Source organism: Bufo bufo, chromosome 1, assembly GCF_905171765.1.
Source record: "Bufo bufo chromosome 1, aBufBuf1.1, whole genome shotgun sequence".
NCBI classification, from domain to species: Eukaryota; Metazoa; Chordata; class Amphibia; order Anura; family Bufonidae; genus Bufo; species Bufo bufo.
This window is the reverse complement of record NC_053389.1, coordinates 79,857,347-79,929,435: the sequence shown is the minus strand read 5'-3', so window position 1 is coordinate 79,929,435 and position 72,089 is coordinate 79,857,347.

The following is a 72,089-nucleotide window of genomic DNA, read 5'->3' as shown; positions in this document are numbered from 1 at the left end:
CCCTGGCGTAGTCGTGTATGGCTGTATCAGGAACTGCTCGGTACGCCTCTGCTGCTCGGCCCGTGAGTTTGCTGCTTAGAATCGCGGCCCATTGCTCTGATTCCAGACCCTCCAAAGCGCATTGACGCTCAAAATCTTGTAGATATGCGTCAATTTCCATTTCTCCATCTGAAAAACTTTTAAAAGCAGCATAGTTAATCTTTCTCCGTTGTCCTCCATTTATAGATCCAGCTAAGGAAGTAGTGTCTACTTGGTTTAAGCTTGCCTCTTGTTCTCTGCGTTCTGCGCTCACCTGCGCCAGGACTTGCGTCACCATATCCGGTGTGGGATTTGGCCAATATAGGTTTAGCCTCCACGTCACCTTCTGTTGGAACTCTGCTTCCTCCCGGCTTACATCCGCCATGCCGCTGGTTTGGTCGCCCTCCCTTAGTTCTGCTATGAGGGTAGCTTTCTTTTTGTTGCTTGCCACCTGACCTCGGGCTTCAAGCAGATCCTTTAGCGTAGTCCTCTTTAGTCTCTCGTAATGCTGGGCCATTCACCAGTTGTCTTTTAGAGATGTCCCGAACTATTCGCCGGCGAACAGTTCCCGGCGAACATAGCTTGTTCGCGTTCGCCGCGGCGGGCGAACATATGCGATGTTCGGTCCGCCCCCTATTCATCATCATTGAGTAAACTTTGACCCTGTACCTCACAGTCAGCAGACACATTCCAGCCAATCAGCATCATACCCTCCCTCCCAGACCCTCCCACCTCCTGGACAGCATCCATTTTAGATTCATTCGGAAGCTGCATTCTTAGTGAGAGGAGGGACAGTGTAGCTGATTTAATAGGGAAATCGATAGCTAGGCTAGTGTATTCAGTGTCCACTACAGTCCTGAAAGACTAATCTGATCTCTGCTGTAAGGACAGCACCCCAAAAAGCCCTTTTTTGGGCTAGAACATCAGTTTTATTTATTTTTTCCTGTGTAATCTAATTGCAGTTTCCTGCCAGCGTGTGTGTCAGGCACACAGCGTATACTGTGCCCACTTGCCCAGTGCCACCACTCATATCTGGTGTCACAGTAGCTTGCACTTAAAAAAACAAAAATACTTTTTTGACTGTGAAATAATAGCAGTCAGTTGCCTTAACGTATGTGTGTTTCAGGCCCTGCCGGTGCACAGTGTCACACCAGTGCAACTCATATCTGGTGTCACAGTAGTTTACATTAAAAAAAAAAAACTACAATTTTGACTGTGAAATAATAGCAGTCAGTTGCCTTAACGTGTGTGTGTTTCAGGCCCTGCCAGTGCATAGTGTCATACCAGTGCAACTTATATCTGGTGTCACAGTAGATTACATTAAAAAAAAAACGACAATTTTGACTGTAATAGATTGAATAGCAGTTAGTTGTCTGCAAACGTGTGTGTGTCAGGCCTACAGCGTCTACTCTGCCAACTTCTGCCAGGTCACAGTGCCACTCATATCTGGTGTGACAGTAGCTTGCATGCATAGTACAACTAAACTAATCTAAAAAAAAAGAACAGGCAGAGGCAGGCTACCCTGCAGGGGCCGTCGTGGTCGTGGTGCTGTGATTCCCTTTGGCCCTAGAATATTGCCCAGTGTTCTGAGGCCATAGTTGACTGGCTAACACAGGACACCCAATCTTCTACAGCTTCCGCTCTGAACCTTTATGCACCATCCTCCTCCAGCTCAGCTTCGGGCACCTCTAGAGTTACCACTCGCCCGCCTGCCGCCACCACCAACACTAGCACCACAGCCGCTTCACTTTATCTGTCAGAGGAGTTATTTACACATCAGTTGGAAGAAATGAGTGATGCGCAACCATTATTGCCAGAGGATGTAGATAACAGGGATATGTCTCAGTCAGGCAGCATTACACACATGGACGTACAGTGTGATGATGATGATGATGTTGTACCCGCTGCTTTTTCCTTTGCTGAGTTGTCGGATACAAGTGAAGCGGTTGATGATGACGATGTGTCCGTGGATGTCACGTGGGTGCCTGCTCAAAGAGAAGAAGAATAGGGGGAAAGTTCAGATGGAGAAACAGAGAGGAGGAGGAGACGAGTTGGAAGCAGGGGGAGGTCGTCGCAAGGAGCTAGTGGCACAGTCAGACAGCATGCATCGGCATCCCCGGGTCAGCCAAACAGCACGCCAATCAACACATGCTGTTGCAACCACCAGAATGACATCATTGCAGAGATCAGCAGTGTGGCATTTTTTTTGTGTGTCTGCCTCTGACACCAGCGATGCCATTTGCAACCTGTGCCAAAAGAAACTGAGTCGTGGGGAGTCCAACACCCACCTAGGTACAACTGCTTTGCGAAGGCACATGATCTCAAATCACAAACGCCTATGGGATCAACACATGAGTACAAGCAGCACACAAACTCAAAGCCACCATCCTCCTCCTGGTCCAGCATCTTCAGCCACGTCAAACACTGCTGTCCTCCTTGCCCCCTCTCAACCATCCGCCACTCTGTCTCTCGCCTTGATCAGTTTCTGCTCATCTGCCCACAGTCAGGTGTCTGTCAAGGACATGTTTGAGCGTAAGAAGCCAATGTCACAAAGTCACCCCCTTGCCCGGCGTCTGACAGCTGGCTTCTTGGAACTCTTAGCCCGCCAGCTTTTACCATACAAGCTGGTGGAGTCTGAGGCCTTCCAAAAATTTGTAGCTATTGGGACACCGCAGTGGAAGGTACCCGGCCGAAATTTCTTTGCACAAAAGGCAATCCCCAACCTGTACTCGATTGTGCAAAAGGAAGTAATGGCATGTCTGGCACACAGTGTTGGGGCAAGGGTCCATCTGACCACTGATACCTGGTCTGCAAAGCACGGTCATGGCAGGTATATCACCTACACTGCGCATTGGGTAAACCTGCTGACAGCTGCCAAGCATGGAATGCGTGGCTCTGCAGAGGAGTTGGTGACACCTACACGACTTACAGGCAGGCCTGCTGCCACCTCCTCTACTCCTCCTACTCCATCCTCTTCCATAACCTCCTCGGCTGAGTCCTCTTCTGCTGCTGCGTCTTGCTCCACATCAACTGCACCCCCCCCCCAGCTCCCCAGGGGCTATTCCACATCCCGGATACGACAGTATCACGCCGTCTTGGGGTTGACTTGCCTGAAAGCAGAGAGTCACAATGGACCAGCACTCCTGTCCGCCCTGAACGCACAGGTGGATCAGTGGCTGACTCCGCACCAACTGGAGATCGGCAAAGTGGTGTGTGACAACGGAAGCAATTTGTTGGCGGCATTGAATTTGGGCAAGTTGACACATGTGCCGTGCATGGCACATGTGTTGAATCTGATTGTACAACGCTTTGTGCATACGTACCCAGGCTTACAGGACGTCCTCAAGCAGGCCAGGAAGGTGTGTGTCCATTTCAGGCGTTCCTACACGGCCATGGCGCAATTTTCCGATATCCAGCGGCAAAACTACATGCCAATGAGGCGCTTGATTTGCGACAGCCCGACACGTTGGAATTCAACACTCCTAATGTTTGACCGCCTGATCCACCAAGAAAAAGCCGTCAAAGAGTATTTGTATGACCGGGGTGCTAGGACAGCCTCTGCGGAGCTGGGTATTTTTGCCACGTTACTGGACGCTCATGCGCAATGCCTGTAGGCTCATGCGTCCTTTTGAGGAGGTGACAAACCTAGTCAGTCGCACTGAAGGCACCATCAGCAACCTCATCCCATTTGTTTTCTTCCTGGAGCGTGCCCTGCGAAGAGTGCTGGATCAGGCCATAGATGAGCGTGAAGAGGAAGAGGAAGAGTTGTGGTCACCATCACCACCAGAAACAGCCTTATCAGCATCACTTGCTGGACCTGCTGCAACGCTGGAAGAGGAGTGTGAGGAAGAGGAGTCAGAGGAGGAATGTGGCTTTGAGGAGGAGGAGGAAGACCAACCACAGCAGGCATCCCAGGGTGCTTGTTGTCACCTATCTGGTACCTGTGGTGTTGTACATGGCTGGGGGGAAGAACAGACTTTCAGTGAGATCACTGAGGACGAGGAACGGGACATGAGTAGCTCGGCATCCAACCTTGTGCAAATGGGGTCTTTCATGCTGTTGTGCCTGTTGAGGGACCCTTGTATAAAAAGGCTGAAGGAGAACGACCTGTACTGGGTGGCCAAGCTACTAGACCCCCGGTATAAGCAGAAAGTGCCTGAAATGTTACTGGATTAAACTGATTGGAATAGTACTACTTATCACACCTAATTATAATAATAATAATAATAATAATAATAATAATAAGGGACGTAACAGGGATTAAACTGATAGGAATAGTACTACTTAACACACCACTCATATCTGGTGGCACAGTACATTACACGGCGCACGTGCAGTGCCCCAAATTGGAAGTAAGAGGACCGACCAAGCATCTTTTTCCATCTCCCGGTTCCTAAAATCTATTCCATACACGTCCCCTGATAGGGGACGTAACAGGGATTAAACTGATAGGAATAGTACTACTTAACACACCACTCATATCTGGTGGCACAGTACATTACACGGCGCACGCGCAGTGCCCCAAATTGGAAGTAAGAGGACCGACCAAGCATCTTTTTCCATCTCCCGGTTTCTAAAATCTATTCCATACACGTCCCCTGATAGGGGACGTAACAGGGATTAAACTGATAGGAATAGTACTACTTAACACACCACTCATATCTGGTGGCACAGTACATTACACGGCGCACGCGCAGTGCCCCAAATTGGAAGTAAGAGGACCGACCAAGCATCTTTTTCCATCTCCCGATTCCTAAAATCTATTCCATACACGTCCCCTGATAGGGGACGTAACAGGGATTAAACTGATAGGAATAGTACTACTTAAACACACCACTCATATCTGATGGCACAGTACATTGCAAGGCGTACGCGCAGTGCCCCAAATTGGAAGTAAGAGGACCGACCAAGCATCTTTTTCCATCTCCCGGTTCCTAAAATCTATTCCATACACTGGCCCCTGATAGGGGACAAGACAGAGATTAAACTGTTAAGAACAGATTTTTTTTTATTTTAAAAAAAGAGGACAGCCTCTGCGGAGCTGGGTATTTTTTGGCCGTGTTACTGAACGCTCATGCACAATGGCTGTAGGCTCATGCGTCATTTTGCGGAGGTGACAAACCTGGTCAGTCAAACCCAAGGCAACATCATCGACCTCATCCCATATGCGTTTTTTCTGGAGCGTGCCCTGCGAAGAGTGCTGGATCAGGCCGTAGATGAGCATGAAGAGGAAGAGTTGTGGTCACCATCACCACCAGAAGCAGCCTTGTCGTCGTCGATTGCTGGACCTGCGGCAACGCAGAGAGAGGAGTCTGAAGAAGAGGAGTCAGAGGAGGAAGGTGGCTTTGAGGAGGTGGAAGACCAACCACAGCAGGCGTCCCAGGGGGCTTGTTGTCGCCTTTCGGGGACCCTTGGTGTTGTACGTGGCTGGGTGGAGGAAGAGACCTTCAATGACGTCAGTGAGGACATGGAACGGGACATGGTTAGCTTGGTATCCAACCTTGTGCAAATGGGGAGTTTGCGGTTGTGCAAATGGACTGTTTGCGGTTGTTTGCGTTTGTTTGCGGTGCGTTAAATGGGGAGTTTGGTCTGTCACTGTGAAGCGGGCGTAACCCTTACACTACCTAATCAATACAACATCATACCTGATGTTTAAAGCACGTTATTCCAAACTATTTAGGAATGTTAGGTGATTTATGCCCTTTATGGATTAAAACCCGACTCTGCGTCAACTACGTAATTTTCCATGGGAGTTTTGCAATGGATCCCCCTCCGGCATGCCACAGTCCAGGTGTTAGTCCCCTTGAAACAACTTTTCCATCACTATTGTGGCCAGAAAGAGTCCCTGTGGGTTTTAAAATTCGTCTGCCTATTGAAGTCTATGGCAGTTCGCCTGGTTCGCCCGTTCGTGAACATTTGCGAAAACTTGCGTTCGCCGTTCGCGAACGGAAAATTTTATGTTCGCGACATCTCTATTGTCTTTATGCGTCCCATTCAATCCCGATGCTTGCCACCAGTTGTTAAGACCTACAGTGGTTATGGTACTGCGGCCTTCTATTCCTTTCCCAATAGCTGAGCATATGTGATTATAGCTACCATAGGAAATAGGGGAATAGGGTCGATGAATGCAGCTTCCAAGATCATTCTCCCCAGTAAATGGAATATTCCCCAACCATGAGCCTAGACTTCATGAAGGGTGTAACAGGAACACCTTTTATTGATAACACACTGGCTTTTATGAGAAATCCTCCTGCAAGAGGATCTCCCACAGTAAACAAAGGACAATAACCAATTAACATACAGAGTTACAATAACACCCGCCCTCTCTCTGCCTGGGAGCTATTGAGATAAGTTAAGGGATAAACCAATTATCTCCAGGCATAGAGCACACAATTCTTCCAAACGTTGGAACACCATTTTCCCCACAATGTATCCCCACAATTTACATATCCCCTGATAGCCCCGATCTGGGGGACCAACATATCCAAATTTCACCCAGATCGGTTCGGGGGTTCTTAAAAAACATGAAAGTCACAAGTTACCGACCACACACGAGGCTCCTGCCCAAAACAGTTCCATGAATTCGACGTGTGCGGTCGATCAATTCACAAAAAGGTAAAAACCGAATAAAGTCTATTTTCTTCACATCGTTATTCGAATATTCGTGCTCAATACCTCCCAACTCAAAACCTCTTTTGAGGAGTATTTTAACCTAAACACTGCTGATCAGACCTCCCCAGCTCTCTGGTGGGAAGTACATAAATCAGTGATCAGGGGTGAACTCATCGCTCTAGGTTCCAGACTTAAAAAGAAGCGCTCATTAGCACTTGACTTCCTATTATCCCAGATATCTAAGTTAGAAATTTCACATAAACAGACCAAAGCGAGAGCTTATGCTTAAGACCTTTTAAAGCTACGAACCGAGTTAAAACATCTCCTCAATATTTCCTCTGCAAAAACACTCCTTTGATCCAAATTTTTAGGCTTATGCCCACGGTGATAGAGGAAATAAACTTACAAACCGGATTCCAAAAATGTTGGGACACTAAACAAATTGTGAATAAAAACTGAATGCAATGATGTGGAGATGGCAAATGTCAATATTTTATTTGTAATAGAACGTAGATGACAGATCAAACGTTTAATCCGAGTAAATGTCATTTTAAAGGAAAAATACATTGATTCAAAATTTCACGGTGTCAACAAATCCCCAAAAAGTTGGGACAAGTAGCAATAAGAGGCTGGAAAAAGTAAATTTGAGCATAACGAAGAGCTGGAAGACCAAATAACACTAATTAGGTCAATTGGCAACATGATTGGGTATAAAAAGAGCTTCTCAGAGTGGCAGTGTCTCTCAAAAGCCAAGATGGGTAGAGGATCACCAATTCCCACAAAGTTGCGCAGAAAGATAGTGGAGCAATATCAGAAAGGTGTTACCCAGCGAAAAATTGCAAAGACTTTGCATCTATCATCATCAACTGTGCATAACAGCATCCGAAGATTCAGAGAATCTGGAACAATCTCTGTGCGTAAGGGTCAAGGCCGTAAAACCATACTGGATGCCCGTGATCTCCGGGCCCTTAAACGACACTGCACCACAAACAGGAATGCTACTGTAAAGGAAATCACAGAATGGGCTCAGGAATACTTCCAGAAACCATTGTCAGTGAACACAATCCACCGTGCCATCCGCTGTTGCCAGCTGAAACTCTACAGTGCAAAGAAGAAGCCATTTCTAAGCAAGATCCACAAGCTCAGGCGTTTTCACTGGGCCAGGGATCATTTAAAATGGAGTGTGGCAAAATGGAAGACTGTTCTGTGGTCAGACGAGTCACGATTCAAAGTTCTTTTTGGAAATCTGGGACGCCATGTCATCCGGACCAAAGAGGACAAGGACAACCCTAGTTGTTATCAACGCTCAGTTCAGAAGCCTGCATCTCTGATGGTATGGGGTTGCATGAGTGCGTGTGGAATGGGCAGCTTGCATGTCTGGAAAGGCACCATCAATGCAGAAAAATATATTCAGGTTCTAGAACAACATATGCTCCCATCCAGACGTCATCTCTTTCAGGGAAGACCCTGCATTTTTCAACAAGATAATGCCAGACCACATTCTGCATCAATCACAACATCATGGCTGCGTAGGAGAAGGATCCGGGTACTGAAATGGCCAGTCTGCAGTCCAGATCTTTCACCTATAGAGAACATTTGGCGCATCATAAAGAGGAAGGTGAAACAAAGAAGGCCCAAGACGATTGAACAGTTAGAGGCCTGTATTAGACAAGAATGGGAGAGCATTCCTATTTCTAAACTTGAGAAACTGGTCTCCTCGGTCCCCAGACGTCTGTTGAGTGTTGTAAGAAGAAGGGGAGATGCCACACAGTGGTGAAAATGGCCTTGTCCCAACTTTTTGGGGATTTGTTGACAACATGAAATTCTGATTCAACATATTTTTCCCTTAAAATGGTACATTTTCTCAGTTTAAACTTTTGTTCCGTGATTTATGTTCTATTCTGAATAAAATATTAGAAGTTGGCACCTCCACATCATTGCATTCAGTTTTTATTCACGATTTGTATAGTGTCCCAACTTTTTTGGAATCCGGTTTGTATGTCAGCTTTACTTAAAAAACGACAATCTGACTCCTCCGTCACTTATATTAAAGATACCAAAGGAATTATGCAGAAAACCACCCCAGACATAGCTAAAGCCTTTCAAAACTTTTATGCCAACCTATACAACTTAACAACACCCTCCCTCTTACCACCAAAAACCCTGTCCTGGGCCACATCGGCTTTTCTCTCATCTCTCAAATTGCCTACCTTATCCGTATTTAAAATAGACCAAATGTTATCTCCTCTCACAGAAACGGAAATAAGCAAGGTACTAACATCTATCCCATCCGGTAAGAGTCCTGGGCCAGATGGGTTCATTATCCAATACTACAAAACCTTCAGAGAAACCCTCATCCCTCACTTCAAAACTCTCTGTGATTCTCTTTTCAAAGGGGGCACCCTACCACTCCAAACCTTAGAAGCCCATATCACAATATTTTACAAAGACAAGAAAGACCCATTAGATTGTGTAAGCTTCCGCCCAATAGCCATTTTAAACACGGAGGTCAAATGGTGGGCTAAAATACTAGCTCAATCTCTCCAAGCAATTCTTCCCACTATTATTGATCAGGAACAAGTTGGGTTTATCTCTGGCAAACAGGGTAACGATAATACAATACGCCTTCTCAGACTCATGACCTGGGCACAAAAAAACCTTACCCCCCCCTAGTCCTTCTTAGCACTGACGCTGAGAAGGTGTTCAACAGGGTTAGCTGGCATTATATGTCGTCTGCACTGTCAAGCTTTGGCATACCCAAACAGTTCATACAAGCTATCCTTACCCCATACTCAGCAACCACTGCAAGAGTCAAAGTCAACGGAACTTTATCCCCCTTTCCATATCCTAACTGGCACGCAACAGGGCTGCCCACTATCACCAGCCCTGTTTGTCATAGTAATGAAGACACTGCTGTGCCGTCTCAGACAAGACCTTTTGATACAGGGATTGAAGGTAGGGGCAGATACGCATTTAACTGCTTCTTTTGCTGATGATTTCCTTTTCATGACTTCTAATCCACTGACATCCTTCCCAAGATTTCTGTCCATTTTTAATGACTTTGGAACCATATCTAATTTCAAAATAAACTATAGTAAATCATTTAGCGCTAAATGTATCAAGTCCATCCTCTACTGTTTCCTCACTGAAACGGAAAACTCCTTTCACCTGGGCGTCTAAGAGTGTTCAGTACCTGGGAGTTCATATTCCGGCAAATCTAACTGAGCTATTCACTCCTAACTACGTCCAACTTCTGCATAAAATATTAGAAGTTGGCACCTCCACATCATTGCATTCAGTTTTTATTCACGATTTGTATAGTGTCCCAACTTTTTTGGAATCCGGTTTGTATGTCAGCTTTACTTAAAAAACGACAATCTGACTCCTCCGTCACTTATATTAAAGATACCAAAGGAATTATGCAGAAAACCACCCCAGACATAGCTAAAGCCTTTCAAAACTTTTATGCCAACCTATACAACTTAACAACACCCTCCCTCTTACCACCAAAAACCCTGTCCTGGGCCACATCGGCTTTTCTCTCATCTCTCAAATTGCCTACCTTATCCGTATCTCAAATAGACCAAATGTTATCTCCTCTCACAGAAACGGAAATAAGCAAGGTACTAACATCTATCCCATCCGGTAAGAGTCCTGGGCCAGATGGGTTCATTATCCAATACTACAAAACCTTCAGAGAAACCCTCATCCCTCACTTCAAAACTCTCTGTGATTCTCTTTTCAAAGGGGGCACCCTACCACTCCAAACCTTAGAAGCCCATATCACAATATTTTACAAAGACAAGAAAGACCCATTAGATTGTGTAAGCTTCCGCCCAATAGCCATTTTAAACACGGAGGTCAAATGGTGGGCTAAAATACTAGCTCAATCTCTCCAAGCAATTCTTCCCACTATTATTGATCAGGAACAAGTTGGGTTTATCTCTGGCAAACAGGGTAACGATAATACAATACGTCTTCTCAGACTCATGACCTGGGCACAAAAAAACCTTACCCCCCCCTAGTCCTTCTTAGCACTGACGCTGAGAAGGTGTTCAACAGGGTTAGCTGGCATTATATGTCGTCTGCACTGTCAAGCTTTGGCATACCCAAACAGTTCATACAAGCTATCCTTACCCCATACTCAGCAACCACTGCAAGAGTCAAAGTCAACGGAACTTTATCCCCCCTTTCCATATCCTAACTGGCACGCAACAGGGCTGCCCACTATCACCAGCCCTGTTTGTCATAGTAATGAAGACACTGCTGTGCCGTCTCAGACAAGACCTTTTGATACAGGGATTGAAGGTAGGGGCAGATACGCATTTAACTGCTTCTTTTGCTGATGATTTCCTTTTCATGACTTCTAATCCACTGACATCCTTCCCAAGATTTCTGTCCATTTTTAATGACTTTGGAACCATATCTAATTTCAAAATAAACTATAGTAAATCATTTAGCGCTAAATGTATCAAGTCCATCCTCTACTGTTTCCTCACTGAAACGGAAAACTCCTTTCACCTGGGCGTCTAAGAGTGTTCAGTACCTGGGAGTTCATATTCCGGCAAATCTAACTGAGCTATTCACTCCTAACTACGTCCAACTTCTGCAGTCTGTAAGAGCACAACTCAAATCCCTAAAAATACCTTTCATTTCGTGGATAGGTAGAAAGAACTTCTTAAAAACCTATATAGCTACAAAATTTTTGTATTTGCTACAGGCCCTTCCTATATGGCTTCCCTCCTCGTATTTTCATGATATCCGCAAACTTTTTTTCACACTTCCTTTAGGGAGGGAAATCCTCCAGAATAGCCTATTCTATTCTGACAAAAGAAAAGAGATTTGGTGGCTTTGGATTACCAGACATACATTTATACTACAAGGCAGTGCAAGTGAGCAGAGGCTTAACTTTACTTTCACCTCTTTCCCCAAACCTATGCAAGAACCTAGAAAGTATTTCAACAGCTAATTTACGCTTTTTCCTCCCCCACATTGATTGTTAAAACTTCACCTTTATTTTGTACTCAATAAAACCTACTATATCAATGAGAACCTATAGTTAAAACTTTTAGGGTGAGCTCTAATCTCACTGCAATTCAGTACTATCTTGAATAGCATCTGTGGCTGCGCACTCACACTGATGCCTCTATTCTAATATCCTATTAGCTATATTCATACTCATAGCACTCACTTCCTGGACTAAAACTGTAACTTAGAATCTGCCCCCCGACATGTTTCGCCGAGTACCGGCGTCTTCAGGATCTGGGCAGTCTATGACTCCAAGTAATGAGGACTTGATCTTTTAATACCTCTGCTTATGACTAGAGATGTCGCGAACATAAAATTTTCCGTTCACGAACGGCGAAAGCAAATTTTTGCAAATGTTCGCGAACGGGCGAACCAGGCGAACCGCCATAGACTTCAATAGGCAGACGAATTTTAAAACCCACAGGGACTCTTTCTGGCCACAATAGTGATGGAAAAGTTGTTTCAAGGGGACTAACACCTGGACTGTGGCATGCCGGAGGGGGATCCATGGCAAAACTCCCATGGAAAATTACGTAGTTGACGCAGAGTCGGGTTTTAATCCATAAAGGGCATAAATTACCTAACATTCCTAAATTGTTTGGAATAACGTGCTTTAAAACATCAGGTATGATGTTGTATCGATCAGGTAGTGTAAGGGTTACGCCCGCTTCACAGTGACAGACCAAACTCCCCGTTTAACGCACTGCAAACAACCGCAAACAGTCCATTTGCACTACCGCAAACTCCCCATTTGCACAAGATTGGGTACCAAGCTAGCCATGTCCCGTTCCTTGTCCTCACTGACGTCATTGAAGGTCTCTTCCTCCACCTAGCCACGTACAACACCAAGGGTCCCCGAAAGGTGACAACAAGCCCCCTGGGACGCCTGCTGTGGTTGGTCTTCCACCTCCTCAAAGCCACCTTCCTCCTCTGACTCCTCTTCTTCAGACTCCTCTCTCTGCGTTGCCGCAGGTCCAGCAATCGACGACGACAAGGCTGCTTCTGGTGGTGATGGTGACCACAACTTTTCCTCTTCATGCTCATCTACGGCCTGATCCAGCACTCTTCGCAGGGCACGCTCCAGAAAAAACGCATATGGGATGAGGTAGATGAGGTTTGACTGACTAGGTTTGTCACCTCCGCAAAAGGACGCATGAGCCTACAGCCATTGTGCATGAGCGTTCAGTAACACGGACAAAAAATACCCAGCTCCGCAGAGGCTGTCCACTTTTTTTAAATTAAAAAAATCTGTTCTTAACAGTTTAATCTCTGTTTTGTCCCCTATCAGGGGCCGGTGTATGGAATAGATTTTAGGAACCGGGAGATGAAAAAAGATGCTTGGTCGGTCCTCTTACTTCCAATTTGGGACACTGCGCATACTCCTTGCAATGTACTGTGCCACTAGATATGAGTGGTGTGTTTAAGTAGTACTATTCCTATCAGTTTAATCCCTATTATATGGAATAGATTTTAGGAACCAGGAGATGAAAAAAGATGCTTGGTCGGTCCTCCTACTTCCAACTTGGGGCACTGCGCGTGCGCCGTGTAATGTACTGTGCCACCAGATATGAGTGGTGTGTTAAGTAGTACTATTCCTATCAGTTTAATCCCTGTTACATCCCCTATTATTATTATTATTATTATTATAATAATTATGTATGTTAAGTAGTACTATTCGTATCAGTTTAATACCTGTTACGTCCCCTATCAGGGGCCGGTGTATGAAATATATTTTAGGAACCGGGAGATGGAAAAAGATGCTTGGTTGGTCCTCCTAGTTCCAATTTGGGGCACTGCGCGTGCGCCGTGCAATGTACTGTGCCACCCTATATGAGTGGTGTGTTAAGTAGTACTATTCCTATCAGTTTAATCCCTGTTACGTCCCCTATCAGGGGACATGTATGAAATAGATTTTAGACAACCGCAAAGAGTTGTCAATAGTTGACACACTCATGACATAAATTTTATTCCTCTATGCGTCAATCTTGGTGTAGTGATGACTGTGCTCGTGCGCACGTTTGGGAGATTGCAGGGATGGGGTTTTTTCAAAGTCTATGGTCGTGCTGAGGTAGTTCAGTTACAGTTAAGTGACCCAGAAAACAATGATTCTGCAGTGTGGGCCCATTGTTGGCCTAGTAGGCTTTAATGATCACCTTAGATGATCACAAAGAAAATTAATGTTTTTTCTATGCAAAATTATCTAGCCGATCGCTTTTGGTCTGTTCACAATGAAGCAACAACCTTATCATCTGGGGTGTGCCAACATTGCCATTGCCAACACACTCATAGAGGTGGTCGCTTCATTGTGATACGCAAGCCCCTTCACCACAACAAGGTATCGATTACGAAGGGGAATTGACACATGTATGTGCCTTTTTTTTATTTTGTTTTTGCAGCCACAGTGCAGCACCAGAGGCCAGAAAAATTAGGCATGTACACATGCCTAAAAAATTAGGTATTGTTGCAGCCGCTGCTCTAGCAGCGGCCAGAAAAGTTGCTGTTTTCCAGGCAGAAAGTGCACTAAAACATTTTGTCTTGAACCCTAGTTGGTGGCAGATAAGTCACGCAAGTCATCCGGCATGCAGAGATTAAATACAGCAGCGTGTGGACCATTTTTAGCCCAAGGTAGCTCATCTCATCACCAGGCCTTTATTAGTCAAATGTATCGCCCACTGTCAGTCCCTTTGGGATCCATGCCTCATTCATCTTAATAAAGGTGAGGTAATCTCAAATTTTTTGACCTAGGCGACTGCTCTTCTCAGTGACAATACCTCCTGCTGCACTGAAGGTCCTTTCTGACAAGACACTTGAAGCGGGGCAGGCCAGAAGTTCTATCGCAAATTGGGATAGCTCAGGCCACAGGTCAAGCCTGCACACCCAGTAGTCAAGGGGTTCATCGCTCCTCAGAGTGTCGATATCTGCAGTTAAGGCGAGGTAGTCTGCTACCTGTCGGTCGAGTCGTTCTCTGAGGGTGGACCCCGAAGGGCTGTGGCGATGCGTAGGATTAAAAAAGCTCTGCATGTCCTCCATCAACATCACGTCTGTAAAGCGTCCTGTCCTTGCCGGCGTGGTCGTGGTAGGAGGATTACTTTCACCTCTTCCCCTGTTAGATTCCCGTTGTGCTGTGACATCACCCTTATACGCTGTGTAAAGCATACTTTTTCATTTATTTTGGAACTGCTGCATCCTTTCCGACTTGCGGTAATTCGGTAACATTTCAGGCACTTTCTGCTTATACCGGGGGTCTAGTAGCTTGGCCACCCAGTACAGGTCATACTCCTTCAGCCTTTTTATATGAGGGTCCCTCAACAGGCACGACAGCATGAAAGACCCCATTTGCACAAGGTTGGATGCCGAGCTACTCATGTCCCGTTCCTCATCCTCTCACTGAAAGTCTGTTCTTCCCCCCAGCCACGTACAACATCACGGGTACCAGATAGGTGACAACGAGCACCCTGGGATGCCTGCTGTGGTTGGTCTTCCTCCTCCTCCTCAAAGCCACATTCCTCCTCTGATTCCTCTTCCTCACACTCCTCTTCCAGCATTGCCGCAGGTCCAGCAATCGATACTGATAAGGCTGTTTCTGGTGGTGATGGTGACCACAACTCTTCCTCTTCCTCTTCACGCTCATCTACGGGCTGATCCAGCACTCTTCGCAGGGCACGCTCCAGGAAGAAAACAAATGGGATGATGTCACTGATGGTGCCTTCGGTGCGACTGACTAGGTTTTTCACCTCCTCAAAAGGACGTATGAGCCTACAGGCATTGCGCATGAGCGTCCAGTAACGTGGCAAAAAAATACCCAGCTCCGCAGAGGCTGTCCTAGCACCCCGGTCATACAAATACTCGTTGACGGCTTTTTCTTGTTGGAGCAGGCGGTGGAACATTAGGAGTGTTGAATTCCAACGTGTCGTGCTGTCGCAAATCAAGCGCCTCACTGGCATGTTGTTTCGCCGCTGGATATCGGAAAAGTGCGCCATGGCCGTGTAGGAACGCCTGAAATAGCCACACACCTTCCTGGCCTGCTTGAGGACGTCCTGTAAGCCTGGGTACTTATGCACAAAGCATTATACGATCAGATTCAACACATGTGCCATGCACGGCACATGTGTCAACTTGCCCAAATTCAATGCCGCCAACAAATTGCTTCCGTTGTCAAACACCACTTTGCCGATCTCCAGTTGGTGTGGAGTCAGCCACTGATCCACCTGTGCGTTCAGGGCGGACAGGAGTGCTGGTTCGGTGTGACTCTCTGCTTTCAGGCAAGTCAACCCCAAGACGGCGTGACACTGTCGTATCCGGGATGTGGAATAGCCCCTGGGGAGCTGGGGGGGGGGGTGCCGTTGATGTGGAGCAAGACGCAGAAGCAGAAGAGGACTCAGCCGAGGAGGTTATGGAAGAGGATGGAGTAGGAGGAGTAGAGGAGGTGGCAGCAGGCCTGCCTGCAAGTCGTGGCGGTGTCACCAACTCCTCTGCAGAGCCACGCATTACATGCCTGGCAGCCGTCAGCAGGTTTACCCAATGCGCAGTGTAGGTGATATACCTGCCCTGACCGTCTTTTGCAGACCAGGTATCAGTGGTCATATGGACCCTTGCCCCAACACTGTGTGCCAGACATGCCATGACTTCCTTTTGCACAATCGAGTACAGGTTGGGGATTGCCTTTTGTGCAAAGAAATTTCGGCCGGGTACTTTCCACTGCGGTGTCCCAATAGCTACAAATTTTTGGAAGGCCTCAGACTCCACCCGCTTGTATGGTAAAAGCTGGCGGGCTAAGAGTTCCGACAAGCCAGCTGTCAGACGCCAGGCAAGGGGGTGACTTTGTGACATTGGCTTCTTACACTCAAACATGTCCTTGACAGACACCTGACTGTGGGCAGATGAGCAGGAACTGCTCAAGGCGAGAGACGGAGTGGCGAATGGTTAAGAGGGGGCAAGGAGGACAGCAGTATTTGACGTGGCTGAAGATGCTGGACCAGGAGGAGGATGGCGGGTTTGAGTTTGTGTGCTGCTTGTACTCATGTGTTGATCCCATATGCGTTTGTGATTTGAGATCATGTGCCTTCGCAAAGCAGTTGTACCTAGGTGGGTGTTGGACTTCCCACGACTCAGTTTCTTTTGGCACAGTTTGAAAATGGCATCGCTGGTGTCAGAGGCAGACACACAAAAAAAATGCCACACTGCTGATCTCTGCAATGACGTCATTCTGGTGGTGGCAACAGCATGCGTCGATTGGCTTGCTGTCTGGCTGACCCCGGGTGCCGATGCATGCTGTCTGACTGTGCCACTAGCTCCTTGCGACGACCTCCCCCTGCTTCCAACTCGTCTCCTCCTAACTCGTCTCCTCCTCTCTGTCTCCCCATCTAAACTTTCCCCCTGTTCATCTTCTCTTCGAGCGGGCACCCACGTGACATCCACGGACACATCGTCATCATCAACCGCTTCACTTGTATCTGACAACTCAGCAAAGGAAGCAGCAGCGGGTACAACATCATCATCATCACACCGTACGTCCATGTGTGTAATGCTGCCTGACTGAGACATATCCCTGTTATCTACATCCTCTGGCAATAATGGTTGCGCATCACTCATTTTTTCCAACTGATGTGTAAATAACTCCTCTGACAGATCAAGTGAAGCGACTGTGGTGCTAGTGTTGGTGGTGGCGGCAGGCGGGCGAGTGGTAACTTGAGAGGTGCCCGAAGCTGAGCTGGAGGAGGATGGTGCATCAAGGTTCCGAGCGGAAGCTGTAGAAGATTGGGTGTCCTGTGTTAGCCAGTCAACTATGTCCTCAGAACTTTTCGAGTTCAGGGTACGTGGCCTCTGAACACTGGGCATTATTCTAGGGCCAAAGGTAATCACAGCACCACGACCACGATGGCCCCTGCGGGGTGGCATGCCTCTGCCTGTCATTTTTTTTAGATTAGTTGTACTATGCGTGCAAGCTACTGTGACACCAGATATGAGTTGCGCTGGTGACACTATGCACTTGCAGGGCCTTAACCGCCTCCGGACCGCCTAATGCAGGATCGCGTTCCAGAGGCGGCTCACTCAGGCAGAGTCACGCATATACGCGTCATCTCGCGAGACGCGAGATTTCCTGTGAACGCACGCACACAGGCGCGCGCATTCACAGGAACTGCAGGTAAGCGAGTGGATCTACAGCCTGCCAGCGGAGATCGTTCGCTGGCAGGCTGTAGATGCGATTTTTTTAACCCCTAACAGGTATATTAGACGCTGTTTTGATAACAGTGTCTAATATACCTGCTACCTGGTCCTCTGGTGGTCCCTTTTGCTTGGATCGACCACCAGACGACACAGGCAGCTCTGTAATAAGTAGCACCAAGCACCACACTACACTACACCCACCCCTGTCACTTATTAACCCCTAATTAACCCCTGATCACCCCATATAGACTCCCTGATCATCCCCCTGTCATTGATCACCCCCTGTCATTGATCAACCCCCTGTAAGCCTGGATTCAGACGTCCGTATGTGTTTTGCGGATCCGATCCATGGATCCGTGGATCCGTAAAACACATACGGACGTCTAAATGGAGCCTTACAGGGGGGTGATCAATGACATGGGGGTGATCACCCCATATAGACTCCATGATCACCCCCCTGTCATTGATCACCCCCCTGTCATTGATCACCCCCCTGTAAGGCTCCATTCAGACATCCGTATGTGTTTTACAGATCCACGGATCCATGGATCGGATCCGCAAAACACATACGGACGTCTGAATGGAGCCTTACAGGGGGGTGATCAATGACAGGGGGGTGATCACCCCATATAGACTCCCTGATCACCCCCCTGTCATTGATCACCCCCTGTCATTGATCACCCCCCTGTAAGGCTCCATTCAGACATCCGTATGTGTTTTACGGATCCACGGATCCATGGATCGGATCCGCAAAACACATACAGACGTCTGAATGAAGCCTTACAGGGGGGTGATCACCCCATATAGACTCCCTGATCACCCCCCTGTGATTGATCACCCCCCTGTAAGGCTCCATTTAGACGTCCGTATGTGTTTTGCGGATCCGATCCATGGATCCGTGGATCCGCAAAACACATACGGACCTCTGAATGGAGCCTTACAGGGGGGTGATCAATGACAGGGGGGGTGATCACCCCATATAGACTCCCTGATCACCCCCCTGTCATTGATCACTCCCCCGTCATTGATCACCCCCCTGTAAGACTCCATTCAGACATCCGTATGTGTTTTGCGGATCCGTGGATCCGCAAAACACGGACACCGCGGATCCGCAAAACACGGACACCGCGGATCCGCAAAACACATACGGACGTCCTTACAGGGGGGTGATCAATGACAGGGTGGTGATCATCCCATATAGACTCCCTGATCACCCCCCTGTCATTGATCACCCTCCTGTAAGGCTCCAGTCAGACATTTTTTTGGCACAAGTTAGCGGAAATTGATATATATATATTTTTTTCTTACAAAGTCTCATATTCCACTAACTTGTGTCAAAAAATAAAATCTCACATGAACTCACCATACCCCTCACGGAATCCAAATGCGTAAAAATTTTTAGACATTTTTATTCCAGACTTCTTCTCACGCTTTAGGGCCCCTAAAATGCCAGGGCAGTATAAATACCCCACATGTGACCCCATTTCGGAAAGAAGACACCGCAAGGTATTCGCTGAGGGGCATATTGAGTCCATGAAAGATTGAACTTTTTGTCCCAAGTTAGCGGAAAGGGAGACTTTGTGAGAATAAAAATAATAAATCAATTTCCGCTAACTTGTGGCAATTTTTTTTTTTCTATGAACTCGCCATGCCCCTCATTGAATACCTTGGGGTGTCTTCTTTCCAAAATGGGGTCACATGTGGGGTATTTATACTGCCCTGGCATTTTAGGGGCCCTAAAGCGTGAGAAGAAGTCTGGGATCCAAATGTCTAAAAATGCCCTCCTAAAAGGAATTTGGGCCCCTTTGCGCATCTAGGCTGCAAAAAAGTGTCACACATGTGGTATCGCAGTACTCAGGAGAAGTTGGGCAATGTGTTTTGGGGTGTCATTTTACATATACCCATGCTGGGTGAGAGAAATATCTCGGTCAAATGCCAACTTTGTATAAAAAAAATGGGAAAGTTGTCTTTTAGAGAGATATTTCTCTCACCCAGCATGGGTATATGTAAAAAGACACCCCAAAACACATTGCCCATCTTCTCCTGAGTACGGCGATACCACATACCTAGGTGGGCAAAGGGGCCCACATTCCAAAGAGCACCTTTAGGATTTCACAGGGCATTTTTTACACATTTTGATTTCAAACTACTTCTCACGCATTAGGGCCCCTAAAATGCCAGGTCAGTATAACTACCCCACAAGTTACCCCATTTTGGAAAGAAGACACCCCAAGGTATTTCGTGATGGGCATAGTGAGTTCATGGAAGTTTTTATTTTTTGTCACAAGTTAGTGGAATATGAGACTTTGTAAGGAAAAAAAAAATCATCATTTTCCGCTAACTTGTGACAAACAATAAAAAGTTCTATGAACTCACTATGCCCATCAGCGAATACCTTAGGGTGTCTACTTTCCGAAATGGGGTCAATTGTGGGGTGTTTATACTGTCTGGCCATTGTAGAACCTCAGGAAACATGACAGGTGCTCAGAAAGTCAGAGCTGCTTCAAAAAGCGGAAATTCACATTTTTGTACCATAGTTTGTAAACACTATAACTTTTACCCAAACCATTTTTTTTTTACCCAAACATTTTTTTTTAATCAAAGACATGTAGAACAATACATTTAGAGAAAAATTTATATAAAAATGTATTTAAAAAAAAAAAAAATTACAACTGAAAGTGAAAAATGTCTTTTCTGTAAATTTCGATTAATATTAAAAAAGTTAAAATGTCAGCAGCAAAAAAATACCACCAAATGAAAGCTCTATTAGTGAGAAGAAAAGGAGGTAAAATTAATTTGGGTGGTAAGTTGCATGACCGAGCAATAAACCGTGAAAGTAGTGTAGTGCAGAATTGTAAAAAGTGGTCTGGTCATTAAGGGTGTTTAAGCTAGGGGGGCTGAGGTGGTTAAACACACACACACGTGCAGGCAACTGACTGCTATTTATTCACAGTCAAAATTGTTTTGTTTTTTTAAATGTAATCTACTGTGACACCAGATTTGAGTTGCGCTGGTGACACTATGCACTTGCAGGGCCTTAAACACACACACACGTGCAGGCAACTGACTGCTATTTATTCACAGTCAAAATTGTTTTGTTTTTTTAAATGTAATCTACTGTGACACCAGATATGAGTTGCGCTGGTGACACTATGCACTTGCAGGGCACGAAACACACACACACACGTGCAGGCAACTGACTGCTATTTATTCACAGTCCAAATTTTTTTTATTTTTTTTAATGTAATCTACTGTGACACCAGATTTGAGTTGCGCTGGTGACACTATGCACTTGCAGGGCACGAAACACACACACACGTGCAGGCAACTGACTGCTATTTATTCACAGTCAAATTTTTTATTTTTTTTATGTAATCTACTGTGACACCATATTTGAGTTGCGCTGGTGACACTATGCACTTGCAGGGTCTTAAACACACACACACGTGCAGGCAACTGACCGCTATTTTTTCACAGTCAAAATTGTTTTGTTTTTTTAAATGTAATCTACTGTGACACCAGATTTGAGTTGCGCTGGTGACACTATGCACTTGCAGGGCCTTAAATACACGTGCAGGCAACTGACTGCTATTTATTCACAGTCAAAATTGTTTTGTTTTTTTAAATGTAATCTACTGTGACACCAGATATGAGTTGCGCTGGTGACACTATGCACTTGCAGGGCATGAAACACACACTCGCGTGCAGGCAACTGACTGTTATTATATTACAGTCAAAAAAGTCAGTTTTTTAAAAAAATGCAAGCTACTGTGACACCAGATATGAGTGGTGGCACTGGTCAAGTGGGCACAGTATACTCTGTAGAACAGGGTTCAGTAGGGAAGTTTACAGCCTGGGTAATAGGAACAATACTATTACACCTTGCTGCACTGACTGCGGATCCAAATTGCCATTATACAGCTCTATAATTCCATCAAACCATTCTTGTTATTGGGGTGCAAGTGCTGTGTGATACAGCCATTAACAGGGTTTATTACAAGGAAATATTTATATGTCTTATTTGCCCTTATACGGTGCAGTTATATGTTCTAAAGCATTTTTTGGCTTGTATTAGTGAAAACAAAAGGGCTTATTAGCCGTTCTGTGGTGAAGTGAGAAAATGACAGCCCTTTTTGGCGTGCATTAGTGGCAAAAAAAAATATATTATTTGCCGTTCAGTGGTGCAGTTATATGTTCTAAAGCCCTTTTTGTTGTGTATTAGTGGCAAAAAAATATATATTATTTGCCGTTCAGCGGTGCAGTTATATGTTCTAAAGTCATTTTGGCGTGTATTAGTAGCAAGAAAAATTTATATTTGCCGTTCAGCGGGTCAGTTATACGTTCTAAAGCCTTTTGTGGTGTGAATAAGTGGAAAAAAATAAGGGATTATTTGCTGTTCAGCGGTGCAATTATACAAACCGGATTCCAAAAAAGTTGGGACACTAAACAAATTGTGAATAAAAACTGAATGCAATGATGTGGAGATGGCAAATGTCAATATTTTATTTGTAATAGAACGTAGATGACAGATCAAACATTTAATCCGAGTAAATGTATCATTTTAAAGGAAAAATTACGTTGATTCAAAATTTCACGGTGTCAACAAATCCCCAAAAAGTTGGGACAAGTAGCAATAAGAGGCTGGAAAAAGTAAATTTGAGCATAACGAAGAGCTGGAAGACCAATTAACACTAATTAGGTCAATTGGCAACATGATTGGGTATAAAAAGAGCTTCTCAGAGTGGCAGTGTCTCTCAGAAGCCAAGATGGGTAGAGGATCACCAATTCCCACAATGTTGCGCAGAAAGATAGTGGAGCAATATCAGAAAGGTTTTACCCAGTGAAAAATTGCAAAGACTTTGCATCTATCATCATCAACTGTGCATAACATCATCCGAAGATTCAGAGAATCTGGAACAATCTCTGTGCGTAAGGGTCAAGGCCGTAAAACCATACTGGATGCCCTTGATCTCCGGGCCCTTAAACGACACTGCACCACAAACAGGAATGCTACTGTAAAGGAAATCACAGAATGGGCTCAGGAATACTTCCAGAAACCATTGTCAGTGAACACAATCCACCGTGCCATCCGCCGTTGCCAGCTGAAACTCTACAGTGCAAAGAAGAAGCCATTTCTAAGCAAGATCCACAAGCTCAGGCGTTTTCACTGGGCCAGGGATCATTTAAAATGGAGTGTGGCAAAATGGAAGACTGTTCTGTGGTCAGACGAGTCACGATTCGAATTTCTTTTTGGAAATCTGGGACGCCATGTCATCCGGACCAAAGAGGACAAGGACAACCCAAGTTGTTATCAACGCTCAGTTCAGAAGCCTGCATCTCTGATGGTATGGGGTTGCATGAGTGCGTGTGGCATGGGCAGCTTGCATGTCTGGAAAGGCACCATCAATGCAGAAAAATATATTCATATATAGAACAACATATGCTCCCATCCAGACGTCATCTCTTTCAGGGGAGACCCTGCATTTTTCAACAAGATAATGCCAGACCACATTCTGAATCAATCACAACATCATGGCTGCGTAGGAGAAGGATCCGGGTACTGAAATGGCCAGTCTGCAGTCCAGATCTTTCACCTATAGAGAACATTTGGCGCATCATAAAGAGGAAGGTGCAACAAAGAAGGCCCAAGACGATTGAACAGTTAGAGGCCTGTATTAGACAAGAATGGGAGAGCATTCCTATTTCTAAACTCGAGAAACTGGTCTCCTCGGTCCCCAGACGTCTGTTGAGTGTTGTAATAAGAAGGGGAGATGCCACACAGTGGTGAAAATGGCCTTGTCCCAACTTTTTGGGGATTTGTTGACACCATGAAATTCTGATTCAACATATTTTTCCCTTAAAATGGTACATTTTCTCAGTTTAAACTTTTGTTCCGTGATTTATGTTCTATTCTGAATAAAATATTAGAAGTTGGCACCTCCACATCATTGCATTCAGTTTTTATTCACGATTTGTATAGTGTCCCAACTTTTTTGGAATCCGGTTTGTATGTTCTAAAGTCTTTTTTAGGGTGTATTAGTGGAAAAAAAGGGCTTATTAGCCGTTGTGTGGTGAAGTGAGAAAATTGCAGACTTTTTGGGGGTAATTTAATTTCCTTTTTATTTATTTATTTGATAGAACAGTATGTCAGACAGAGAAGTGCCAGGCCCTGCACAGGGCAGTGGCAGAGGCCTAAATGTTTCTGCCGCAGGCACAGGTCACAGCAGAGTAAGGGATCGTGGCAGCAGGAGTTGCAGCGAGAGGCCTGAGCTCCCTGTGTCATCTAGCAGTTGTGTCTTGAACAGCAACCCAGCGGTTCTTGAATGGTTGACTCAGTCATCCACTTCATCCCAAGTGACATCAGACACCCCCAGCCAAGAGTCGGTGGGTTCGTCAGACACAACCCTTACTTGGCATGGCCCGGTAGCAGGCTCTGTGCCCTCACCTGTCCTCAACCTGCCTCTGTCCTTTTCTGTTCCCTCAGCCAGAGAAGTATTTTTTGTTGTGGGCTCAGCTCCAGTATACATCGAGGATGAGCTACTAGAATACAGTCAGCATCTACTGGCAAGCCAAGATGTGGAGGAGACATCCGTCTCTTCCTCTGGTAGGCGGGCAAGTAGGGATGAGGAGAGTGACGTGGGAACTGGTGTTGCGAGTGGTGAGGCTCCTAACCCAAAGACCATTGAGGAGGACATCAGTGATGTGCAGACAGTACTCGATGATGATGATGTAGCTTATTACAATTGGGAGCCGAGTGAATTAGGGGCTTCATCATCATCAAGAGAAGAGGGTGACAGCTTGCCTGTGAATGAGCAGGGTGGCAGCAGTGGGAGGTCAGGAGCCAAACATGCCCGGGTAGACCATCCACTTTGCAGGAGCCTACCTGTCCGGAAAGTAGTGGTGCAGGGGTTCACGGAAGCAGCGGCGGTAGCAGTCAGTCAGTGCGGAGTGTTGGGGGTAATATCACCTACTCGGTGGTGTGGCAGTTTTTTGTTAAGCCGCTGGAGGAGATGAACATGGCCATTTGTAGAATCTGTGGGCAGAAGGTGAAGCGTGGCTAGGGTGCCAATGTTGGAACCAAGGCCCTGCATCAACATATGCAGCATCACCATAAAGTGACCTGGGAGAACCATGGCTCCGATCTGGTGGTCCAGCCTGCTGCAGCAACCGCTGCATCTCCCGATTTCAGGCAGTCAATGCAACACCACCTCAGCCGAATGGAGCTTTCTGTCCTTCCCATCATCTGCTGGTTCTGATGCTCCTGTTCCTCCTCCTACTCCTCGTCAGTCATTCCATCAGCAATCGATCACTGAAGTGATTGCCAAGTGACAACAGTGTATCCCAATTTGTGGGGTCCATTTTCTCCTGTTAACCATTGTGGAAAAAAAAATGCTGGGCTAAAGTAACATTATATTGGAAATAAAAGTACATTTTTCATTTTCACAGCCATGCGTTTCTAAATTCTATGAAACACTTGTTGGGTTAAAGAATTTACTTCACCCCTAGATTTATTCCTTGAGGGGTGTAGTTTCCAAAATGGGGTCACTTTTGGGAGTTTTCTTTCTAGGGGTTCCTCAGGGTCTCTTCAAATGTGACATGGCACCTGAAAACCATTCCTGCAAAATCTGCCCTCCGTTAACAATATAGTAGTCCTTTCCTTCTGCGCACTGCCGTGCACCCATGCTGCAGGTTCCGACCACATATAGGGTGCTTCTGTAAACTGCAGAATCAGGGTAATAAATATTGAGGTTTGTTTTTTTTGTTAACCCTTGCTACGTTACAGAAAAAATTTATAAAAATGGAAAATCTGCACAAAAAAATAAACTTTTAAATTTCCCCTCCATTTTGCTTTTATTCTTGTAAAAAGCCTAAAGGGTTAACAAAATTTTGATTAACTAGAGGGGTGTAGTTTCTAAAATCGGGTCAGTTATCGGTGGTTTCTACTATGTAAGCCCCACAAAGTGACTTCATAATTGAACTGCTTCTTAAAAAAGTGGGTTTTGGCAATTTTCTTAAAAATTTTAAAATTTGCTTCTAAACTTCTAAGCCTTCTAACGTCCTAAAAAATAAAATGCCATTTACAAAATGATGCAAACATAAAGTAGATATATGGGGAATGTAAAGTAATAACTAGTGTTGATCGAGCACCAAAGTGCTCGGGTTCTCTGGCCGAACACATCGGGATGCTCGGATGCTCTACCAAGCACCCGAGTATAATGGAAGTCAATGGGAGTACCCGAGCATTTAACCAGTCACCCCCTGCTCTGAAGAGGGGATGGTGTCTGGTTCATAGGAAAAGGTCAGAAAATGATGGAAACACCACCTAAATGGTTCAGGAACAGCATGGGGAAGATGTCTGGATGCATCTTGGACTCCCAGGTCGCTGCTGGGAACGATGTTGTCCGACTAGTACGCCACTTTTACAGACTGACAATAATATGCACAAAACCGAAGCTAAAATCGATTTTAGAAAAAAAATTATTAGGAAACATTCTTTCCTGTATATTTACTTGTATATAAAGTGCTAATGCTGCCAAAAATTACAAGGAAGAGGCACTCTGATACAACCTGTATATCACATAAAGGAGGGCCTCATTCACATTGTGGTACAATTGTTTAGGTAGTGGACTCCTACACTCATAAAGCCTATGCACTAAGTGAAAGGGCTGCCAAAAATTACAAGGAACCGGCATTACAATACACCCATTTGTTACACATAAAGGGGGGCATCATACACAGCCTTGAAAAATTATGATTGATGGCCTGCTGGTGACCCTCAAAAACATTTTGAGCAAGGGCCTGCTGATCTGACCATCTAAAACATTTAGGGGCGAGGGCCTGCTGCCACTTTGGTGACTCTAGATAACCTGGGGCCGATCGCATGTCCGAGTAACGGCGACGATCCGTTTGGATGTCTGCTCTATCAACTTTCAATGTTATGTTCAGCCCAAACCATGTAGACCATGGGTAACGGGCGAATCATGGTTCAATTCCGGAGAGGGAGCCTGAGAAACAGCTACGGCTACCACATCCAAGCAAGGCAGCATGCGTGCAAATTACCTATTAGGTATAATTAGGTGATTGCCTGCAGGTGAGCTAACCCTGTAAAAGATTGTAGGTGAAGGCCTGCTGGTGACCCTCAAAAATATTTGGAGCAAGGGCCTGCTGATCTGACCATTTAAAACATTATGGGCGAGGGCCTGCTGCGGCTTTGGTGACTCTAGATAACCTGGGGCCGATCGCATTTCCCCATGACGGCGACGATCCATTTGGTTGTCTGCCCTATCAACTTTTGATGTTATTTTCTGCGCAAACCATGGTGACCACGGGTAACGGGCGAATGATGGTTCGATTCCGATGAGGGAGCCTGAGAAACAGCTACGGCTACCACATCCAAGCAAGGCAGCAAATTACTTATTAGGCATAATTAGGTGAGGGCCTGAAGGTGAGCTGACCCTTTAAAAGATTTTAGGTGCGGGCCTGCAGGTGAGCTGACCCTGTAAACAATTTTAGGTGCGGGCCTGCTGGTGAGCTGACCCTGTAAAAGATTGTAGGTGAAGGCCTGCTGGTGAGCTGACCCTGTAAAACATTATATGCGAGGGCCTTCTGGTGAGCTGACCCTCTAAAAAATAATATGTGAGGGCCTGCTGGTGAGCTGACCCTTTAAAAAATAATATGCGAGGGCCTGCAGCTGAGCTGACCCTGTAAAACATTATATGCGAAGGGCATATATGCGAAGGGCATTTATGTGAGGGCATTATATGCAACGAATAAGCATGTGTTGATATGATGGAAGAGGAGAAGGAGGATGAGAAAAGGAAGATTCAACCATATACCCTTGTTTGTGGTGTAAGGGGTGCATGGGAATACAGTCCATTCAGTACATTATAAACAACACATTTAAAGTGCCTTTATCTTCATTAGCTTTCTTCTGGTGGAGTCGAGAAGTCATGGTCAATCCAATCCAATCCAAAGCCTGTTCATTTTAATAAGTCAACCTGTCAGCATTTTCCGTTGACAGGCGGATACACTTATCTGTTATAATGCCACCAGCAGCACTAAATATCTGCTCAGACAAAACGCTGGCGGCAGGGCAGGCCAGCACCTCCAAAGCGTAGAGCGCCAGTTCGTGCCACGTGTCCGGCTTTGACACCCAGTAGTTTAAGGCACAGAGGGATTACTGAGGACGCTGACAAGGTCTGCTACGTACTCCTTCACCATCTTCAAAAACGTTTCCCTCCTTGTGACACTAGGCCGCACATTAGGGTGAGGGTGCTGGCGGGGTGTCATGAAACTGCCCCAGGCTTTGGAGAGTGTTGACCTAAATCTGTTGGAACTATTGTGTGTTCCCCTTGTCTCCCCTCCTCGGATGGCCAAGGAACTACGGACTCTGCCGCCAGCGTTGTCAGATGGAAATTTTTGGAGCAATTTTTCAACAAGGATCTTCTGTTATTGCACCATTTTGCTCATCCTCTCCACCAGAGGAATGAGAGATGAGAAGAGCCACTAATGTAGGTGCTGTCGGAAACCCTGATCGACGTAGGGCCCGCAATCCTTGGCGTAGGTAGCACCTTTGCCATCCCAGGGTACGACTCACTTCCGGCCTCCACAACATTCACCCAGTGTGCCGTCAGGGAAATGTAGCGTCCCTGGCTGAATGCACTTGTCCATGTATGGTTAAGTGGACCTTTCCAGTAACTGCATTGATCAGGGCACATGTAATGTTACGGGACACATGTTAAAAAATAGTGGCGGCTGGGGACTGAGTAACGTGGTAGGGCCGCCAACATCAAGCTACGGTAGGCCTCAGTGTCCACAAGCCTAAATGGCAACATTTCCCGGGACAGTAATTTGGAAAGCTGCACATTTAGTGCTATGGCCTGTGGGTGGGTGGCTGGGTATTTTCGCTTGCGTTCAAAAGCCTGGGGTAAGGACATTTGGACACTGCACTGGGACACAGAAATGGATGTGGTCGCTGATGGTGCTTGCGAACGTCCAAGTGTAGTGCGGGAGGCATCCGGGCCTGCGCCTTCAACAGGGGATTGACCAGCACGTAACATAGGGGAAGAGGATGCAGTGGTGTGACCCGCAGACACAGATTATAGACCCAGGGGGTGCTCCGTGGAACAGTTGCGGGCCTGTTTGGTGTGGCCCGCCTTCTCTCTTTTGGCACCCCACTGCCTCTTACAGCCTGTTGCGGTGCTGCGGATCCACCTCTATACTGCTGCGGATCCATTTCTGTACTGCTGTCCTCGCTCTGCTTTCCACCTTCCTAGGTTGGGTCAGTGACCTCATCATCCACCACCTTCTCTTCTACTTCCTCACTCTGATTAACCTCCTGATTTGTTGACCTAACCACAACCTTAGTGATTGACAACTGTATCTCATCCTCTTCATCAACCTCTTGAGACAGTAATTGCGGTTGACTCATTGGCAACTGTATCTCATCATCATCCACCTCATTAAACACTAATTGCTGTTCCCCACCATCATGTCCTTGTGACTGTGGATGCTCAAGAGGTTGGGAATCAGGGCACAAGATCTCATGTCCCTCTTCAAGTGTGCTTGGCGATAGGGCCAAATTAAGTAATGGCGATGAAAAGAGGTCCTCGGAATATCCGAGTGTGGGATCACTTGTTTGGCCAGACTGTACATGGTGGGAGGAAGGAGAATCAGGGTGAGGATTGTGTTGAACAGACTCCTGGCTACTGAGACTGGACTTGTTGGAAGACAGGGTTGTGCTTAACCGACTGAAGCATTATCTGTTGCAATCCAACCGACCACCTGTTCGCACTGGGCTGACTTTGCGAGCGTTGTCCTGCGCCGCCCTGCAAACTGGGGACATGAAGCTAGGTATCGTTGGGGACATGAAGCTAGGCAAAGTTTCTCCGCACCCAGGGCCCCGGCCTCTGCATGCACCATCAGCATCAAGGCCACTTCCCCATCCCTTACTGCTCTCCTTCTTCATTTTAAATGTGATATATGCTTGAAAGTATGTCACACGTACAGTAGCGTAGGATTTGGAAGTGTATGTGCAAAAAAAATTACAAAAGTATTTCTGATGAGGAAACGCTATACAGGATAGGTACCACAGGTAATGTCACTGTTCGCAGTGTCTACGGAAAAAGTACACTGGATGTCACTGATATTTTAGGGATGTGCACAGTTTAAACAGGAGATGTGGCGCGGATATTTTTAACTGTCGCAGCGTACACCGTCTAAGGAAAAAGTACACTGAATGTCACTAATATTTTAGGGATGCACACACTTTAAAGAGGATATGTGGCACGGATAATTTAACTGTCCGCAGCAGACACCGTCTATGGAAAAAGTACCCTAGATGTCACTGATATTTTAGGGATGTGCACACTCTAAACAGGAGATATGGCGCAAATAATTTGTCCGCAGCGACCTATTACACGGTATTTAGAGCAGGATGCGCTAAAAATATATATTTCTGCTTTCACACACAATAGTCCTTAAAAGGACTTTTGGGTCTCTGAAAAGTTTTTTGTATAAAAATCTTCCTATTACCCTCCCTACATTGTCTGTCCCTTCCTATGCACAGCTCTCTCTAACACTGAGCAATTTGGAGCAGGTTGCGCTACAAACATATATTGCTGCTGTCACACACAATAGTCCTTACAAGGACTTTTGGGTCTCTGAAACGATTTTGTACCAAAAAAAAAAATTCAATTACACTCCCTACACTCTCTGTCCCTTCCTATGCTCAGCTTTCCCTGACTACGAATGAGCCGAACATGCATCATCCGGCCAGCCAATCACTGTAATGCCAGAAGCCAAAATGGCTACTGTCATTACAGTGAGGGCAGTACTTACCTGCACGTTTATTGGCGCTCGAGCACATGCGGTACATGGTCGAGTATTCGTGTAACAGGTGTTCGGCCGAGCATGCTCGATCAACACTAGTAATAACTATTTTATGAAGCATCACTTTCTGTCTTAAAAGTGAAGAAATTTAAATTTTATGCATAAAGGTAAAATATATCAACTCAAATTCACCACTAATATGAAGTATGATGTGTCACGAGAAAACAATCTCAGAATGCCTTGGATAAGTAAAAGCATTCCAAAGTTATTACCACATAAACTAACACATGTGAGATATGAAAAATGGGGCTCCTGCATTTTGACCAAACTGGCTGTCGCTTGAAGGGGTTAAAATAGGCAATTCCTAGTATACAGGAATACTGGATTCAAATATGAAATAGATGCATTGGATGCATTGCAATATGAACAAAACCTATTAATTATTGTTGTCAGCAAATAACTATAATTTAGGGCTCTTTCACACGACCGTGGTTTGGTTCCGCATCCAAGCCACATTTTTTTGCGGCTCCGGTGCGGACCTATTCACTTCAATGGGGTTGCACAAGATGCGTACAGCACTCCGTGTGCTGTCCGCATCCGTTGCTCCTTTCCGTGGCCCCGCAAAAATTATAAGTCATGTCCTATTCTTGGCCATTTTGCGGACAAGAATTGGCATTTCTATAATGGGCTATCCCTTCCGTTCCGCAAATTGTGGAAGGCATAGGGGCGGCATCCGTGTTTTGCAGATCCGCAATTTGCGGACCGCAAAACACGGCACGGACGTGTGAACAAGCCCTATGGGTATAGCTATAGGAGGATCTTTAGGCCCCTCATAAGACACCAGCATTACAAACGGCCCATGGTAAGAGGAGGGCCTGTGAAAGTTTGCTTTAGGGTCTAGGAGCTTCACGTTATTCCTCTGACTACTGTGCTACAACAAACAGTTAATATTCTTCAACCTGCGTGAACTAGAACTGATTTAATCTGTTATATAAAATTACTGTCAAACCAAGACTGAATGTCTGGATCCAGCTTTTAGAAACCCGTGGCCCTGGATCCTTAATAAAGTAAATAACACAGAGATAAAACTGAAGAGTTCCAAAACTCTTATTGTAAGCAGGCTCGGACTGGCCCACCGGGGAGCCGGTGAAATCCCCGGTGGGCCCCTTGCTTGCAAGCTAATATTTATAATCAGGCAGCCTGGGGGTGCAGACAGAGATGTGTCCGACTCCTGAGGGGGGCGCCAGGGCGGGTGACAGTCCTCCCTCTGCATGGGCTCCAGACTCGCAAGGCGTATCAGGGCACAGACGGTGATCAGCTGTTTTGAACTACAGGACAGCTCAGCGCTTGCTGGCTAGACTGTGGGCAGCACTGCTTCCAGCCCTGCGGTCCCGCACAAAGCAGCCTAGAAGAAAGCTCCTCCTCCCAGCCTGTTCCCGGTCAGAGGAGCCGACACTGCTGTAAGAATTACTACTAGTTAGAGCCTCCCTTCCACCTCCCATCTCTTATTCCTTGGCTAGCTGTGGTGCCTGTTAACCCTTACCCTCTTACCCAGCAGCTGGTGTTTATGCAGCCAGACATTCCCAGCCATGCAGTGCTTACAGCTACAGTACAGGGTGCTCAGTCCTGCCTTGTGGCCACCGCTCTAGCTGCAGGACTCCCCTTCCACTGCATGATGGAGCCCCAGAAATCCTGCATCAAAGTAAGTGCATATGTGTAGTATATTCACAAGTGCCACTGCCTGTCGCTGTAATAAACAGTGCAGCACTCACTACAGGGCCAGCAATGGGCATCAATGTGCAGCAACTTGCAAGTTGAGACATGATTTCTGAGATTATCTCACTGCTTGTCTTCTTGTATAGCTGGGGCAGCACATTGGGGCCCATCTTCTTCAACTGTGGGCCCCACCTCCTGACCTGTAAGTGTGTGCATCATCACACTGATGACGCTGCGCACAGGAGCAGCCCTGCCACCCACCCATATTCTGAGTGATTGTAGAGCGCAGCGACAGGATTGTGATGACCAGACAGACACCGGAAGAGCCAAAGAATAGAAGCACAAGGAGATGTTTCAAATAAAGCAAGCTGAGAAGTATGCCCAGGCCAGTCTCCTTCCAGCCTAAGGCCTCTTGCACACGACCGTGTGCTTCCCGTGGCCATATTGTGGACCGCAAACAGCGGGTCCGCAATACACGGGCACCAGTCTGTGTGCATTCTGCATCATGGATGCGGACCCATTCACTTCAATGGGTCCGCAATCACAGTGATGCAGAACGGAACCCTACGGAAGCACTACGGAGCACTTTTTGCAGAACGGACAGATGCGGACCCATTCAAGTTAAATGGGTCCGGATCCGTCCCGGCCGCTGCACAGACTTTGTTCGTGCATTGGGGACCGCAAATTGCGGTCCCCAATGCATGGAATGGAACACATACGTTTGTGTGCAAGAGGCCTAATAGGTATTTAATGCTCTAAAAAAAATAAAAGTCTGCATTTTTACTCACCTCCTCTCTGGAAACTACAATTCCCAGCACACCCTGTCAGTTTCAGACCTTCAGGACCTTCTGGGAGTTGTAGTTTTCTTACTACAAAATGCTGTACTCTTAGGGCCCGTACCCTGTACACATGACATATTTTGATGCTCTCAAAATCCGCAATGTACTGTATACCGCAACAGAAACTGACGCGGTTTCTGTTCACTTTAGATGCCATGGATCCTCTTGTGTCTTAGCTCCTTGGAATACAGCCAAGCAGCAAGTGGACACCATGCAGACCTTCGCACTGCAAACTGCACTGCTGCCTCCCATTGAAAACAATAGGAAGCAGACACCACATTGCCACTGGACAGGGTTGCTAATCGTCCAGAATTTTCTGGACAGTCAGTAAAAATAGATGTTTTTTTTTCCTGTGTCTATAAAAAAAAAGATTTTTTTTTTTTAAGGCTTGTGGTACTTGACTAGATTATTTTGGTGATAATTATCATCACCTTACCGCTCACAGTAAATGCTGGTGATGAGGTTTATCAATATATTATCAATATATTACGGTATATACATGTATGACAACTAAAAGTCTATACAGTATACAAAAAAATGAAAGGGGTTCTCCAGGCATCCTGAGAAATACACGCATTCTGTGGACCTGTGGAAGAAATTTGGTTTCATTACTACTCACCTGTCCTTTGCTCTGTCAATACTCGATCAAAACTAATAGCCCAAACAAAATACACATATGTATGATATAAAATGTATCAAAATGTATTTATTGAAACATGATCACATAAAATGTATAAATATTAAAGGTGAAAAACAGTACGGGGATCAGTTGGAATAGTCTATAACAAATTTTGATATATTTTATATCATACTCTATGTGTATTTTGTTTGGTTATTACTTTTGATCGAGTGTAGGAGTGTTTCAGTGTTGCTACTAGGTCCTTATTGTATTGTATGTAATTTTCTGAGGTACAGTACTGTTGGGATTTATAATTTGCTCTGTCAATGCCGCTGTCCCAACTGCAGTTGCACAGGCCACGAGCTCTTGTCCCGACTGGATGTGTGCGCTTCTCTTCCTGTTCACTTGCATTTATTAATATGTTGCATATAGTAATAAATGCAAGTGAACAGGAAGAGAAGCGCACACATCCATTTGGAACAAGAGCTCGTGGCCTGTGCAACTGCAGTTGGGACAGCGGCATTGACAGAGCAAATTATAAATCCCAACAGTACTGTACCTCAGAAAATTACATACAATACAATAAGGACCTAGTAGCAACACTGAAACACTCCTACACTCGATCAAAAGTAATAACCAAACAAAATACACATAGAGTATGATATAAAATATATCAAAATTTGTTATAGACTATTCCAACTGATCCCCGTACTGTTTTTCACCTTTAATATTTATGCATTTTATGTGATCATGTTTCAATAAATACATTTTGATACATTTTATATCATACTCTATGTGTATTTTGTTTGGGCTATTAGTTTTGATCGAATATTGACCGAGCAAAGGACAGGTGAGTAGTAATGAAACCAAATTTCTTCCACAGGTCCACAGAATGCGTGTATTTCTCAGGATACCTGGAGAACCCCTTTAAAAATTGGTCTGAATTAGGGATGAGCGAATTGACTTCGGATGAAACATCTGAAGTCGATTCGCATAAAACTTTGTTCTAATACTGTACGGAGCATGATAGGGTTATTGGGAAGTCCACTCGGGTCCCACATACCCTTTCCCACCCCAAACACTCAACCAGCCCCACCCCCCTTTTCTCCCCAATAAATACACTGAGGCAGGTACTGGAATTAAATGGCCACAGCAGCCTTTTATTAACATAACATAACATTAACATTAAACACATGTCCATCATGAACCCGACGAAGGAGGTCCTGAAAGCCCTAGTTACACTCTAAAACAAGTGCACCAAAAACACCCGGGTAAGTACAACTTGCCTCCAGCCGCGCCACACCAGCTCGGAGACCCCCGAGTGTTGTATCCCCTTTTAACCGCCCGATTACCGAAACCTGGGAGTCCAGCCCCACCAATTGAGGCCCTCCCATCCACAAGACACCAAGTCATAGCTCAGCTTCCAGGACCTCCTACCGCCACCCCTGCCGTGACAAACAGATTCAATCACCTACCACCAAGCAATATCGAAACCCAAAACCAGGGAGGGTGGGTGGGAGCTTGCTCCAAATAAAGATGGCGCCGGATAGCCCTTGGCGCCACCCTTATAAACCCTTAGCTCCGCCCCTCCACCTCGGCCGCTACTTCCCACCATTTTAACCCCTACCTCACCTCGCCCGTCCTCACTCCACTACCCCACGTCCCCTCGTTCCCCAAAACCCATCATGACAGCCTCCCCTAAAGGCGGTCGCCCCCCAGTACGGCTGCACTTGATAGGGTTATTGGGGAAGTCCACTCGGGTCCCACATACCCTTTCCCACCCCAAACACTCAACCAGCCCCACCCCCCTTTTCTCCCCAATAAATACACTGAGGCAGGTACTGGAATTAAATGGCCACAGCAGCCTTTTATTAACATAACATAACATTAACATTAAACACATGTCCATCATGAACCCGACGAAGGAGGTCCTGAAAGCCCTAGTTACACTCTAAAACAAGTGCACCAAAAACACCCGGGTAAGTACAACTTGCCTCCAGCCGCGCCACACCAGCTCGGAGACCCCCTAGTGTTGTATCCCCTTTTAACCGCCCGATTACCGAAACCTGGGAGTCCAGCCCCACCAATTGAGGCCCTCCCATCCACAAGACACCAAGTCATAGCCCAGCTTCCAGGACCTCCTACCGCCACAGACCCGCAACTTGACCCAACTACCTCAAGCTTGCGCGCCCCTCCACACCACCAATGCTCGTTCAATTCCACCCTGCAAACCCAGGGCCCACAAATCCACACCCACCGCATTAAGGTGAACCCCATCCGCTCTCCAATACGCCCCCTCCCCTGACTCCAGATCAAAATGCCTCACCACCACCGAACCATTCCGAGCCACAAACTTACCTACCGCCCTATTCACCTTAATACGAGCCCTATTGATCCTTTCCACCGAACGCGCCTCCCGCCAACACTTCCTTGGGACAATATCTGACCACACTACCACCAGCCCCGGGAACAAGGCCCACAACCTCAGTAAATCAAATTTAATGTCCCTTATCAACTCTCTTACCGGCTTTACCCCCAAATCGTTACCACCTGCGTGCACGACCAATACATTCGGGGGACGGTCCAGCTGCACGAAACGATGCACTTCCCTCAAAACCCCGCCCCACAGCATACCTCGATAGCCCATCCACCGGACGGCCGCAACCTCCCTGCCAATACCCAACTGCCGCCCGTTAGGCCTCACGTCCGCCCGAATCGCCCCCCAGAACACAAAGGAATGGCCGATAATCCACACCAACGCCGGCGAATGACCTAAAATACAAAAGAAACAATCAACATCAGAAAGCAAGCCCTAACCACAACCCCTCAAACTACCCCAAGCCTCACGTACGAGCGGAACCTATCAGATTCCCACCGCCCAATCCTCCGAATCACCTCATCACTCACACCACTCCGTGCAGCCTCAGTGGCTGCCCCAATCCTGAAAGAGTGACCCGTGTAACACCCTGGGTCCACCCCCAGGTTCCGCAAACACCTCTTCAACACAGCCACAAACTGAAACCGGGACAAAAACGCCCCATTCTCATGCCTGAGCAAAGGGGCCCCCGTCTCCCGTAACCCCGCACCATACTCCCTCAAACAAACCACCGGGCACATAGCACAGCCCGGAACCGCAAACAAACAGACACAACGACCCCGCCCTTCTTGATCCGTCTTCGACGCCCTCAGCCGAATCACCACTCGATCTGGGAACACATCCACATCATCGTCCCGCAAGCCTCCCGCACAGCGAACACTCCCACTCACCAGCTCCCCCAACCGAAATGCCCCAAAAAATGCCAGCGAATAAGCAGCCTTAAACAAGCGAACCTCACTCCCTGAGCTGCAAACCAGCTCCACCTGTACCCCCAGCTTCAGCAACAAATCAAAGGACACCGGCCGACGCCGGTCCTCCGACCTCCACCCCCTCCGCCAGCCCTTTAACACCTGACGCACCACAAAAGCTTTGGTACAGTCCACCAACCCCCGTACCCGAAACCCAAACGCCAGCCCCGCCATGCACTTATTAATCCTCGCCACTGACCAACCCTCCTCCTTCTTCCATCCCAGGAACAACACTAAAGGAACCTCCCCAGCATCCACATCCATACCCAACATCCCACACCACTCCCTCCAAGCAACCCATGCCGTCTCGTACGCCACCCACGTACCAGCCGACAGGGACGCCCTAAACAGCCTGCTCACCGTACCTCCAATATCTCCCACAACAACCCCGGGCACTCCATCCCGACGACATCCGCGTCCGGCGGCAACTGCCGAAAACGATCCCACTGCGAACGAGAAAGAGCATCCGCAATACCATTAGACACACCTGGCACATGCACTGCCACTGCCCAAACATTCAATGACAAACAACTCAAAACCATATGCTGCAACAACTTCACCACCTGCGGAGATGAAGCCGACAACTGATTAATTGCCTGCACCACCCCCAAGTTGTCACAATGAAAACGCACCTTTTTATTCCTAAACTTGTCCCCCCACAACTCCAATGCCAGCACAATGGGAAACAATTCCAACAACGCGACGTTCTTGACCCAACCCCTCTCCACCCATAACGAAGGCCAGCGATCCGCACACCACTGCCCGTTACAATAGACCCCAAAACCAACCCCCCCAGCCGCATCTGAAAAAAGGTCAAAATCCACACTATCCACTGCATCCCCCAAAACCAACGCCCTCCCATTGAACTCCTCCAAAAACCGGGCCCACACCACCAGATCCCCCCTCAACTCCTTCCCCAAACGAATAAAGTGATGCGGAGCAGTCACCCCCGCGGTCGCAGCCGCCAACCGCCTGCAAAATATCCGCCCCATGGGCATAATTCGACATGCAAAGTTTAATTTACCTAGTAATGACTGCAAATCCCGCAAACGAATCTTCACTAACCGGCTTGCCCCGGCCACTACCGCCCGCAAATCCACCAACTTGTCCTCCGGCAGCCTACACTCCATAGCCACCGTATCTAACATGATCCCCAAAAAACTAAGCTCCGTAGTGGGCCCCACCGTCTTACCCTCCGCCAAAGGGACCCCAAAAGACGCAAACACCGATTGCAAGGTAGCAAGCAACACCGCACAAACCCGAGAATCCGCCGGACCCAAACACAAAAAATCATCCAAATAATGGATGACCGACACGCTCCCTGCCACCTCCTTCACCACCCACTCCAAGAAACAACTAAACGTCTCAAAGTACGCGCAAGATAGGGAGCAACCCATCGGCAAACACCTGTCCACATAAAAACCCCCCTCCCAAAAACACCCCAACAAATGCAGGCTATCTGGATGCACCGGAAGCAGCCTAAACGCCGCTTCGATATCCGTTTTTGCCAGCAAGGTCCCCGGCCCCAACCTCCGAACCCACTCCACAGCCGCATCAAACGAGGTATAGACCACCGAACATAATTCGGGATCAATGCCCTCATTGACCGACGCCCCCTTTGGGTATGACAGGTGATGAATCAACCGAAACTTGTTCGGTTCTTTCTTCGGAACCACCCCCAAAGGTGAAACCCTAAAATTAGGCAAAGGTGGCTCCACAAATGGGCCATCCATCCTCCCCAATCCCACCTCCTTTGCCAATTTTTCCGCCACCACCCCCGGATGATCCCCCGCCGAGCGCAAATTCCGCCCCACGAAAGGAGCCGGCCCCGGATCCGACGGGATCCTAAAACCCCAACTAAAACCTTCCCACAACAACTGTGCTGCAACCCTATCCGGGTACCTATCTAGAAACGGCAACATCTCTGCCACCCGCACCGGCGTCCTGCCCTTTTCCACCATTCCCCCCCTGCTGCCGTCCCCCCTTGAAACACCGTGACGCTCCATGTCCCCCCCCACAATTGGTACACTCGTGCTTAAATTTGCACTTGGCACCGAATTTGCAGGTTCCCTCATTAAAGAGGAAACACAGCCCCTTTGCCATTGCTGTCGCCGCACCTGATGTTCCCGCCCCGGAACCCCCATCCCCCCGAAAGGACTGCCCCTGCCGCCCCGGCGCCGTTACCCGCATCCACAACCCAATATCCTTATGGTCCCACCTCATAGATGGGCGGACCGCTTTTCTCTGCCGAAATTGCTCATCGTACCGAAGCCATCCTACACCCCCATACACCCGGTACGCTTCCCCAATCGCGTCCATGTAGCAAAATAACGCAGAGCAACACTCCGGCGCCCTCTCCCCAATCACGCTGGCCAGTATTGCAAAAGCCTGCAACCAATTTGAGAACGTGCGCGGGATCAAGCGATACCGCCGCTTCTCATCCTCCTCCTTCTTCCCTTCCTCACGCCGCGCCCTATCCAGATTAAACCGTTCCAGCGGCAACACAGAGAAAATCTCAATATACTCCCCCTTCCAAATCTTTTCCTTCACCTCTTGCTTCAAATGCGCCCCCAAGGGGCCTTCAAAACAAACATAAACTTCCCCCTGCGCCGCATCATCTACCTTGCGCCTCTCCTCTTCCCCACCGGCCTGCGTCTGCACCGAAACTGCCTCACTCACCCGGCCTGCCGCCACCGGAATCCCCCCGCCAACCCCGCCCGGCCCCTGAGAAGCCACCTGCCCCCCCCCACGCCGGCAACGGAGACACCCCTGCCGCCCCTGACCCCCCCAAAGCGGCTACCCATCCCGCCAGACTCCCTAACAGCTGGCTAATGCCCCCAATTAACTCTCCCTGACCTCCCCCAACACCTACACCCCCCTGAACCCCTACCACAGTTTGCAAAACATTCCCCATGGTCCTACCTGGCTGCCCGGGCGCTGTGAACCCCGCAGCCGTGGGTCCGGAATCCTGATGATCCATCCTCTGCGCAGAGACGTCGTCACATGGCACCTCCACGGAACAGGAACCCCGCACCCCAGCCTCCAAGCTGCTGGGTGCGCCGGAAGATGGATAAGCTGAGGCAAGCAGCTCCTCAGCACGACCGCTCTCCATAGGGCCCGCGACATCACCCTCAAAGTCCAAAGGCCTGGGCCTACTGTGGCCGGACACCACACGCCCAGCCTCGCTTCTGCCACTTGCGCCGCTCCCTCGTCGCGCGGGCCTCCCCACCCCCCTGAAGGGGGGGGACCCCGCAGGCCCTGGTCCGGATCCCATGTCGCTAGCAGGAGAAGGCAGGGGGAGGGAACCCCTGCCCTGCACAGGACTCCGCCGTACTGCGGGATTCCTCCCGCGCCGAGAGGATGATGCAGAGGGTCTCCTACCTTCTCCCCGGCGCGGAGGGTCCCTGGGGGGGCTCCCAATTCGGCGCCGAGTCCGTGGGGTATCGCTCGGGCTAAGGCGCGCCGGCGGCCGTACCCGCCGCGGCCGTCTGCCCTCCGGCGGCGCGCTGGCTGTGCCCGCCGCCTCCCCACTCAGCAGGCTAGACACCTGCGCTTCCAGCCACTCTGGGCCCCGCTCCTCAGCTACCGCCCGCAGTCTTTCCAGCATTGCCTCCATCCCGAGCACGCACCGCAGACAGCTCGCTCACAGCTTGCTCCAAATAAAGATGGCGCCGGATAGCCCTTGGCGCCACCCTTATAAACCCTTAGCTCCGCCCCGCCACCTCGGCCGCTACTTCCCACCATTTTAACCCCTACCTCACCTCGCCCGTCCTCACTCCACTACCCCACGTCCCCTCGTTCCCCAAAACCCATCATGACAGCCTCCCCTAAAGGCGGTCGCCCCCCAGTACGGCTGCACTGGAGCCCAGTACAGTATTAGAATGTATTGGCTCCGATGAGCCGAAGATGTTGCTTTTGGAAGTCTCATGTAATAACTTCATAAATTAATTTGTACTGTGAAAAAACATTTCCCGTTCGGTTTCAAAGTACCACTCATCGGAGCCAATACATTCTAATACTGTACGAAGCTCCTGCTCCGTACAGTATTAGAACGAAACACAGGCACAAGTAAAACACAAAGATCAAAAAGAAATTCCATTCCATCCAAAAAATAAAAAAGTTATAAAAATCAAACTGTATTTTATATATATCATGGTAACATGGTGCTAATGAGAGCTACACACTGTACATTACACTGGACAGTGCATGGCACAAAAAAGCTAAGAAAAGCGATAGATTTAATTTCTTTCCCATTCCTTTGTGAAAAAAAAAAAGAATGACGTTCAATTCACACAATAATGGAAAACGACCGCCATTTTCAGTACCATTGCAGACTATAGGGGCTATGCCTTGTCCTCTAAGAGACGACACAACAAATATCATCATAACCTCGGATGTGTCCCTAAGAGGGTGGGGAGCCTTTTCACAACAGACAGTTGAGAGGCTGTTTTTTCTAGCTGCCATCAAAAAATAGGACATGTCCTATTTTTTGTACATTTAGATATTTTGATAGCCAGACGGACCCCTTTGAAATCAATGGGACAATTTTTAACTGCCATTTTGACAGAAGTGTGCAAGTACATGAGTGAGTGGCACGGAAGGCAGGGAGTTAAAAAAAAGGGTCATATTTATTAAGACCGGTGTTTTAGACACTGCTCTTAGGCCCCTTTCACACGAGCGAGAATTCTGCGCGGGTGCAATGCGTGATGCGAACACATTGCGCCCGCACGGAATCCGAACCTATTCATTTAAATGGGTCTGTGTACATGAGCGGTGGTTTTCACGCATCACTTTTGCGTTGTCTGAAAATTGCAGCATGTTCTATATTCTGCAATTTTCACGCAGCGCTTGCCTCATAGAAGTGAATGGGGCTGCGTGAAAATTGCATCGCATCGCAAGCAAGTGCGGATTCGATGAGATTTTCACGGATGGTTGCTAAGAGATGTTGTCTGTAAACATTCCGTTTTTTATCACACGTGCGCAAAAACCAGTAAATCACATTGCACTGCGCGATAAAAACTGAAGAACTAAATGCGATCGCAAACAAAACTGAATGGTTTTGTTTGCAAAATCACAGTTTTCACTGAACGCATCCACAACGCATTCTGTTCTGCACGCTGTGTTGTGTGATAAAGTGCACATGTTCATGCACGTGAGGCCGAAAAATATACATGTAATGCGTATTTGTTTACAGTAGCGTTAGGGTGGGCCCCCAAAATTAATTCCACTGGTGGGCCCTAGGCACCCCAGTCCGACACTGATTGTAAGCTACGCAAATATCTCTCGGCATAACGGATGATTAGCTGCTAATAAAATCACATGTTTTATTCAGCAAATCGGAAAGGATAAAAGGAAACTTAAATGATAACCAAGTAACGAGCTAATGTACTACTAAATCTATCCAGACTACGGAAAGAAGAGGAGCAGAGGTAAGAGACACTGAGGCAATATTACTATATTTGCTCCCATTTGTTCAGTGCACAAAGAGGCCTGCAATATCGTGTTGCCTGCTAGTTCCTTTCTGTATGTGGTATTGATAACTTCAGAAATGGTGCCATCCCCCTCCAAGCACAAATCTAAGAAGCATATGTGTATGCTGTGATGTTGGAGACTAAAAGAAATAGACTCCACACATGAATTGATATAGTCGAGTGGCCGCCACATCACCAGACCATACAAGAAGCAGGTCATCGATGTAGCGACCATACCACTGCACCAGACCGCTAAACGGGTGGGTGTCGATGAGGAGAAAACACCCCTCCCACCATGCCATAAAAATATTTGCTATGGAGGGAGAGAATTTAGCCCCCGAAACTGGTAGATAGAAAATGGAATCGAACATAAAAAAAATTGTGCAGGAGGAGGAACTCCACCACTATCACCATATATTCTTGGAGCCCATCTGAATAGTCACTGTATTTATTAAGGAACCAGCGAAGGGATATCAAACCTAGATCATGTGGGATGCTGGTGCATAAAGCAGTGACATCTGCTGTGATCCAGGTAAATTCAGACCTCCATTTGAAGTCCGAGAATGCCTGCAACACAGACCCAGTATCCCTAAGGAAGCCTGGAAATAAGCGGTTGTAGCAGAGGTAGCAGAGAATCAATCCACTCCGAAAGTCTCTCGGAGAAAGAACCGATTCCTGCCACGATAGGGCGTAAAGAAGGAGGAAAAATTCCCTTGTGCACTTTCGGGAGTGCATGGAAAATCGATACAATGGGGTGTTGTACATAAATGTAGTCATACTCCTTTTTGGTGAGAAAACCTTTTTCTAACCCCAAAGTCAGAATACTAACCATTTTGTAGTATAGCATATGATATTGGACAGGAGAGGTCACGGACCTACTGTAATTAGATTCATTCCTGTTACGGTCAGAGTAGGTATTTTACATCCCTACAGTTTGTGTGGTAGTTAACTTATAAACACCCATATTCACCGTAATGTTTATCCCTGATAATTGAGGGGTTGTTTACCTCTCTACGGGTACTTTCACACTAGCGTTTAAGTTTTCCGGTATTGAGTTCCGTCATAGGGGCTCAATACCAGAAAAAAAGCTTCGGTGTTGTCCCCATTCATTGTCAATGGGGACAAAACTGAACACAACGGAGCGCTCCAAAATGCATTCTGTTCCGTTTAGTTGCATTCCCAGACCGGAGAGCAAACCGCAACATGTTGTATTTTGCTTTCCATCCTGGGATGCGGAACAAGACGTATCCGGCATTAAAATCTAAACTAAGTATACAGATATGTAGAGCGGCGCCCAGGGATCTCCCTGCACTTACTGTTATACCTGGGCGCCGCTCCGTTCTCGCGGTATAGCCTCCGGTATCTTCATAGTTAGGCTCCACCCAGGGGAACCTGCCGGCGTCTCTTTCTCCCATGCTGTAGCGCTGGCCATTCGCAGGGCTCAGCTCATAGCCTGAGAGTTTTTTTTTTCTCTCAGGCTATGAGCTGAGCGCTGCGATTGGCCAGCGCTACAGCCTGGGAGAAAGAGACGCCGTCAGGTTCCCTTGGGTGGAGCCTAACTATGAAGATACCGGAGCCTATACCGGGCGAACGGAGCGGCGCCCAGGTATAACAGTAAGTGCAGGGGGATCTCTGGGCGCCGCTCTACACGTCTGTATAGTTAGTTTCGATTTTTTTATCTAGTGAAAGGTCCTCTTTAAGTTTCATTATTGAAATAAATGAACTTTTGCATGATATTCAAATTTTTCGAAATTCACCTGTATATTTACCGTATAAAACGCATCTCTGTTTACTAAACTTCAAGGAAAGAGTAACTTTGTAACAATTAACTCAATTACCTAATAAATCAATGCTTAAACTTCCTATAATCCCATTGGTTAGCCTATATTAAGCTAGTTATCATCCTTAGGCCTTCTGTACACGAACGTGTGCGCCTCATGACTTTGCTGCGACCCGCGAAATGCGGGCCGCAATGCAAGAACACCGACAGCCGCAGTGGATCGCGGACGCATTCACTTTAATGGGTCCGCGATCCGGCCGTTCCGCAAAAAACGCTTCCGTAGGGTTTTGTTCCGTGCTTCCGTTCCGCACCATACCGCATCTCCGGATTTGCAGACCCATTGAAGTGAATGGGTCCGCAACCGTGATACGGAATACACATGCAACGGTGCCCGTGTATTGCGGATCCGATACAGGAGGCTTTAATCTGTTTAAACACACCCCCTTTCCCTTATTAACCCTTTAACTATTTAATTATTTTAGCTTTTAATAAATCTTATTCAATTTTTTCTATGTACACATTTGCTTTGTAAACCATTCTATACTTTTATAATCTTTTCTCATTTATTATCTTGTGTAGGATGTCTATTGTGGTACTTGTGGTCCACCGCAGGCATCCTCCACTGTATGCATTTTTGCTGGGGATCGCCATTAGCAATGGGCCACAAGTGCAGGATTTGCTCCCCTGTTTATATATGCACAACTGCATATGGATTTGAGCACTTCCTGCCTGTTTAACACCACACCATTTTTTTTATTTGTTTGCATATAGAGATACTTAGAGGTGTATAAACTCCAATTTAAATGAGCCTGTTTTCCATCCGCAGGCTACATTTAGGTGCACCTGCGAGGCCTGGGCCATATCAGCCAGTCTTGAGTGGGACTCGCAGACTCCTCCCTCCTCCCATTGCTAGCATGGTTTCATGCTGGAGTTAGACTGATGGTAGTCACTCTCAGGAAAGGAGAAGGGGAACCATCTACACCCTGGCCCCACCATGTCAACCCGCCACAAATGACACTGACAACCAAGTCAAGTTTATAACCTTTATTTAACGATTTTGTTGGGTGCTAGTCGGCCACAGCTAATTCTTTTAACGGCATAACACATAACTGAGCCCATGCGATCCGCCAGCCGCTGGACTCCCAGCGGGCAGATTACGCCAGTTCACCTGCTCAGTATCCTATTTCTCTTCACATGCCACCAGCTGTGACTTAGTAGGATGCCACAATGAAAACATGAGCCATCAGCCCAGAATTCACAAAAACCTCCATCACCAAAAAACCACACCAAAAATAACCTTCGTACCCAAACAACAGGGAGGGAGGGACACAGCGCTTCTGCCAAAGAGGAAGAAGGAGGGGACACAGGGCCTTATAAAGGGGCACCATGCAGCACGCCCCTTGCTGCACGGCGGGATGACATCATTAACCCCCAAAGCACCAAATCCTGACCAAAATCGAAGGGGGCCCCAGAACAAGGATAGGGAACCTGGGAAAGGGGGAAGGGGACCCCTAGTCCCTGTACACCCTCCCTATATGGTCAGGTGTCCTCCAGACTGTTGGTAGTCACTCTCAGGAAAGGAGAAGGGGAAGGGGAACCATCTACACCCTGGCCCCGCCATGTCAACCCGCCACAAATGACACTGACAACCAAGTCAAGTTTATAACCTTTATTTAACGATTTTGTTGGGTGGTAGTCGGCCACAGCTAATTCTTTTAACGGCATAACACATAACTGAGCCCATGCGATCCGCCAGCCGCTGGACTCCCAGCGGGCAGATTACGCCAGTTCACCTGCTCAATATCCTAATTCTCTTTACCTGCCGCCACGGAGGAGACCCGTCCTCACACGGGGCTCCGACCACCACGTGGCCATCCGGCCTCATCAACGAGCGATTGTCGCCCTCCAATTGTCGATGACGAACAACCACCCCACCGCGGGATCTAACAAAACGGGACATTCGAGCGTTCACCGTCCACCTGCACTTCTCGATGGCCTCACCATCCCTACCACCTTGCCACACCACCCGCGGTACAATCTCGGACCATACTAAAACGACCTCCCGGAAAAAAGATGGAAAACGTTCTAAATCAGCCCGCATGAGCGTTAAGAGCTCCAGCAACGGCACGGACCCGATATTGTTGCCCCCCGCGTGGACCACCAACACTACAGGACCACCCGCCTGCATGCTAATCTCCACCACTTGTGACAACAGCTGGGACCATCTGAGGCCCCGGATCCCCCTCCACGACACTCTCACATCAGTGAAACCCAGGGATCTCCCACCGGGTCGACATTCGGCTCTCTGCGCTGCCCAGAAAATGTAGGAATGACCCACCATCCACACCGTCGGTCCTACTGCGCCTGTGAAGAAACAACCATTAAAACCGCGAAAGCATAACCATAAATTGAACACAAGCAATCAATTGAACAGGCCCCCAGGGGGGGGGGGGGAAACCGGAGACAGATTATTTTTTCCTAATTTTATTCATTTATTCATTTCTATCTATATATATATATATATTGTAACGGACCGTTTCCGCAGACAAGGGGTTAAAATCCGTTTAGGCGATAAGCCCCTTTCTGAGAGACAGGCACAGCTACTGTAGGACACCAACCTCACGAACTGGATACAAAGTAGCACTCCAAACTGGAACCTCACGAATAGCTGCTAGCAGACGAACAGGAATCAGCTTACACTCCTAGCAATCAGTCTGTAACAGCATACAGTGAATCCCCCCAATAACGAGACAAGGCTCCGTGTTGAGGGTCAAGCAGTGATCTGACTGTACTTCACGTACAGCCTCTTTTATTCATAAACCACAAACATAGTACTGCCCACAGGGGTTTGAAATACAACCAATCAGTAATTTACAACACATACAATGTAACTACAGCAACCAATCGTTCACGCCCCCAGAGGACCAGAATGAAGACTGACATAGAACAACATATCCCCACAATGCATCATGGTTTCCTCCTCTCTGTCCAGACAACCTGAAGAGCAATCCAATTATCTCTGAGGACAAAGGGAGATCGCCAATACACATGTGAGGACAACAGAACAGACATCACCATTTTAAACACACAATGGGACAATGGCACAATAGAAACACACCCGCATATTCCTCCCAAGCTGACAAGTTACACTTATTATAAATTGTTACAACTTTGTGAGTTTACATTGGCCATACATATAACTTACATTAATTCAAACAGTATAACTTTGTGACAAACCTATCCAAAATTCACTTGAATAGGTTCAGGGGTTTAAAAGTTAGTATATGGCCCATAATCCAGGGGCAAGAGGCCAGCAGCCAGTCCTCTCCAAAACCCAGTGGCGAGGTCGGTTTCGCCACACATCTCCCCCCCCCAGGGAAGACTAACCAGATACCTGACCTCACGCCGGTCAGTACCTGAGTTAGTCTGGCAGCCCACCCACAACCAAATACTGGACCTGTTGACTTTAGTAGCCTGTCTCTGTCCAGTGAGTCCACCAAGGTTGTGTTGGAAGCTGGTACTCTCGGTCTCTGTGTTGCTCCCTGGCTTGGAGTGGAGGTTGCTTTGTGGGCAGGTATTAGCGGTACTCTGCCCTGGTGCCAGCGCTACCACGGAAGAAGCCTGGTTGGAGCCTGGTTGTTGGAGGGGGAGACCGACTGTCTCTACCCCCTGTGCTGTAAGTGCAGAGACCACGGTCCCATCTGCACTGTTGTGGGGCTTACTTTGTCCCCCTGGTGCGTTAAGCTGCCGCTGGGGAGAGGGGGTAATGAGCTCCTCTCCCATACATACTTCCAGCCGCTGGGGAGGGCGACCGACCGTCTCCGCTCCCAATTCAGTGTCCTGCTGCTGGGGAAAGGAGACTGGGCTCTCTATTCCCTGCTGGACACTCTGCCGCTGGGGGACAGGACCGACTGTCTCTGCCCCCTGGAACTCCGCCTGCCGCTGGGGAATGGAGACTGGGCTCCCAATTCCCAAAAAATCATGCTGCTGCTGGGGGGCAGGAACAACTACCTCTGCCCCCTGTAACTCCGCCTGCCGCTGAGGAGGGAGGACGCTGCTCTCCTCTCCCTGCACTTCACACTGCCGCTGGGGAATGGAGACTGGGCTCCCAATTCCCTGCAATTCAAACTGCCGCTGGGGAGGGAGGGCGCTGCTCTCCTCTCCCTGCACTTCACACTGCCGCTGGGGAATGGAGACTGGGCTCCCAATTCCCAAAAAATCATGCTGCTGCTGGGGGGCAGGAACAACTACCTCTGCCCCCTGTAACTCCGCCTGCCGCTGAGGAGGGAGGACGCTGCTCTCCTCTCCCTGCATTTCACACTGCCTTCCCGGCATATCACTCTGCTGCTGGGGGGCAGGAACAACTACCTCTGCCCCCTGTAACTCCGCCTGCCGCTGGGGAGGGAGGACGCTGCTCTCCCCTCCCTGCACTTCACACTGCCGCTGGGGAATGGAGACTGGGCTCCCAATTCCCTGCAGGACCGGTGGAGAGACCTCGGTCCCATCTCTACCGGCCACCTGGGGTCCTTCCCAGTAACACTCTACAATATCTGCCCAGCTGAATGGGTCTGGATCTGGGTCTGTCACCTTACCGTCCTGCTGAGCCTTCTCAATGGAGTGGAAGAGATCTCGGTAGTCCTGCTCCAGTTCCCACTCCAGGGTTGCTAGGTGAGCCAGGTCTTGCTCTACCTCATGGGGGTCATCCCACTCATGCCTAGCCTCCCTCTCATAGAAAATGTCCTGAAGTCTGGACTGTGCAGGGCTCCCGAAGTCAGGCTCTGCAAAGGACTCCCATAACAAGCCAGGACCATCAAACTCCTCTCCCTCTGGCTTGTCATGTTCGGCTGTCCAGGGTATATACTGTGCCATATACCACCAAAGCGCCTGGTAGGCATCCTCCAGCCATAGCTCCTGCCATACCCGGTGCTCTAGTTCCTTCACCCATTCCTCCAGGGGCTGCTCTCCCAGGAAGGGCATCCGCAGGGCCACTTGCTTCTGCAACCGCTGCTCTTCACTGGGGAGACTCTCACCCCGCTGGTATTGTAGATTATCCAGGGCCTGGTACCAGATGCCTTTCCTTAATGCATCCCGACCATCCAGGTCCTCCTCCTCGTATAACACTGCTGGTTCCATCCTGCTGCTGTCAGGGACGCTGTACTGGGACATGCGTTGTCCTTAAATTGTAGAATCCAAAGAAATGGTGTCTCCTGTAGCTGTCCTTCTGGCTGTAGGAACGATCCCGCTGCTTGCCACCAATGTAACGGACCGTTTCCGCAGACAAGGGGTTAAAATCCGTTTAGGCGATAAGCCCCTTTCTGAGAGACAGGCACAGCTACTGTAGGACACCAACCTCACGAACTGGATACAAAGTAGCACTCCAAACTGGAACCTCACGAATAGCTGCTAGCAGACGAACAGGAATCAGCTTACACTCCTAGCAATCAGTCTGTAACAGCATACAGTGAATCCCCCCAATAACGAGACAAGGCTCCGTGTTGAGGGTCAAGCAGTGATCTGACTGTACTTCACGTACAGCCTCTTTTATTCATAAACCACAAACATAGTACTGCCCACAGGGGTTTGAAATACAACCAATCAGTAATTTACAACACATACAATGTAACTACAGCAACCAATCGTTCACGCCCCCAGAGGACCAGAATGAAGACTGACATAGAACAACATATCCCCACAATGCATCATGGTTTCCTCCTCTCTGTCCAGACAACCTGAAGAGCAATCCAATTATCTCTGAGGACAAAGGGAGATCGCCAATACACATGTGAGGACAACAGAACAGACATCACCATTTTAAACACACAATGGGACAATGGCACAATAGAAACACACCCGCATATTCCTCCCAAGCTGACAAGTTACACTTATTATAAATTGTTACAACTTTGTGAGTTTACATTGGCCATACATATAACTTACATTAATTCAAACAGTATAACTTTGTGACAAACCTATCCAAAATTCACTTGAATAGGTTCAGGGGTTTAAAAGTTAGTATATGGCCCATAATCCAGGGGCAAGAGGCCAGCAGCCAGTCCTCTCCAAAACCCAGTGGCGAGGTCGGTTTCGCCACATATATTATTTTTTATTTTTATTTTTTTATAACAGGTCCGGTCTAATATACCTTGCAAAACAAGCAGACTTCCATCTACCGATCCTCATGACCTCAGACTCTGGCAAACCCGCCCTAGCGGCTTCAGTTGCCGCCCCAATACGAAATGAATGAGTGCCAAATTCCCTGGGATTCATCCCAGACAGCTCTAAACAGGACTTAAAAACAGTGAACTGGAACTTGGTCAGAGGAGAGCCGTCAGCATGCGCCAAGAAAGTATGGCCCACACCCCGCATGGAGCTATAACTAGATGTCAGCCGAACCGGGCATGCCACACCGGGAACCGGGTGAAGGGGGATCCATGAGCCACTACCAAACTGGTCCGTCTTGGAGCGACTCACCCTGATCCTCAATGAGTCATTACCCAGGACCACGTCGGCACAAGAAAGGCCACCCGGTCTGCTACCCGCCGGAGATACCAGCTCGCAGTAGCGTCTCTAGCTTTCAAATTTTGGGGGGGCACACTGGGGGCCAGGACAAAAGTAGGGGGGGCAGCTACAACAACGATACATTTACACAAGTACGCTTAGAAATGCTGCAATACTTTACCCAATACCTAAAACCGCAACAGCTGTCTGTGGATGACACTTTTATAGAGAGGGGGATCTGTGGATGATACTGCTATGGGGGGATCTGTGGATGCCACATACCGTATATGGCATCTTATGCTATATGTGTCATCCACAGATCCACCCCATGACAGTGTCATCCCCATTTCCCCCTCCATAACTGTGTCATCCACAGATCTCCCTCCCTATAACAGTGTCATCCACAGATCTCCCTCCCCGCCTCTCACAGGAGTGTACATATATAAAATAAACATATTTCACATGAACACTTACAGTTACTTGGCTTGGCCCTTGGGGATCTCGGACGCCACTTCAACACTTGACCGGGGGCTCGGCGGAGCTGATGTTGTGTTTTATCCTAATGAGAAAGATTTCATAATAAGGATTTGGAGAAGGGGCAGAGGGATAGCAGAGCAGAGAGAGGCTGGTGCTGCTACTAGGGGGTCATACCATGGGGGAGTAATAAAGCTAACCATAATGCCCCTCAGTAGAAATAATTCTCCTTATAATGTGCAAAACATACCCCCTTATGCCCCCAGTTGAGCTAATGTCCCCCATAATGTGCCAGTATAAAATACCCCAAATAGTGCCCCAGTAAATGCCTCCATAGTGCTCCTCTCCCCCCTTCCTGCTAGTGCCCCCCATAATGTACCAGTATAAAATGCCCCATATATCGTGCCCCAGTAGATGCCCTCAGTGTCCCCCATAATTTGCAAGTATAAAATACCCCTTCTTAGTGCCCCCCGTAGATGACTCCATAGCACTCCTGTCTCCCCTTCTCCATAGTACCCACCATAATGTGTCCCAGTATAAAATGCTACTGTACAGAGCCCTCCATATAAAACACCCCTTCTTTGCGGCCTCAGTAGATGCCCCTATAGTGCCCACCAATAATGTGCCAGCAATAAGTGCCCTCAATAACGTGCCACTGCCAGTAACAAGAGCCCCCCAATGTGCCAGTAATAAGCCCCCATCACGTGCCAGTAACAAGAGCCCCCATCATGTGCCAGTAATAAGCCCCCCCATTAAGTGCTAGTAGTAAGCCCCCCCATTACGTGCCAGTAATAAGCCCCCCATCACGTGCCAGTAATAAGCCCCCCATCACGTGCCAGTAATAAGCCCCCATCACGTGCCAGTATTAAGCCCCATCACGTGCCAGTAATAAGCCCCCATCACGTGCCAGTAATAAGCCCCCCATTACGTGCTAGTAATAAGCCCCCCATTACGTTCTAGTAATAAGCCCCCCCATTACGTGCCAGTAATAAGCCCCCCCATTACGTGCCAGTATTAAGCCCCCCCATCATGTGCCAGTATTAAGCCCCCCCATCATGTGCCAGTATTAAGCCCCCCCATCATGTGCCAGTATTAAGCCCCCCCATCATGTGCCAGTATTAAGCCCCCCCCATCATGTTCCAGTATTAAGTCCCCCCCATCATGTGCCAGGATTAAGTCCCCCCCATCATCATGTGCCAGCATTAAGTCCCCCACATCATGTGCCAGTATTAAGTCCCCCCCATCATCATGTGCCAGTATTAAGTCCCCCCATCATCATGAGCTAGTATTAAGTCCCCCCATCATCATGTGCCAGTATTAAGTCCCCCCCATCATCATGTGCTAGTATTAAGTCCCCCCCATCATCATCTGCCAGTATTAAGTCCCCCCCATCATGTGCCAGTATTAAGTCCCCCCATCATCATGTGCCAGTTTTAAGTCCCCCCATCATCATGTGCCAGTATTAAGTCCCCCCATTGTAATAAGCCCCTCCAATGTGCCAGTAACACTGTTGTAAAAAAAAACAAAAAAAAAACCACTTATACTTACCTCAGTGTCAGCGATGCGATGCAGACTCTTCCTGTGTCCCGCGCTGTAAGGCTCAGGCGGCGCGATGACATCATCGCTCCGCCTGCGCCGGCCTCTGATAGGCTGCAGGCACTAGGCCGGCAGCCTATCAGAGGAAGGGGAAGGGACACGCCTCTCCCTCCCCTGCACCTCCGCTGGCACAGGCAGATTACAATGGAGATGAGCGCAATGGAAGCGCTCACCTCCCTGTGCCCGGCGGCAGCGGCTCACTTAGGGGCGGGGAGCATTTTAGTTGGGGGGGCACATGGGGGGGCACAGCATGATGTAGGGGGGGCCGTGGCCCCCTCTGGCCCCCCCCTGGCGACGCCACTGCCAGCTCGCTGATCCGTAGCGCTGCAAAGAAGGCTATACTGAAGCTGGCAGAAAACAACGCAACCTTGAACGGGGACCCACAGACTTCAGAAAGCTTAGCAATGAGTCTGCCTAACAGATTAAATGACACCGGACGCCTACATTCACGGTATTGTCACGGCCAGAGGTTTGTTTTGTGACACTTTCCTTCACTTGGTTGCCCGTGGCAACGTGTGGTGTTGTGCGCATGTGGTGGCAGTGTCTCAGCCCTATGGCTGATCCCCAGGACATGATTTCCACGCATGCCGTTGCCCGCGGCAACAGGTGAAGTGTGTTTGTTTATGTGTGTATTCCCCTTTAAGTGTCCGTCTTCCCTTGCCTGGTGTTGTAAGGGTTAAATCCCTTCTGTGTGTGTGTGAACACTGGGTGTGTCTGTGTGGGTGTGGCTACTTGGGCCTATAAAGCCTCAGTGAATATCACTTGTCTGAGGGGTACTTCAGCCATGGTTAGCTGGAGCAGCCTCCTGTGTATTCCATCTGCCAGTGGGGGCCACCCTTGTGGTCATAGGTTTATGTATGGTGTTTTGAAGATGTTTGTTTGGTCTTTGTTTATTGCAGAATATGGTTTCCTTAGTTCCCGTGTGATGTCTGTGTGTGCGGTGTTGTTTTTGGACAGCAGCACTTGCACGTGGGTTCCAGGTTGTGTGTCTGTGGCAGGTAAGTGTGGTACTAGTCTCACTTACCTGTCATTGCCATATCTCTGTTTCTGTTCCCCTTTGTAGCTTGGCCACTTTAGACTCCTGTCTACCCAGCTCCTAGTCCAGGGATCGACGGAGGGTCAGAAGGGATCCAAGGTTCCTGAGCATGAGCCCTCCTACCTTCAAGGGCGGCTCATGCAGCTAGGAGTCAGGGTCAGATTAGGGAAGCTCTAGGAGGTGACCTGCTCCCTAATTCTGTGTTGCTGGCCAAGCAGCGACCTTCCATCTCCTGATACCGCACGGCTGAGGGTTTACCCCATCCTCAGCCGTGACAGGTATACAAGCTCCTTCCTCCACCCCTGAAGCGCCTGGCGTATAACAAATCTCTTAGTGACATCCGGCCAATCGCGCAACCTAAAATGGAAGGCTACCCCTGACAGCCTACGCTGCGCAACTGAAGCTGACACCCCACTAGCGCGTAATTGCAATAACCATTCAATCGTTACCTCCAGGCGGAGATCATCTCTGGAAACCACATATCGCCCCCCCACCATGTTCTCCCATTCCCCCCACGCCTTACTATGCGCCTGCCAGGTTGCAGGGGAAACCGACGCCTGAATCAGCGGCATCAACTGTCGTCCACCAGGAGCCATAGGTGCTGCGGGCACTCCTTGCCTTCCAGATCTGCCTCCAGGTGAAGGGACCGAAACTCCTGCCAATGACAACGGGAAAGAGCATCAGCAATCTTATTCTCTACCCCCGGAACATGACGAGCCCTGAAATAGATGTTAAACTCAAGACACCTAAGCACCAAATGCCTGAGCAAGGACAAAACCGGGAGGGAAGAGGAAGAAAGACTGTTAATCCCATAGACCACCGACAGATTATCCGTCCTAAACGAAACATGTCTATTGGATAAACTCCTACCCCAAAGCTCTACAGCCACAATAATCGGGAACGTGAGATTCTGACACAGGCCATGAGGCAGCGCACCACTCGTTCCCAAAAATGGTACCGAAACCACATGATCCCGCGGCATCGGAGAACAGACACAACTCAGAATTAAGGACCACCTTGGACATATAACACGTATGCCCATTATAGGCAAGCAAAAAAGACCTCCAAACCCTTAAATCATCTTTCAAGGGCCTAGTAAGTCTAATACGATGACTCGGGGCTTTAACGCCGCAAGAGGCCAACGACAAACGCCGTGCAAAAACCCGCCCCATGGGCATCACTCTGCACGCAAAGCACAGAAGACCTAACAAGGACTGGAGCTGGAGGAGAGTAACCTTCCTAACGGCTAAAAACCCATCAATCAAGCCGAGAAGCTTCTGGAGCTTCTCGACGGGAAGCCTAAAGACCATATCCATCGTGTCAATCTCGATCCCCAGGAAAGACAACCGCGTCACAAGACCCTCCGTTTTCTCAACTGAAATGGGGACCCCAAACTGAGACATTCTCATCAAATATTTGTCCAACAGGGATCGACAACCGCCCTCCGGACCAGGGGAAACAAACAGGAAGTCATCTAGGTAATGAAAGATAGATATAGACCCAGTGTCGTAACGAACAACCCACTCCAAAAAGGATTCAAACATCTCAAAATAATGACACGATATGGAACATCCCATTGGGAGGCACATGTCATAGTAAAACAGACTATCTACACGGCAACATAGCAAATGAAAACAATCGGGGTGAACCGGGAGGAGGCGGAACGCCGATTCTATGTCTGATTTCGCCAAGGGAGCCCCCCTACCGGCCTCCATTACCAACTCGACCGCCCTGTCAAATGAAACATATGACACTGACGAATCCTCCGGGGTAATGGCGTCGTTCACAGACGAGCCCTTGGGATAAGACAGATGGTGTATCAACCGAAACTTACCCACCTCCTTCTTAGGGACCACCCCAAGCAGAGAAACCCTTGGGGAAAGGTAACTCACTAAATGGACCCCTCATACGCCCCAACTCCACCTCTTTCTCAACTTTTTCCCTGAGGACATCCGGAAAATCACGGGCAGACCTCAGATTATCAGACAAAACCGGACAACGACTTAATACAAATGGGATAAAGAACCCAACTGAAAACCCCGCCCTCAGCTGCTCAGCTGCCTGCCTATTGTGGTAACTGTCTAGCCAGGGGTGCATCTCTGACACGCTCACCGGGGTTCTTATGCACGCCCTGCTCGCCCTGCTTGGGGGGTCTAATGGGAGGACGGGAGCACTTATTAGCTGAATGGGGGCCACCACATGCGGAGCACTCGTGCTTAAATCTACACAATCCCGCAAACCTGCAGTTACCCTCGTTGAACAGCGAACATGACCCCGGTCGGCGGGCGGCCACCAGACCCGGGGAAGAAGACCCCCCTGGACCAGCGGCCACCCCCGAAAGGGGAGGAGGTTTTTGCCCCACCATCAACCTGAGCCAGACATCCGTGGCCTTAACCCCCCAGCCCAAATCTAGCTGTAATGCCAGGCGGCGCCTAAATTCCTCATCGTAACGCCACCAAGCGGTGCCGCCATGACTCTTATAGGCGCTGTAAATGACATCCTGGTATATAAACAATTCCGAACAGCGTTCGGGATGGCGCTGTCCCATGATTCAACCCAAAACCGCAAAGGCTTGCAACCAATTATGCATTGTTGTCGCTACTTTCGGTCTCCGCTCGTAAGGCTTCTCCGGGAAGCGTCTCTCCTTATCCACTGTGTGTTGGTCAACAGATATGAGGGGCCAGATGTCTACATACTGGTTAGCCCAAACCTTCTCTCTAACAGCCTCCTCTAAATGGGCCCCTAGCGAGCTAACTCCACAGAAACAAGAATCCCTGTAAACGCTAGCTAATGCAGGCACAGGCTTAACTGGAGGAGGCGGGGGGGCCTGGCTTAGCGGGGGCTGACTAAACTTCTCCAACAACGCTTTTAACAGCGCCGCCGTGTCCGAACCCCCACTGCCCGGTCCCCACGCCCCCGTGAACTGGTACTCACCAGATGTAGAAGGAACCTGCTCCGCCACGGGACCCGGCGCAGCAACTTCAGGTTGCGGAAACGTCACTGGAACCAGGCTATGGACCCTGGAGGAATGGCTAGGCATCCGCCTCTTGCGTGTCCTGTGCGACTCCCGACCAGACTCTCCTGAAGCAGCGGAGGATCCCTCTGAGGAGGATGGGGACCGCCACCTAGAAGATCTGGAGCGTCTACTCCACTGCGAATCGCCAGACCGGCGACGGGACTGACGCCTATGCGATCCACGCCGACTCCGCCTCCGGCTCTCAACAGAGGAGGGTGACGAATCTGATCTAGCTCTGCGCCTGTGTGACCGCCGGGGGACAGAAGGGCTGGCCTGAGGCTGCTGGGCAGGAGCCCCCGTAGCAGCTACCTGAGTAGCACTCACAGGAGCACCCACAACAGCAGCAGGTATGTCTATATTGACAAGGGCAGATGACAATGTGGGTTCAACCTCCCCTTGCACCATAACTGCAGAGGGGGGTGGGAGAGGTGGGGGTTGTGAATTGGGGGGGGTAGGAGGCGAATCCCCAGAGGGAGGGCTACTAACATTCGTCCCCATACTTGAATGCCCCACTTCGCGCCACACTGCCGGCAAATACACTGAAACCGGAAGTGCGGGCGCCGAAACCGGAAGGGGCGAAGCTACGTCCGGCGCAGCAGAGAAGCGCTGGCCGGCCGGGATCGCAGCTGCACCAGCAGTGCTTAAGGTACGCAGCGAGGGAGGGGGAGGGCTATGTCCGAGCCTAGCGGGGGGGCGGCTATGCCGTGCAGACCGCCGACCCCCCGACAAAGCTCCAGAACTAAGGGGCACCCCAGAAGCGTCACCAGCGGTCACCGCAAGGCCAGGGGCAGACGGCAGGGGGGATCCGAGGCTGCAGAGGAATGAGCGCAGCCAGTCCTCACCCCCCTCCGCCATACGGGCCATAAACATACTTCCTGTGCAGACTGAACGCTGATCTTACCAGACACAGCACTTCTGCCAAAGAGGAAGAAGGAGGGGACACAGGGCCTTATAAAGGGGCACCATGCAGCACGCCCCTTCCTGCACGGCAGGATGACATCATTAACCCCCAAAGCACCAAATCCTGACCAAAATCGAATGGGGCCCCAGAACAAGGATAGGGAACCTGGGAAAGGGGGAAGGGGGACCCCCAGTCCCTGTACACCCTCCCTATATGGTCAGGTGTCCTCAAACTGGTGAGTTGTCTGTGAGTCGGACCTTTACGCTCCTGTAATTTGCCCACTGGCTCCTGGTATTGCCCATATGGCTCAGGTAGGTGAGTGTTAGGACCCAAACTACTTGAGAAACCTTGGCGCGGTGTTCGGGCTCAGACATGTCCTCCTAGTAGGACATGTTGGCTAATCTCTCAATTTTATCATCAGTTTGAGGGCTTAGTAAGTCTGTCTTTGCTATTATTATATACTCATTTTTTTTCAATAGCTTCTCCCTATCCTTATTATGCTACCTATCATCCATACCCTTTTTTTATAGTTATTTTCTTATCGATCATTAATAGTGATGGACGAACATCTGCCGGGACGATTCGCGAACGCAATACCGCGGACGCGATCAAACGTTCGCGAACTGCAAAAGGCGAGAAAACCTGAAAAACCTTCAGGTCATATTTGCAGCCACCAAATACTTACTAGAAGTGCACAAATAGTCCCACAACATGGACAGTGACAAACTAGAGGGGAATCAATGACAAAAATTCCCACAAAAAATATGTATTTTAATCATGGGACATTTTTATGCATCTCAACGGGAAATAATCAAAAATGTGCCCTGCTGAAGCCTAGAAAAAAAATATTTTAGGCCACGGGAGTACGGGCCCTAAAAATAAGGCATTCATCCGACATAAAAGAAATTGTGATTATGTGGTTCAAGGTACATTATGCGGTCACTGAATAACAATTTTACTGTAGCCCACTGGAGTACAGGCCCCAAACATTAGGTATTCACCGTACAGAAAAGATCAAGTGATTATGTGACTGGAGGTATATTAGACGGTAATTGGATATCAATTTTACTGCAGGCCAGTACAAATACATGTCAAATATATATGTTTAAAAAAAATAAAAATATAAACTTGCATTCAAATCATGGCTAACGAAATCCCCCCTCTTGAATAAACCTCTAATGATAATAGGTGAAATTCGATAACAGGTCGTCGTCACAGGTGTTGAATTCCTTCGAGGCCCCAACAATTAGGCATTCATCATACAAAAAATATCAAGTGATTATGTGGCTGAAGGTACATTAAACGGTCATTGGATATCAATTTTACTGCAGTCCAGTGGAGTACAGGCCCCAAACATTAGGCATTCACCGGACAGAAAACATCAAATGATTATGTGGCTGGAGATATATTAGATGGTCACTGGATAATCAATTTTACTGCAGGCCAGTGGAGTACAGGCCCCAAACATTAGGCATTCACTGGACAGAAAAGATCAAGTGATTATGTGGCTGGAGGTATATTAGACGGTTATTGGATATCAATTTTACTGCAGGCCAGTGGAGTACAGGCCCCAAACATTAGGCATTCACCGGACAGAAAAGGCCTTTTATGCTACTGTATTTATATAAGACAGGGACCATTCTTTGTTCTGGGTGGTGGCGGATATGTGTGAGCTGCCATGAGGAAATTTAATTAAATATGGTCATCACAGGTGTTGAATTCCTCCGAGATCCATGCCTCATTCATTTTTAGAAATGTGAGGTAGTCCACACTGTCGTGAGCTAGTCTAATGCGCTTATCGGTCATGAGCCCCCTGCTGCGCTGAACATCCTTTCGGACAGGACACTCGACGAGGGGCAAGCCAAGAGTTTCATGGCAAATTGTGCCAGCTCTGGCCACAGGTCAAGCCTACACACCCAGTAGTCTATCGGTTCCTCGCTTCTCAGAGCGTCCACATCGGCAGTTAACCCGATGTAGTCGGACACCTGTCGATGGGTTGGCTGCAAGAATGATCTCCTATTCGAAGTGACCAACACATCTTCAAACCTCCCTCTTCTTGCATGAGCGGTAGGATTGGTACCCGCAACTGTTTCTGTGTGGATGGAAATTCCTCTACCAGCGCCCGCAACAGCAGAATGCAGCATCTCTCGCAGCAAGGCCTGGAAATAATGCATTCTGACAGCCCTCTGTGATGCTGGTAACATGTCCCCCATTTTGTGTTTGTACCAGTGGTTTAAGTACGTTTCCACCCAGTACTGGTCCTTGCCCTTTATGGTTTTTCTACGGGGATCCCTCTCCAAACACTGGAGCATGAAGGCCCCCATTTGCACTAAATTGGTAGCCGTGGAGTGCCGTGGCTTCTGCTCCTCAGTCTCCTCCCCCCATCGACGGACAACACCAGGGATCCCCGAAAAGTTTAAAGCCTGCTCTTCTTGCTCCTCCTCATCCCACCAGGCACCATCCTCCTCTGACTCCTCTTCAGACTCCTGCTGACTTGTCTCATATGGATGAGCCCCCCTTGGGAATTAATATAGCATTGCGACTTCCTCATCTTCCAGCTCCTTCTCATCGACGGCTTGATCAATGACATGACGCAATGCACGCTCCAGAAAGAAGGCTTGACTGACCAGTTTGGTGATCTCATCAAATTGCCACAGAAGTCTGCATGCGTCGCACATGAGCAGCCACTGGCGCAGTGAAAAGAAACCAAGCTCCCAGAATCTGTCCTGCTGCAGAGTTTATACAGGTAGACGTTAACGGCACGTTGCTGCTGGAACAACCTATCAAGCATATACAAGGTGGAGCTCCAGCACGTCGGGCTGTCACAAATCAGACGTCAGCAAGGCGAGCCATGGCCGTGTAAGATTTTCTAAGATTTTACTGGCCTGCCTCAAGACGTCCTGGACTCTGGGGTATTTGGCAACGAATCGCTGCATGACTAAGTTCAGGACGTGTGCCATGCATAGCATGTGTGTCATTTTGCCCTGTTTCAGTGTGTTCAGCAGATTGGCACTGTTGTCGCACACCACTTTACCAACTGTTAAATTGAGTGGGGTTAGCCACTGATTGGCCTGTGACCGCAGAGCTGAAAGCAGTGCAGGACCGGTGTGGCTCTTGGATTCCAGGCACAACAGCCGCAGCACAGCATGGCACTGTCTCTCCTGGCACATTGAATAGGTTCTGAGGATCTTTGAAGGTGCAGCGGAAGAGGCGGTAGCAGTGGAAAAGGAGGAATCAGCCGAGGAGGAGACAGAGGATGGAGTAGAAGGAGGAGAAGAAGAGGCAGGCCTGATGCAATCCGTGGTGGTAACACCAAATCCACATGGGTGCCACGAGTTGCATGCTTGACGGCTGTCAAAAGGTTCACCCAGTGGGCAGTAAAAGTTATGTACCTTCCCTGCCCGTGTTTGCTAGACCAAGTGTCTGTGGTCAGATGTATCTTGGCACGACACTGTGTGCCAGAGATACATTCGCTTGCCGCTGAACGTGGCCATATAGCTCTGGGATGCCCTTCTGGAAAAAATATTTCCTTCCGGGGACCTTCCATTGTGGTGTGCCAATGGCCACAAATTTTCTAAAGGCCTCCGAGTCCACCAGTTTCTATGGCAGTAGTTGGCGTGCTAGCAGTTCTAAGAAGCCAGCGGTCAGCCGTTGGACAAGAGGGTTATCCGGCGTCATCAACTTTTTACGCTCGAACATTTGGGCCACGGAAGCCTGCCTTTTGCCAGATGAACGCAATGATGGCATGGTGGAAGGTGGAGTGGAGGATAAATGGAAGGAGAGAAGAGAAGGAGAAGAGGCACGATGTGGAGAGCCCGGGAGTGTGGCTTTGTGGGTTCTGACGGTGTTGCTCCCACTGGGCTCGGTGATGGGAGGCCAGGTGCTTTATTAAGGCAGTCATCCCTAGGTGACTGGTGGGCTTACTGCGACTTATGCGTTGACAGCACAGGCTGCAGATGGCAACACAATTGTTAGCAGCTGACACGTTAAAAAAAAAAACACACATTGCGGAGCCATGTGCCGATGTCCTGGGAGCGCAAGATGTGACCGTGCATGGTGGACGGCTTGCTCCAGATACATTTGCAGTCTGCTTTTTGCCTCCTGTGCACTGAGAGTTCAGCCTTCTTCTCCTCCTTCTACCCCCTATCTGATGCTCTTTTTTTCCCTCTGAACTCCCCTCCTCTTCCTCTCTTGTGGCCACCCACGTGACATCCATCAACACGTTATCATTGTCACCATCACCACCACTGACATTAGAGATCTCGGAGTAGGCAGAAACAGCGTGGACCATCCTCCTTTGGCTGATCTGGGTACTGTCGTCAGACCGCTGGGTGGCGGCCATTGCTACCTCCTCTTCCTGATTCGATGCCATGAATAGCTGCGCATCGGTAAGGTCTGGGAATGGATGGGAAAATAATTCCTCTGACTCGAGTGGAGGGACTATAGTGGTGGTGGTGACTTTGGGGGTGCAGATAGCAGAGAGTGAAGAGGGTGCAGATACAGAGGATGAGGAGGGTGCAAAAGCGGAAGCCTGAATGAGCTACTCAACCAACTCTGGTGCGTCCTATGACGTAATCGCATGCACCTTCTCCAACTTCGCACTTAGGCTCCGGCCTGGTGCACCTGCCCGACCCCTACCACCCCTGCGGAATGGCCTGCCTCTTCCTCTGCCTGTCATTTTCAAAATGACCCCATGACAAAGTACCTTCAGAAGAGCAGTATTTGTGGAAGCAGGTATATTGCAGGACTCAATCAATATATTGTGGGAGCCGGTTTATCAATCCCCTCTATCAATATTTTGTGGAAACAGGTATATAGAACCGATTAATGAGTATTTGCTAGAAGCTGGTATATCAAACCCCTTAATCAATATTTAGTGGAAGCCGGTGTATGGCAGGCCTCAATCAATATTTGGTGGAAGCCGGTATATCTATCCCCTCTATCAGTATTTTGTGGAAACAGGTGTATAGAACCCCTTAATGAGTATTTGCTGGAAGCCAGTATATCAAACCCCTTAATCAATATTTGGTAGAAGCCGGTATATCCATCCCCTCTATCAGTATTTTGTGGAAACAGTTATATAGAACCCCTTATTGAGTATTTGCTGGAAGCTGGCATATCAAACCCCTTAATCAATATTTGGTGGAAGCTGTTGTATCGCAGGCCTCAATCAATATTTGGTGGAAGCCAGTATATCAATCCCCTCTATCAGTATTTTGTAGAAACAGGTATATAGAACCGCTTAATCAGTATTTGCTGGAAGCTAAAATATCAAACCCTTAATCAATATTTGGTGAAAGCTGGTGTATGGCAGGCCTCAATCAATATTTGGTGGAAGCCGGTATATCTATCCCCTCTATCAGCATTTTGTGGAAACAGGTGTTTAGAATCCCTTAATGAGTATTTGCTGGAAGCCAGTATATCAAACTCCTTAATCAATATTTGGTGGAAGCCTGTGTATCACAGGCCTCAATCAATATTCTGTGGAAGCTGGTGTATCACACCCCTAAATCAGTATTTTGTGGAAGCTGGTATATCAAACCCCTTAATCAGTATTTTGTGGAAGCAGGTATATCGCACCCCTTAATCAGTTTTTTTGGGGGGGCAACAGGTATATCACACCAGTTTCAATTAGTTATTCCAATAGTGTTTGTCTCTCTATCTAGCTGCGGTATCTCAGCAGAACCGCACACAACTGCTGCACAATACAAATGCACTATAATATACTTTCTATGTTAAAAGGTATATTATAGGTATATCACACCCCTCAATCAGTCTTTTTTTGGGGGGCAACAGGTATATCACACCAGTTGCAATTAGTTATTCCAATAGCGTTTGTCCCTCTATTTAGCTGCAGTATCGCAGCAGAACCACACACAACTGCTGCACAGTACAAATGCACTATATTATGTTAGAAAGTATATTATAAGTATATCGCACCCCTTAGTATGTCACACCTATCAATAGCACACCTATACCAGTCCTTAAAGGGACTTCTTCGGCCCTATTAGCTAGCGTTTGGTGTCTCTATACTCTCTAACAGTCTGTCTATTGCTCCACACAGCAACCTCTCCCTACACTGGCAAAAAACAGAATGTAAAATGGCAGCCAGATCGGGTTTATTTATAGGGTAGGGGAGTGTTCATGTGCTAAAACATCTAAATTGGCTGTCCTGTCCCACCTGATCGATGTGTCATGGGTCAAAGTTCGGCGCTATGCAAAAAAATATGGCACGTGTGAATATCATGTGAATTACGCCATATGTTTGCATGTTCGGCAAATTGCGAACGAGCAAAGTTCGCCGCAAAATGATCGCCAGGTGAACCAAAAGGCCATCTCTAATCATTAATACATTTTATTATAGATATTATCTTATCTATCATTAATAATTTTGTATAAATGCTATATTATTTTTAAAATAACAATAAATCATTAGGTATAACATATAATAATCAGACGATAACACAAAAGCTGTAAGCCAAAAGCCAGATGTACAAGCCAACAACCTATCTATGAGACAGGTATAGTCAGCATACCTTACAACTGCAGCTTTGTGCACTATGAGGCATGCAAAACCAGCTTTCTACTTTTCGAATAAAAGTAGCTTTTATTAGCAATCAGTCGTCAATACAAAACATACATTATACTGCGACGCAGAGCAGGCTTAAACACAGTACAATAAATACTTGCACAGAAAACAATTTGTGCATGGGCGTAGAGCACAGATCCTGTGCTGTGCACCCCACACAGCACCACACTAACATTTTAACATCACACATCAATCAGTAGGCATCGGACAAGTGGTAGGGGACAAGGGTGGGGAAGTGGGGAATGGGAAGGGAGTCACAGGCCCGAAGCTTTTTTTTAAAAGACAGACACACGGGGAGAGGAGGGAAGGAGAGGGGTTTTAATCCTCTTCTTCGTCGACGTCCGGACTGTCCATGATGGAGTAGTCTCTGAGCAGGCTGAGAACCAGCCTGCGGCAGTCCTGGACGGACATTCTCTCCCAGTTCATCACTAGGCATTTCCTGGCAAACCACACAGCATCCTTAAAACTGTTCATAAGGCGCCAGGCCTCCTGGATAGCCTCATCCGAATGGGTCCCATGGAATAGTCCATAAAGCACAGCGGTGTGCTTCCGGCTGCTTCTGGGACTAATGTCTGTGAGTTCATTTTCCAGGGCCTCCAACAGGGCCTGCACAAACGGGCATTGCCAAAAGAGGTGCACCTGGGGCAGTACCTGGTGTTGCATAGTCCACGGGCATGCATGAAAGTTCTCAGGGACAGGCCTCCCTGAATGGACATCCATGCCAGGTCTTTGTGCCCATTGGTTAACCTGCTAGAAGCCACGTTCTTCCGCATAGTCTCAGCAGTGGCAGCAGGGAGCCCTGGAATAGACTCCATTAAGTATTTTGCTCGGATCAGCTTGTGGATAGTCTTTGGTTTCCACAAAAGTCGGGCTTCAGCTCATCCAGCTGATGTTCCCTTTCAAACTTGAGAAGGTACTGGTAATACCAGGGTATATCCCAGTTGTAGGGGTAGGAGCTGTCCCACTTGTCCAACCCAGCCTCCTCCAGAGAGGCAGGAGAAAGAACCGAGACACGGACCGGCCCGCCAAGCCATCGTCTTTCGCTGTCAAAGTCCTGCGAATTCTGTCGCACACAAAAGTTGCCCGCAGCAGAGTAGGGATGTCTGGAACTCCTTTCCCACCCTTGTAGGGCTCTTTGTACATGACCGGGCGTTTTACTCTGTTCATTTTGGAGCCCCAGATGAAGCGGAAGACAGTCCTCGTAATGGCCTGCCACACGGTGATGTGAGGAGGCCAGGCTTGCTCCGTGTACTGAAGAACCAGCAGGATCTCGTTCCAAGAGTCTTCCCTTTGATGGTGAGTTGCCTGAGGCTCCACAGTCCGATTTTTTGATCGACCTTTGCTAAACGATCTTGCCATGACTTCAGGGCTGCTCCTTCCTTCCCGAACCAGACTCCCAGGATCTTGATGAAGTCCGGCTGAATGGAGAAAGGGAAGGGGGCAGAGGAAGTCAGGGCCTGCTCCTCGAACAGCATGGCTTCCGACTTCCCGCAGTTGACCTTTGTTCCCGAAGCCCGGCCGAATTCCTTGCAGGTCTGGACGAGCAGCGTCAACGAACGCCTGTCTGTGCAGAAGACGGTCACGTTGTCCATGTGGGAATCGGGAATGCTGGGTGTTGGACCCCCTTCGATCAGATATTGATGACCTATCTGAATGATAAGTCATCAATATATTTGGCCAGACATCTCCTTTAATCGGTACTTGGTTCGGCTGTTAAATACTGTATGTTTTGAGTACTCATCACTACGCTGCAACGCTGTAACTTCCGAGACCACGCACAGTGTAATGAAAACTCCACTTCAGTTTCCTGCAAACCCTTCCCTTGGAGGGAACCAGGACTAGCCTACTTCTGCCCAAAAGGGGGCAGAACAATATGGTAAGTTTCATTCTGACTAAAGATCTCTGCCAGGTACACTGCCACCTGCTGGACAACCAGGCACATTGCATGAAATACAATACATAACAGTTTCCTAGCACCTAATGACACTTTGCTGGTGGTGATACAGTTGGTGGTGCAAATCAATACAATGGCGGCAAATCGGCTAATATTAGGAATGTAGGAGAGGTAATGTCCATGGGCCAATACATAGGGAGGTGCTACTTCCTAGTTTAATGGAGTTTATCACTGAGTCTGTCAAAGTGGGTAGATTTACAAACTTAATGTCAGAGGTAGGGTTAAGCGAACCAGAACTGTACAGTCGTGGCCAAAGGTTTTGAGAATTACATAAATATTGGAAATTGGAAACGTTGCTGCATAAGTTTTTATAATAGCAATTTGCATATACTCCAGAATGTTATGAAGAGTGATCAGATGAATTGCATAGTCCTTCTTTGCCATGAAAATTAACTTAATCCCAAAAAAAACTTTCCACTGCATTTCATTGTTGTCATTAAAGGACCTGCTGAGATCATTTCAGTAATCGTCTTGTTAACTCAGGTGAGAATGTTGACGAGCACAAGGCTGGAGATCATTATGTCAGGCTGATTGGGTTAAAATGGCAGACTTGACATGTTAAAAGGAGGGTGATGCTTGAAATCATTGTTCTTCCATTGTTAACCATGGTGACCTGCAAAGAAACGCGTGCAGCCATCATTGCGTTGCATAAAAATGGCTTCACAGGCAAGGATATTGTGGCTACTAAGATTGCACCTCAATCAACAATTTATAGGATCATCAAGAACTTCAAGGAAAGAGGTTCAATTCTTGTTAAGAAGGCTTCAGGGCGTCCAAGAAAGTCCAGCAAGCGCCAGGATCGTCTCCTAAAGAGGATTCAGCTGCGGGATCGGAGTGCCACCAGTGCAGAGCTTGCTCAGGAATGGCAGCAGGCAGGTGTGAACGCATCTGCACGCACAGTGAGGCGAAGACTTTTGGAAGATGGGCTGGTGTCAAGAAGGGCAGCAAAGAAACCACTTCTCTCCAAAAAAAACATCAGGGACAGATTGATCTTTTGCAGAAAGTATGGTGAATGGACTGCTGAGGACTGGGGCAAAGTCATATTCTCCGATGAAGCCTCTTTCCGATTGTTTGGGGCATCTGGAAAAAGGCTTGTACGGAGAAGAAAAGGTGAGCGCTAACATCAGTCCTGTATCATGCCAACAGTAAAGCATCCTGAGACCATTCATGTGTGGGGTTGCTTCTCATCCAAGGGAGTGGACTCACTCACAATTTTGCCCAAAAACACAGCCATGAATAAAGAATGGTACCAAAACACCCTCCAACAGCAACTTCTTCCAAAAATCCAACAACAGTTTGGTGAAGAACAATGCATTTTCCAGCACGATGGAGCACCGTGCCATAAGGCAAAAGTGATAACCAAGTGGCTCGGGGACCAAAACTTTGACATTTTGGGTCCATGGCCTGGAAACTCCCCAGATCTTAATCCCATTGAGAACTTGTGGTCAATCCTCAAGAGGCGGGTGGACAAACAAAAACCCACTAATTCTGACAAACTCCAAGAAGTGATTATGAAAGAATGGGTTGCTATCAGTCAGGAATTGGCCCAGAAGTTGATTGAGAGCATGCCCAGTCGAATTGCAAAGGTCCTGAAAAAGAAGGGCCAACACTGCAAATACTGACTCTTTGCATAAATGTCATGTAATTGTCGATAAAAGCCTTTGAAACGTATAAAGTGTGTGTAATTATATTTCACTACATCACAGAAACAACTGAAACAAAGATCTAAAATCAGTTTAGCAGCAAACTTTGTGAAAACTAATATTTGTGTCGTTCTCAAAACTTTTGGCCACGACTGTAGAGTTTGGGTTCGTACCGAACTTTAGGATTTTTGGACCCCGGACCCAAACCCGAACATTTCAGTAAAAGTTAGGGTTCGGGTTTGGTGTTCGGCGCTTTCTTGGTGATTTTTGAAAGGCTGCAGAGCAGCCAATCAACAAGCGGTTAACTGTCTGACCTTAGAAGCCATCACAGCCATGCCTACTAATGGCATGGCTGTTATTTGCCAGTGTAGCATGTGACCCAGCCTCTATATAAGCTGGAGTCACGTAGCGCTGCACGTCACTCTGCTGTTACTAGTGTAGGGAGAGGATGGGGCTGGTGATTTCAGGGAGAGAATAGGAGAGAATCTTTGTTCAAAACGTGAATCTAACTCAGCGATCTACATACATTTTGTTGTGTGGTTGCAGGGCACAATTTTTTTATCCTGCCCTGAGCCCAGTGACCGAAAAAAAAATAACTTTTATAAGTCAGTTAGGTGGGCTGCGGCAGCGGCCATTTTATGCAAGCTCAGTGCACCAGCACTGCATCTGAGCTTTTGTGACATTGAAATCCAAACTTGAAAAACAGCACTAATAATCTGGCTGTAAAAGAATCACCCTTTTTTGGCAATATACAACATCTGGTGCATTTGCAGGATTAGTCAGTGTGCAATTTGAGCTAAAAATACAGCCATAATTTTCTGGGATTTTAAAAACACACTTTTTTTCCAAAATACGCAATTTTTCTGGCCTTGCAGCATCAAGACGTTTGAAATTCCAGGGTTATATACTGCTGTCATATTCAGTTATTAATCAAATACCCATTTTTGCCACAAATCTTTAATTGCAGCCTAGTGTGGGTCAGGGCGTGTGAGATACACCCTTTAAATACAGGGCTTCTATTCAGGTATTTGAAATACAGCCATTTTGTGCACAAATCTTTTATTGCGGCCTAGTGTGGGTCAGGGCGTGTGAGATACACCCTTTATATACAGGGGTTATATTCTTCAATTAATAAAACACCCTTTTTTGGGCAAAATACACAATTGTTGCGCCTTTGCAGCATCAAGACGTTTGAAATTCCAGGGTTATATACTGCTGTCATTCAGTTATTAAACACCTGTTTGGGCAAAAAATAATTATTTGGCAGCCTTTGCTGCAGATGTCATTGTGAGACACACCCTTTATATATTTGGGTTATATTCAGATATTTGAAATACAGCCATTTTGGGCATAAATCTTTAATTGCGGCCTAGTGTGGGTCAGGGCATGTGAGATACACCCTGTATATACAGGGGTTTTATTCTTTTATTAATAAAACACCTTTTTTGTGCAAAATACACAATTTTTCAGGCCTTGCAGCATCAAGAAGTTTGAAATTCCAGGGTTATATACTGCTGTCATATTGAGTTAATAAAAAAACACCAGTTTTGGGCAAAAAAAAATTTTTGGGCAGCCTTTGCTGCAGATTTCATTGTGAGACACACCCTTTATATATTTGGGTTATATTCAGATATTTTAAATACAGCCATTTTGTGCACAAATCTGTAATTGCAGCCTAGTGTGGGTCAGGGCATGTGAGATACACCCTTTAAATACAGGGCTTCTATTCAGATATTTTAAATACAGCCATTTTGTGCACAAATCTTTAATTGCGGCCTAGTGTGGGTCAGGGCGTCTGAGATACACTCTTTATATACAGGGGTTTTATTCTTTTATTAATAAAACACCCTTTTTTGAGCAAAAAAAACAATTGTTGCGCCCTTGCAGCATCAAGACGTTTGAAATTCCAGGGTTATATACTGCTGTCATAGTCAGTTATTAACCACTTCAGCCCCCAGTGCTTAAACACCCTGAAAGACCAGGCCACTTTTTACACTTCTGACCTACACTACTTTCACCGTTTATTGCTCGGTCATGCAACTTACCACCCAAATGAATTTTACCTCCTTTTCTTCTCACTAATAGAGCTTTCATTTGGTGGTATTTCATTGCTGCTGACATTTTTACTTTTTTTGTTATTAATCGAAATTTAACGATTTTTTTGCAAAAAAATGACATTTTTCACTTTCAGTTGTAAAATTTTGCAAAAAAAACAAGATCCATATAGAAATTTTGCTCTAAATTTATAGTTCTACATGTCTTTGATAAAAAAAAAATGTTTGGGTAAAAAAAAAATGGTTTGGGTAAAAGTTATAGCGTTTACAAACTATGGTACAAAAATGTGAATTTCCGCTTTTTGAAGCAGCTCTGACTTTCTGAGCACCTGTCATGTTTCCTGAGGTTCTACAATGGCCAGACAGTACAAACACCCCACAAATGACCCCATTTCGGAAAGTACACACCCTAAGGTATTCGCTGATGGGCATAGTGAGTTCATAGAACTTTTTATTTTTTGTCACAAGTTAGCGGAAAATGATGATTTTTTTTTTTTTTTTCTTACAAAGTCTCATATTCCACTAACTTGTGACAAAAAATAAAAACTTCTATGAACTCACTATGCCCATCACGAAATACCTTGGGGTGTCTTCTTTCCAAAATGGGGTCACTTGTGGGGTAGTTATACTGCCCTGGCATTCTAGGGGCCCAAATGTGTGGTAAGGAGTTTGAAATCAAATTCTGTAAAAAATGACGAGTGAAATCCGAAAGGTGCTCTTTGGAATATGGGCCCCTTTGCCCACCTAGGCTGCAAAAAAGTGTCACACATCTGGTATCTCTGTATTCAGGAGAAGTTGAGGAATGTGTTTTGGGGTGTCTTTTTACATATACCCATGCTGGGTGAGATAAATATCTTGGTCAAATGCCAACTTTGTATAAAAAAATGGGAAAAGTTGTCTTTTGCCAAGATATTTCTCTCACCCAGCATGGGTATATGTAAAAAGACACCCCAAAACACATTCCCCACCTACTCCTGAGTACGGAGATACCAGATGTGTGACACTTTTTTGCAGCCTAGGTGGGCAAAGGGGCCCATATTCCAAAGAGTACCTTTTGGATTTCACAGGTCATTTTTTACAGAATTTGATTTCAAACTCCTTACCACACATTTGGGCCCCTAGAATGCCAGGGCAGTATAACTACCCCACAAGTGACCCCATTTTGGAAAGAAGACACCCCAAGGTATTCGCTGATGGGCATAGTGAGTTCATGGAAGTTTTTATTTTTTGTCACAAGTTAGTGGAATATGAGACTTTGTATGAAAAAAAAAAAAAAAAAAATCAGCATTTTCCACTAACTTGTGACAAAAAATAAAAAATTCTAGGAACTCGCCATGCCCCTCACGGAATACCTTGGGGTGTCTTCTTTCCAAAATGGGGTCACTTGTGGGGTAGTTATACTGCCCTGGCATTTTCCAGGGGCCCTAATGTGTGGTAAGTAGGTAAATGACCTGTGAAATCCTAAAGGTGCTCTTTGGAATATGGGCCCCTTTGCCCACCTAGGCTGCAAAAAAAGTGTCACACATGTGGTATCGCCGTATTCAGGAGAAGTTGGGGAATGTGTTTTGGGGTGTCATTTTACATATACCCTTGCTGGGTGAGAGAAATATCTTGGCAAAAGACAACTTTTCCCATTTTTTTTTACAAAGTTGGCATTTGACCAAGATATTTCTCTCACCCAGCATGGGTATATGTAAAATGACACCCCAAAACACATTCCCCAACTTCTCCTGAGTACGGCGATACCAGATGTGTGACACTTTTTTGCAGCCTAGATGCGCAAAGGTGCCCAAATTCCTTTTAGGAGGGCATTTTTAGACATTTGGATACCAGACTTCTTCTCACGCTTTGGGGCCCCTAGAATGCCAGGGCAGTATAAATACCCCACATGTGACCCCATT